Source organism: Schistocerca piceifrons, chromosome 2 (genome assembly GCF_021461385.2).
Source record: "Schistocerca piceifrons isolate TAMUIC-IGC-003096 chromosome 2, iqSchPice1.1, whole genome shotgun sequence".
Classification (NCBI taxonomy): Eukaryota; Metazoa; Arthropoda; class Insecta; order Orthoptera; family Acrididae; genus Schistocerca; species Schistocerca piceifrons.
The window spans coordinates 273,176,440-273,248,528 of record NC_060139.1 but is presented as its reverse complement, the minus strand read 5'-3'; the positions used below and the strand labels follow the sequence as shown (position 1 = coordinate 273,248,528).

Sequence of the window (72,089 nt, the reverse complement as noted above, 5' to 3'; positions counted from 1 at the left end):
TGCAGGAAGATCTGCAGCGGATAGGCACTTGGTGCAGGGAGTGGCAACTGACCCTTAACATAGACAAATGTAATATATTGCGAATACATAGAAAGAAGGATCCTTTATTGTAGGATTATATGATAGCGGAACAAACACTGGTAGCAGTTACTTCTGTAAAATATCTGGGAGTATGCGTGCGGAACGATTTGAAGTGGAACGATCATATAAAATTAATTGTTGGTAAAGCGGGTACCAGGTTGAGATTCATTGGGAGAGTCCATAGAAAATGTAGTCCATCAACAAAGGAGGTGGCTTACAAAACACTCGTTCGACCTATACTTGAGTATTGCTCATCAGTGTGGGATCCGTACCAGATCGGGTTGACGGAGGAGATAGAGAAGATCCAAAGAAGAGCGGCGCGTTTCGTCACAGGGTTATTTGGTAACCGTGATAGCGTTACGGAGATGTTTAGCAAACTCAAGTGGCAGACTCTGCAAGAGAGGCGCTCTGCATCGCGGTGTAGCTTGCTCGCCAGGTTTCGAGAGGGTGCGTTTCTGGATGAGGTATCGAATATATTGCTTCCCCCTACTTATACCTCCCGAGGAGATCACGAATGTAAAATTAGAGAGACTAGAGCGCGCACGGAGGCTTTCAGACAGTCGTTCTTCCCGCGAACCATACGCGACTGGAACAGGAGAGGGAGGTAATGACAGTGGCACGTAAAGTGCCCTCCGCCACACACCGTTGGGTGACTTGCGGAGTATAAATGTAGATGTAGATGTAGATGTACACTCCATACAAACACTTTCAAAAAAGACTTCCTGACACTTAAATCTATACTCAATGTTAACAAATTTCTCTTCTTCAGAAACGCTTTCCTTGCCATTGCCAGTCTACATTTCTATGTCCTCTCTACTTCGACCATGATCAGTTATTTTGCTCTCCATAGAGCAAAACTCATTTACTACTTTAAGTGTCTCATTTTCTAATCTAATTCGCTCAGCATCACCTGATTGAATTCAACTACATTCCATTATCCTCGTTTTGCTTTTGTTGATGTTCATCTTATATCCTCCTTTCAACACACTGTCCACTACGTTCAGGTGCTCTTCCAGGTCCTTTGCCGTCTCAGACAAATTTTCATTGTCGTCGGCAAACGCCAACGTTTTTTAATTCTTCTCCTTGGATTTTAATTTCTACTCCGACTTTTTCTTTTGTTTCCTTTAAAGCTTGCTCAATATACAGATTGAAATACGTCGGAGAGAGGCTACAACCCTGTCTCACTCTCTTCCCAACCACTGCTTCCCTTTCATGCCCCTCGACTCTAAGAACTGTCGCCTGGTTTTGGTACAAATTGTAAATAGCCTTTCGCTCCCTGTATTTGACCCCTGCCACCTTCAAAATTTGAAAGAGAGTATTCCAGTCAACATTGTGAAAAGCTTTCTCTAATTACACAAACGCTACAAATGTTGGTTCTCCTTTCTTTAATCTATTTTCTAAGGTAAGTTGTAGGGTCTGTATTGCCTCAGGTGTCTCAACATTTCTACAGAATCCAGACATATTATACAAATCATTTTGCAGTTCTCTGGTGATTTTACTAGACACTTTACGACAGCATATCTGTAAACAATGAAGAGAGATACATAGCTGACATAATTAGGAGCAATCTGGGGCCTGTAACACATGATTGGTGGGAACTAAATGACTTCTCGTCACTTAGTACGAACAGTGACTTATCTGACAGGAAATAACGAATCCGGTATCACAGCTGAGACGATACTCCGTAAGCGTTTAATTCCATTAGCAACTGCTTGTCTAAATGGCACTGGTGTGAAAGCATCTTGTTTTAAACATGATGCTTCGTTTGTAAGTTTAAGTATCTTATCGTTGGTCCTGGTAGTTGCTTCTTTTATGTTAGTTTTTTATTTTATTTTTTTATTTATTTATTTTTATTTTTAGTTTTATTTATTTTTTTGGGCGCCCAAGCAGTAGTAATTGGGCGTAAAAGAAGAACAGTTGGAATTTATTGTTACTGAGTAGTGGTGGCTCGGCTGCTCGTAGGAACGAGAAAGAGTAATATAGCAGCAAGAAACTTGAACTGTGACTTAAAGAGTGGTTATTGATGAGGCGTTCACTCCAGTGTATCGCGTAATAGCGCCAACGGTATGCGTAATGCAAAAGCTAGCCGAATCGTATGTGATAATAAACCGCACCGCGTGGATGTATCTCATAACACAATAATGTTCACGAATGGATGATCAGTGATCTTTCGAGGTTGACTGTGAAGGCGACTTATACTCAACCCTACGGAGTACCTACGCTTACTTAAAAATATAGTGAAAATTCCATGAGTATATGCCAGATTAATTGGTATTATAGCACAAACTCATTCTCTCCACATTGAATATGATACTGAATGAAATATTTGGGCATAACTGCAATCACGATATATGTAGGAAGGAGCAGTCTTGTCCGGGAGTTGCTGGTAGGCAGGAAGGGGCACGGTCGTAAAACGTAATCTGTCTACCCCACGTAGTACCGTCATATATTGCAGCCGGGCCCCTTACACGTTTTTATTAAAGTCTGTTGATATTACATTCCAGTGTAAACATTTCCAAGCAAGCTGATACATCGATTTCTCATATACTTTGTGTTATCGCACAATGGTATGAAATAGTGTTAAACGACGGTAACGAAAGAATTTTCACTTGTGACAAGAGCTTATCAATTTCTGGATTTTTGGTAAAACCACAAAAAATGTCTTTTTGAATGCGTCGTTTTGATGTGTGCCTAATTATTTAGTCGAAAACCGCTCTATCAGTACGCTCAGGGTGCACTACGTTTTTATGCTATACGCCTACAATGTGAAAGGTGCCCGTTTATTCGGCATGTTCCTTTCTTCACATTATTTTTAGTGGATCGCGATATTGAAATTTTCGATACTCTATGCGAGTTTGCATCAATCGATACAAGCACTGTAGAAAATCTCTGCTTCTTCAGAGCCGTGATTTCACGTCTTTGGGAGTCAATTTTGCTTTCTACCAGTGGGTGCCATTCGCAGGTTTTTGCTCAGGTGATGTGCCTTGTTTGAGAGGCAATATGTCATTCTAAGTCTAATTCTAGTGATTGCTTCGTTACTGTCGAGTCTGTGAACTGTTCTGCATCGATAGGCAGCCTCAGGTGGAAAGGTGTTTTGGATCGAAGATAACTGTCACACGCTTAATCGGAAGAGGCTATTTCAGTTTATTTGCTGCGCTGAAGATTAGTTCTGGTCGCGAAGTTATATTGGTATTGTTTACTATTGATCACTCCCCAAGTGGTCAGGAGTCATTCGCTTACGAGCAGTGATTGGTAGCACAGAGGTTGCTCATATGTAACTGATTGGAAGCTGATTATAGCATCGTGCATCAAATTATTTCACTTCATTTCGCTGTAATTTCAAAGGTCTTAACCTCTATCGATGGACAGAAAATAGTTTCTCTCTCAGTCAGAATTAAGAGACGAGAGATCGTGTTTCGTTTGCTTGAAAATCTACCTCTTGCAGTTGTGGGTTTGAATAACCTTGAGAGGCAGTAAAGTTGTTTTACAGTATTCGTTGATGATATATTGCTTGTTAATTCACTTCTTTCCGTTTTATTTTTACTACAAACGTTGTCATTCTTTGTATCCAGGCATTTGCGAGTGTGACGTAGCTTGGGCGCCACTTGTTAAAACATGTGACTATGGCTATGATCCATACGCACTCAGGATGTGTCGGAATTCAGTAGGTGAAGTCGATCGTAAGTAATACTGATAATAATTGACACTTCTTTGCTTAGGTCATCGAGCGCTGCATTGCTGATTACTGTTTGTCAAAGACTGGACTCGGTAACCTCACTCCCTATCAGGATGTTATGTAAGAATGAGAATCAGGATTTGGTTACTTATCAGTCGGTTTAATAATTTTTGCACGTCAAAATCGTGATCAGAGAATCAAGGAAACATCCCCACTTCCCAGCTGGGCGCCACAAGTAAAAGGCTAACACATGGTCAATTTGGTTCTCGATCTTTGAGCGAAAACAGCATACATCTACGATATACAACTACGAAATGCCAGACAGTGTTTCCTTTGGCTGAATTTATTAACATATGTGTGTGTGTGTGTGTGTGTGTGTGTGTTTGTGTTTGTTTGTTGTTATTTCCATTGAACTTCACCAGTCAGACAGTGTTACCAAATTGCCCTTACTTGGTATAAAAAAAGTTATACATAGTTCACATCTTGAAAGTATCAGGTCTTGGTAATCACTGCACATGGGAGCAATCCCTGCTTTGTTAGAAACATACAAGTTTTTAAAATTTTATTAATTTTTTCTTGCTTAAAAGGAGCAGCCACTACGTATTGTAACAAATATGTCTCGGCTGGCTTTATTTAACAATGTTGCTACGTGTTTCCAATTGTTGAGTGCTTTGGCTGTCGTAATGTAATAGTTGCTCTGACCTACAACAAAAATAGCTACGAAGAAATATAAAATTTCAGCCCGTAAATCTTTTGATGGAACAAAGTCGACACCCAGATTACACAAATACAGCAAAAAATCATTAAGGTAACGACCCAAAACCGTTAACTGACATGTGTGGGTAAAACACGAAAACAAAGTGCCGTGCAGGGAACATATATTTTCATGGAAAAGAGTAGGAGTATTTTTGAAAGATCAGATCATCTTTTTAGAGAAACACAGCTCTATTTTCTTCTGATCATGTCTTGTCGCTGTTTTGTCATCATCTGTGAGCTTAAGAGTTAACATTAATCAGAGCTGTTACTTTGTTCGGTTCTCGTTTCTTCATTTTATTCAACTTTTTGCCTGTAACATTATTTTGTGCTACAGCAGGCACATAACAGGGATGCAATCTACGAGAATATCGTTACAGCACATCATTTGAAACACCAAATATGTGTTGCATCATATAAATTAAGAAATTCTGAATCTCGATGTTGCGTAACAACTCTTTTTTACTACAATTCTGACTTTTTTGAAAGTTCTCACATATTACAGCTGCAAAAGATTACTCTAGTGATTCATAACTACGATAATGGTATACCTGTTACACTATCCTTTATGTGAATTATGAGCTCATTTCGGCACATTGCCATCGTCAGGTATTTTGAGGTGTAATATCGATGCTGCCATAAGCTGTCATTGCGATTTGCGCAATAAAAGTGAAATATAGAGCAGTGTAACTGGTATTCATTAACGTAATCACGTCGCTACAAAACATATTTTGCACTGAGGGCTCCGAGGAATAAAGGTTTGTAACTAAAAGCACATGTAGAAAGAAATCAAATTTTTGAGCATCTTTGATAAAATTATTTCTTTAAACGACTTGTTGCACTTAGGGGACTACAGCCTTTAAGAACTCATGAAAGACTCACCCTGCCACATACCTGCAAGTCGTTTGAACATTTTTATGTCTCGAGAAATTCAAGTTTAATAATTTTTGTAACATGTATTTAGCTGCAGTGATATTTTTCGATTTTATAGTCTTTATCGAACAATACAACAAGGCAATAAGAAAGAAAACTTAGATAATGTATTACAGAAGAAAGAAAAATTAATGTTGTTGTAGCTCTAATAAAGTAGAACATAATCACTGATAACGCCAAATCAGAAAGATAAAACATGTCTGTGTAAGAAGAGAAAGGGACTGTGTCTTTCCATAAAGCGAACTTGATCACAAAAAGTATTTATATCAAAATACGGAAATAACTACGAGTATTGAAATGCAGTGTTACTGTACAGTACACGAGGATTTCCGAAATTAAAAACGAATTTATTTTAGATGGAGATGAAGTACAGATGCTGCCACTTCCCAAGTAACTGCGTTGTTTTATAATGCTGATATCTTCTTTTAGTTTGTAAGCTACTATTATTGGATTTAAAGGTGGTACTGTATATGTGGATTTTCTTCCAAATGTCTTACGCTAGATGCGTAATTTATGTTGTTTCCTATCGTGGTTGGGGGAAGGGGGGGGGCTGCTGGAATCGACTGTCAGGGTTTCATTTATGTACATAGACGAAATCAGTGAAAATTTATACCAAGACCAGGAATCGAACCCCCTCCTCCCCTTAAGTCAAATAATGGGAAATAAACAGTGCCACCACAGTATAAACCAAGTTATTTGAGGCTTGGGCCGGAACATGAGAGATGAAAAATTTCACTCTTTGTAAATTATACGGCAGCCTCGACGTTAAGTAACTTTTCCTCAAAGTACATTAAAATTTCCGTAAACGCTTTAAATTATGAAGGTAGTTTGAGGAGATTTGTAAATCGTGACTGTTTAAGACATAAAAGATAAAATAGTTGTTTTCGTCTGTCACTGATTCCCTATTTGGTGGCACCTCACAGAAAAGTGATAATGTATTGAGACTACATACAGTAATAGTTGCTTCTTACACCAGGAATAAATTATACAATAGACTGCCACACAACAAAAAATCAAAGCAAGCTATTCTTCCCAGTTTGGATGTCTGTAAGATGAAGTGCAACGAGTGCCCAGAACAATATCTGAACGAGTACATGAAATTTCCATACTAGATTTAAGGATCACCCAGTGTTTCAATGTACATCATCACCAGTAAACCTGGCAATATACTCAACTTCATTACACTGAACATGTGTTTGACATCATAGATGATAATCTAATAATGCGTAATAAAATAAACAAAGACCACAAATTGAACCTGTGTGAACAACATGGCAAATCAATTCGTTAATTAAGATGCTGGGATGTAGCTTTAATTAAACATATTGATTTACAAGGTACTGTATTTTTACATATGTACAATGTCTGGATCGTTTAAGTTGTTGTTACGGGTTTGTTTGCCAGTTAGGATGAAAACGTAGACTATATTTACGACGGCTCTCGGAATTCTTTCAGGTGGAAAATCTTGTAAGTAGCTCTATTTTTGTTTACAATTTAAAATTCCAGTGCTATCTTATAATAAGTGCAAATCATAACCTCTTTGTTGAGAAGGGTAATCACAACCAGACAACTGTGTACATGCAGCAAACGAAAGTGTAATATACTCCACAGACACACCTCAATATGACGGTGTAAGTCCTCGAAACGCATCGTGTGAGAAAATAAGTGACTGTCACAGATACGAGGTAATGTCAATAAAGAATCTGGTCACCACCAGCAGCTGTTGAGCAGTTACAGAAATTTGATGCTGTGAACACCAGTGGTTCACCTGAACCCACAGGAAATGAATGGTAGGCTTATACAATTTCTCTCAACGTAGTAAGAGTAGCGTGAATAAAGTGTGTCACCGTCCAGGGCAAGGCAGCTGACACAAGCCACCCAAAATATCTCCATAGCTGGTGAATGCGTAGAAGTCGGGTTTTCTCCCGTTTGTAATGGACAGTGTGGCGAATTTACTGATGTACACAAGCAACATTGAACTGTAACAACTGTAGACACTCTGTACTGGCATTGTTCAGAACTTGAACTTCTCTTAGTCGGCATGGATTTTTATCTGATCTTTACCGAATAACGTTATTTTAAAAAATGTAGAAAACCGCAGGACATTTTCTTAACCTACGATTTTGTATTGTGTACCCAATAAAAGATTGTGCATTAAGCTACTGTCCTGCAGTTCTCTTCATTTTTCAAAATAATCTTGTCCAGTTACGGCTGCCGCATGAGAAGAACTCTTCAAGAATATTGTAAGTGACGTTTTATCCGAAAATAGAAGCTTGCATAGATGCGTCGTATCACTCATCAAATTCGCGAAGATCTCTCGGACAACTGTAGCCAATCGTGAAAGCCACTACTATGAATATATTGGACGAGAGAAATGTGGAATGAATGAAATGCACTGGAATGCAGTGTTCGCAGAATACCCCATTGGTTGATCCCACTCGCATATTCAAGTTGACACGTAGCAACACATGGATTGTTTGACGCCACAATGAAATGTCAGCTGCATTTCTACCATCACTTGCTGCTGTTTTCCATCGTCGTGTTTTATGATTACATTTCTGACTTATTTATTTTCGTTTCTTTTTATGTTTGAAAGACAAAGACTCATGGCCTGAAACGACCCGGATACTTTTCAGCTTACAAACATATCTCTGGGCTATTATTTTGGCGATTCACCATAAACGAAAACCTTGTGCACTTTTTCGACTGTCTTATGCGTTGAGAGAGTCTGAATAGCTGTACGAGCAAGTTGTCTGATCGGTGGGGTTTAAGCGCAAAGGTACGAGGAAACATAGCTGATTTAGATGTTTCTTTACATTTGGTGCGACAGGGTAGACGCTCGATGGACTTGTTATTCTGACGGCAGGACAGAAGTTTGCGGCGGTTGCATTTTGATCAGTTTCCACATACATATGCAACTAAAATCCTCTTCGAATCCTCCTTCCAATTTCACAGAAACAACATGTATTTCAGTTTTAAAGAAATGTAACGAAACCCGTGAAATAATTCGACAGGCATAGAAGTTAAGAGTTACTTACGTTTTAATAGAAAATTCGCCACATTGTCCATTATAACTTATTCGAAACTGCAGATCGACGTAGTTCCGGATATGAACTTGCACCTGCTCATGATTGGCAAATGTTACATTCCACTAAATCCATTTCTAAAGGAAACCTGTTTCTTTGTATTGTTGAGGCGCAATGTTTTTCTGTCGGACGGAATGTCCGAGCGGTTCTAGGCGCTTCAGTCAGGAACCGCGCGACCGCTACGGTCGCAGGTTCGAATACTGCCTCGGGCATGGATTTGTGTGATGTCCTTAGGTTGGTTAGGTTTAAGTAGTTCTGAGTTCTAAGGGACTGATGACATCAGATGTTAAGTCCCATAGTGCTCAGAGCCATTTGAATCAATGTTTTTCTATGGGGTTCTGATAATTAGAGTGATTATCCTGTCAATTCAAACGATAAAGCTAATGAATCGATAGTTGTTTGTCGACTTTCTTCTGAAGTTAAGAAATTGCTACGTTGTTCCAGAACTGTGGAGCTGTTCCTCCACGAAGAGTAAGTAATCGTCCCGTAGATATGGCTGGGGTTGACGAGGTGCTGACCTGTAATAACTACCTTTAATCTTTAATCCATGGAAAAATCTGCACTCACGCTTGATACACATAAAATATACTCTTAGGTTGATACATACTGCTAGGAAAATATTACTGTGAAGCATAATGCAACATCACGCTCTAGCGACGGGATTGAGATGGAGATGAAACGCAAAATAATAGAAAACAACTAACATTATGGTCAAATACATGTTAATAGGTTCACTAGGCTCACCAATAAAATCTCAGATGGTCTGTCCCATCTCTCGGTAAGGTACTGGTGGCAGCGTGAGAGATTATTATGTATAAGGGGAAGCCAAATGAAAACTAGACACATGGGAAAATTACATGAACTGATAATTATTTCAAAACTAATCGCCATAACTGTTAACACAGTTATCCCATTGTGAGACAAGGTTGCCAATGTCGACACTTTGCAAAAACTCAAATGCACCATCAAATCCCAACGCCCAAGGATGTTGACAGACAGCATCATTCTGTTGCAGGATAATGCCCGCTCACATGTCCCCACGGTTGTTTCGACTGAGCGGCAGAAGTTTCGGTGGGAAGCCCTTATACATCCTCCACACACTCCCGCTCCCTCTCTCTGTACGATTTCCATATTTTTGGAGCCGTAAAGAAAGATAGTCACGGCCATCGATTTGCTTTGGATAAAGAGGTGGACGCTTGGGTACAGTCATGGTTCCGTAGACAATTGTACATATTGTAAATAAAATTCTTCTGTGTTTGAGGCCGCATTGTCATCGGTTAAATTCTGACGTTTCGGCGACTGTTGCAAGGCGCCTTCCTCAGGGTGTATTGCAATACACCCTTAGGAAGGTGCCTTGCAACAGTCTCCGCAACGTCGGAATTTTACAGATGACAATATGGCCTCAAAGCCAGGAGAATTTTATTGACAGTGCAACGGCCGCGGAAGCTTACGTTTACAATTGTATACATTTTTTCATGCAGTCATTGACCCTCTTGTCTGTCAGTGGGATAAATGTATTAACAGTTATGACAATCATCTGTCTCATTTTCATTTGATAGCCCATTACAGATTTGACCCTGCTATCCAAGCGTAACTCATGACCCGCCTTCATGGCATTACTTCCGGCAGTATCTCTCTGGTAATTTTCCAATATAAAGGTTTTTATCCTGCTTACCTTGTGGCAATCCTGACTGAAAGGGTACTGTGGAGAGATGATGGCCTAGCTACAGCGTAAAGGATTATTTCTAAAGTAAATTTTCGCTCTGTAGCATAGTGTAAGCTGTTTTGAAGCTTCCTAGCACATACAAAAAAGTTCTGGGCCCAAGTCTCAGCCTGGCATCACTTTCCTGAGAGGTCTTTGCATAATATTCTGCTATGGTAGTCACAATTGGCTTCAAATGTTGCCCTTCTCACAGTCAATTCCGTTTGCTTTAATATCACCTTGCGTACATTCCAGTGTTGGATATGAAGATCCAACACACACCATTTTGTGTTGAAGTTGGTGTCAAGTGGTGCTTTCAACGTAAAACGTGTTACCACCAAGGCAGTGAATATCAGGTGATGCTCATGTCTTATTAGCAAAACTAGTCAAATAAATAAAAAAATTTCTGACATGTGTGGCAATTTGAAAATTAATTTCGTTTTAAGCGACAGGTATGGAAGATATATATCGATCATTTGAAATACTAATTAAGGCAGAACATGTAAAATTGTTTACTCTAAGCTTTTTAAGAATCTGGCATTCAGTGCTCACAAATCTAATAACTACAACAATTGGTCTTGGATGACAACCAAAAACTATTAAAAACTATTTACATATTTCAGGTAACGGTATATTCTTTGTAAAGGTAGTCACCTAATTAACTGTTTTAGAATAAACAGGGAACATGACATTACTTACATGTCTGCTGAAGGAATATAGATTGTGATAAACATAAAAATGAGTGAATATTAACATAAGTACCATTATCTAAAATAAAAATGTTAGAGTAAACGGCCAGAATAAATAATATAAGATAATTCGTTAAACAGCTTTGTAATATATGAACAAACTGACAAAATGCTATGCATTAACTTAACCATAATAAAATTGAATTTCCCAAGTACATTAAACTATGATTCAGCGGTTTGTAAAGAACCTTTACATGCATGTAAATCCTTTAAAAGGAATTACAGTACTCATAGACCAGACTTAATAAAACGAATGAGTATATTAGTTATATATGTGGTAAAGACAAAGGTTGGTTGCATGAGTAGTAACAGTGAAGAGATCTTTCATAATATGTTAAAGGAATCACAGATAATCAGACAAATTATTTCTCTAATATTTTTACTGATGGCAAAGAGTTTAATGAAAGAAATAAAATTATGGTGAATCCATAAGCAATAATTATCATACCTAAAATGGAGCACTACATAATGTTTAAATGTCCCTCCGATATTTGATCTGTTTATTGAAAATTTTTGTTATATTTATTTTGTAGATGAATGTCACGTTTCTGGGAAGATCTTTTGCTAATAACAATAATCCACAGAAGAAGAAAGCGGATTAAGTAAAAATATGGTACACCATAACTTAAAGCACCATCTCTTTATTAAAAAGTTTCCTATAATTCTATTTTTCTCTTTTGTAACAGTTTCCTCTGAATACATTCTATAATTATTAATCATTAATAGACACCATTTATATATAAATGCACAACATGTAAGCTTTATTGGTTGCATTAATGAAAACATTAACTCAATAACCCGTATTATTGATGTAATCATGTATAGCTACTCTGAAAAACAACATTAAAATCGTTTTCTAATTCAAAATGTCACAATGAATTTCGTTTACAATGAAAATAATTAGTAGTCACATTGCACTTCCAATACCCTGTGAACGTATTTCAACTACGTTTAATCTGTTACATGATTCCTTGGTGAGCTGTCATAGCTGGGAGGGTTTTTTTCATTATGGGAAGTGACAAACTCTGATTGTAATGTAAAGTATGAGAAAAGCTTTCATTTCATCCATGGATCTTTCTATTGTTTTATATAATGGTATAAAACTCTGCAGTGGTAGCCTCATAGTTGTAGATCGAAATTACAAGATGTGTATAAGAAGATGTGTTACACAAATAGAATAATATACACAGACTATTCTCTATATTTATGGTCCCTAATTTAATCACCTCTGTTAACAAAATATATTTAAAGTAGTCAGGTTACTGACTGCTTATCAACTTTATTCTTGTGTTTATTTTATGCAGTTTAGTAATAATTTTATTTAGGAATTCAACAACTTCTCAAATTTTAGTAAGAAATTGTTTACAACATTGTTACATATTAAAATTCTACAAATTGAGGTAATCTTACAGACCGGTGTATTAAAATATTTTCTTATAACTACAAAACTTTGTTTCTACATAACTTTCTCGAGCACAGTACTTGCAAGAAGACACACATTGACATAGAAGAACATACTAAATTGACTATATACTCAGTTAAGAGAGGAAAATAACGGTTAGAAAAATTAGTATTATTATGAGGGGGAAAATGTACAAATGTTTGTGGCGTTTTTAGACACAATTATACTTCCACTTATGGCTAGTCCGTTATTGAGCTGTATTTCACATTATTTTAATTTACAATGAAAGTAATTATCCCCATAAGAGAAGTCTGCAGTGATTAATGTTAGTATTTGGGTTTCACCAGATGTCCTAAAGACTTTAGTAGACCTTCTGTTACTTCACTCTTCTTCATTTATCACACAGTACAGTTACTATTTTAAATTCTTCGAAAGTATCTGACATTAGTCTCGTTTTTTCACCATTAGAATTGTTTGATATTTATTAGAAACAATGGGTTGTCACTTATTTCACTAGAATTTACTTTTATGTGGCTACTCTTCTGTTTCAGTAACATGTGATGAGCTGTATATTATGGTTACAATAACCTATCAGGTCCCAAAAAATAAATGTCATATGTGGAAAAGGTTGCTTAGTAGCTGCCAGTGATCAAAATAATACGCATTTTCTGTATATTTTTTAAATAACAGACAAAATATAAAAGGTGTCTAAAATGCTAGGGCTGTTATTACCACAATTTCTATGCAATTTTCTAAACGTAAAATACTGTACTACTTAAAAATACATGTCTCGAGTACTACTTGGGAACAATGTCACTCATTCTTGTATTTTATGAATATTGTTGTTCAAAATAACAGACTGAATTGGTCTGTAAGAATACGATGTATTTTTTAGTTAATTTAGATATAAGGATGTGAGTTTTAGTAAGATATAACTAATGGTATGAACAATCTTTAACAGAACAGAAAATTATAACAACGATGGTACTTGAATTTATCCAGCGAGTTTCGAAATTTACTGAAAAGTAAATAACGAAATTCCCAGTCATTGAGAAAGGCCATTCGAATCAGGAAGATGAAATAAAAAGAAAGGGGAAGATTTAAAAGCGAGTCTCGCCCCATTAGAAATAAGAATAATTTTTGGATGTTATGTTATGGTTTTTAATTCTGTGTTGACAGTGATTCAGTGGACATAACTTATCAGCGAGAATAGTGCTTTGGAATGAAATTTGTGCGTATAATTGTAGATGATAGAAGTTATCGTCTAGTGGTAGAAGTGAAAAAAATGTTTGATTGAAAGAAACCATTCAAACGTGGCATGAAAGGAACTGAGGACATAAATGGTAGATTTTGATTATCTGTTTGTTGAATTACCTTCCTGGTTATTACATGTTGCACGAAATTCTGGCTGAATTTTCGGCTTGATAGGTCAAATGGAAATAATGATTTGGTATGCCTGTAAGCCATTTTTTTTATTTGCTTCTTTCTCATTACTCTGTGTTTCAATATAGTTAAGTGTCCACAGATTTATGCAATAATAGTAGTTTGGTCTGCAGCTTTATGCTAATGGGGTACTCCAATGTCAAAATGCTTCTATGTGGCTGTATCATTTTAAATCCACCTCAGTTAATGTACAGTACTTTGTCTCAAATATGGTAATCAGTACAGGAACATTACAGGTTATCAGTAGAGATGTGCCAAAACAAATGCGAAAGGAGGCGTTGCATGGGATGTGAATTGATGCAGACAGTAATGGAATGACTGTTTAGGAATTGAGATGATAAGTTGTGGACTGGTGTGGACTGAAATACGAGTAACGTCTGTAGCAGTGTACACACTCACTGCAGGTGTATCACATTTGCTGTACGGTGTTGTGAGGAGCTTCTGGTCTCCATAATCGTTTTAGTTCTTCTCGTAATCATTTGTGAGGCCCAACACTTGTTCCAAATGTCTGCTCTCGCAGTAGGTAGGTACCGGTGAAGAGACTTGCTAGAGCCGTCATCTCAGACGCTGACTAGAGTGGTAGAGTGGCGGAGTGCCGAGTCGCGTCAGGTGTCAGGACGTGCACTGGAGAGACAGTCCCACCAGGTGCAGCTGCGGGAACAGGTGGAGGCCCTTCAGGCAGCCCGAGACACGAGGGCGGGTGAGGTGGAGCGCCGCGGCGGCGGCGGCGACGGCGTGGTGGGGGCGGCGGCGGCGGCGAGTCGCGCGGCGGTGCGCGCGCACATGACGCAGCGGCGCGCCCCCAGGTAGGCGCCGGGCCCGGGGCCGACGCCGGCGCCGCCGACGCCCAGGAGCAGCGGCCCGGCCCGCGAGCAGCGGTCCCGGGCGCGGCGGGCCTAGGCGCTCACGTAGAACTCGCGCCGCTTGCGGCACTTCTCGCGCACGATGTAGCACAGCGCCATCGAAATGAGCACCGCGATCGTCACGCCCATGCCGATGCTCACCCATATGATGGCCTCGTTGATGCCCGAGTGGCTGCGGCCTGCAACACGGCACGTCGCATTCTACATCCAATGCAGTGGTCTCACTGACAGGGAAACGAGTGCGTAATTTACGAAAGAAACAGTAGCTGCACTTCAGTATTTGACAGAAAGGATCTTAGTAGTCACTGAGACATCAGAGCTTGAGGTGACCATTATAGCACCCACTGTTATACTAGGTGCAACTAAATTCCCTTTACAGATTATACTTTCACCAATCCCTGGTAGACCAACCTCCGCCCCAGCAACAACACCCGCCAGTAGGCCTTCTTTAGATGCCACAGCTCTCGTAAATCGAGGGTTTCACGCCCACAGGCAGTAGTCGATTACCATCAAGTCGGGAGAATGTGCAAGCCAAGCAATGTGGTCATCACGATCTATCAACTATTGCCCAAATCGCTGGTCCATATGACGTAAGACCATACGTGAAAAATGAGGTGTTGCACCGTTGTGCTAGAACGACCTGCTTTTACACACATGCTATGGCGCATCTTCCAAAAGCCCATGCAGTATACCATCAAGGAATTGCAAGTACGTGGTACCTGTAAGAAGTGGTGAAAGAAGGTTTGGCCCAGTCGCACGTCCAACCAGGAGAACTTCTCATATGTTCAGACTGTATCGTTCCTGAAATCCACAGAGATGGCAGCACGTGGATATTAATTACCACATACACGACCGTTTTGGAAACTGAGAGCACTGTCCCTAGTGCACTTCGCTTCATCCATGGAATGGATCCACCATGGGAAGCTGCGCTCGTCCTCACATCCGTGCAAGAACCCCCTGCAGAAGTGGGCTCGTGACGCAGAATTCTGTGACTGCCTTCCCTTTACCTTCTATGGGTTTACAGGCGCAGCTGCTGCTCGTACAGAACACATGGTACAGTTTGATCATCCACATTCCGTCTACTTACTACATTTCTGGTACTCGCCACTGCACGGACTACATCCTCTTCAAACTCAGGTATGCGAAAACAAGAGGTGCTAAGGATTCTGGCGATGTGTAAAACTCTCTGCATACATCTGACAAGCAACCCTCCCATTTCACTGAGCTTCGCTCTACATTAACATCACATCCTGAACACTTTTAAAGTATTTATTAAGAAGCCCGGTTTCCGTACGACTGTGATCCATCGTTGTATACGACATGATACAAAGCACAGATGGTGGAGATTGTAAAGTTGAACATGTGTAACTTTTCCATATGTGTGCACTTGTTAATTGTATTTGATTACACCTTCTGTAAAACTATTACACTGTCAATTTCTTTCTGTCCTTACAGATCTGAAGATGGTAACACAGTGTTACTGAAACTGGTCATCTAAGTAAATGCTTTACTAGCCATCTTGGCTGCTTGGAATTTTTATGGAATTCATTATACCACAGATCGCCCCCAATTTGAGAATGTCAGGAATATAAACGTCATGTCTGCTGATTCCGCAAACCTGTGGTTCACTATAGTCAAAAGCAACATACTAAAAACGAAATCTACACACAGCTTATATTTTTTACTCTGCTGAATGATTACTAGCGTACCGTAGTGCAATATAAACAAAGCCCATGACCACAACAGCAACTCTGTTCCCTTCGGCCGTATCACCAACTCAACTGAATGGCACGTAAACAAACCACTAGTGGACATGAACAGGTGATCGTGAATGATGCATTTAATATCCTAGTCAGTGGAACCGAAAATGCAGGAGATTTAAAAGTGTATTGTGATATTTTGCATTTAGCGGGAAAACAGAACACTTCTTGGCAGTAGTTCCTATGCTAAACTTAACCGTCTTGTTCCTCACTAGAAGTCCTCAAAGTGTGCAATGGAAGTTTAGTTACAGCCTGTATTAACTGAAAAACTGATATTATGATCATATCCATAAGTGAGGACTAATAGTGAGCTAAAACTGGTAGTTGTAATAACTGACACGGTGCCACGGAAGGAAGCGAACGATGATAATGGTTTAACATCACGTCTACAACTGATGGAGGACACTGGCTCGGAAGGGGAAATGAATGGGGATAGAAAATGAACTGACTTTCTGTTTTCGCCATTGTCAAATGTCTAACAGTCAAATGTTTCACTACTCTCCCACTCCACTGATTATGTAGGCTTGGAATATAAGATGTATTAAACTTCTCCAGTGATGGACTTGAACAGCAGAAGTTTCTGAACGACTTGTTAGGAATCTCAGGCATCCATCTTCTAATTTTTCATAGCAAAATTAAATGGATATGATGGTTTCATTTTCCTCATAATATAAGTTGGGCATCAGTTTATGGAAATGACGATACTCCATAATCAGGAGAGGCACAGAGTGAAATATATGAAGTGCTCAAAGAAAACTGATGGCTCAAATGGAAGAACCGAAGAAATATTTTAATACTCAGTTAAAAAGTCCTGACCACAATAAAATATTTATTGGCAGTGGTGACCAGTTTCTGTCAAAATGTGACCACCCTCAGACCATATACAGTATGGAGCAGGTGGTGCCTGTTAATTGGGTAGCTATGTGGGATCCACGAATGTCAGTTGCCACGATACCAGCTTCATTAACCACCACCGCCTGCTCCGTGGTGTGTATTACATTACATTACATTAATACTTGTTCCACAGATCGTGTAGATCACGAATACGACATTTTGTAATGATGTGGAACATGTCAGAATAACATAATGCTTCTTCAGATGATATAATTAATTTGTTTAAATTACTACATCTACAAGTTCATCTACTGAGTAGAAGGAGTTGTCATTCAGAAATTCTTTTAATTTTTTAACATGTGATTGGCTATCTGTTAGACTATTAATGCTATTTAGTAAATGACCAAAGACCTTTTTGGCAGCATAGTTCACTACTTTCTCTGCCAAAGTTCGATTAATCTAGAATAATGCAGACCATCCTTTGTTCTAATATTGTAGCTATGCACTTTGCTGCTATTTTTGAACTGGGATGCATTTTTAATAACAAATTTCATAACTGAATATGTGTTTTGAAGGTACTGTGAATATCCCTAGTTCCTTAAACAGATGTCTGCAACGTGCTCTTGGGTGGGCTGCAGCTGTTGTTCTGATTAAATAAAGGCTTTTGTGCAATGAATTCTTTTTATTTTAATGAAAGCAGTGAATGAAAATAGGCATAGTAGGCAAATTTACTGATATGTTTATCATCAACCCTAATAGCATAAGTAGCGGAACTCAAACATTTCAGCAGGTATCAATGTGTTTCTTCCAATTCAATTTCTCATCAATGCACACACCCAAAAATTTTAAATATTCTGCCTCAGCAACAAACGTCTGTTCAAAGTCTATACTTCTTAAAGGTGTTAACCTGTTTACTTTAAAGAACTGTAGATAGTGTGTTTTCGCAGAATTTACTAAGTGACCATTTGCAGAGAACCATTTAATAACTTTCTGAAAGATATTATTTACGGTTTCCTCATCTATCTCTTGTTTTTGGGGTGTGATTGCTACACTTATATCATCAACAAAAACAAGCAGCTTTGCATCTCTATGAATACAATGAGGCAAGTCATTCATATATATTACGAACAAAAAGGGTCTCAAGATTGAATCCTCCCAGTTAGAGGACTATTTGTATTGTTAATTTCAACCTTTTGCGTTCTCCCAGTTGAATATGAATTAAACCATTCGTGCACTCTCCCAGTTATACCACAATAGTCAGGCTTATCCAGACGAATTTAATGATTCAAATAGTCAAGAGCCTCTGAGAGACCACAAAAAAATCCAGCTGTTTGATGTTCGGTTATTCTGAGCATTTAGTATTTGACCAGTGATAGTATGTATAGCGTTTTCTGTTGAGAAGCCTTTCTGAAAACCAAACTGCCATATTGTTAGTACTTAATTCTTACAAACATGTGAAGCTACTCCAGAATTCATTACTTTTTCAAGACTTTTGGATAAGCTGTCAGAAGAGAGAAGAATCTAAATACAAATTTAAACTGCAGATTCCTTTCAAAGCCTCTGTGATAAACTGGTAATCACTGTACCAGTTTTATTACGTAAATGGGTTATTACCAATACCTTTAGGTTTCGTCTTTGTACAGGAAACTTAAAAATGCAAGCTCGACATCTGCAAATGTCGTGTAATAAATTTTACTTTAACAGTGAATTTTCCTGCTAGTTGACAATGACATCGAAGCTCACTTTTTCCGAGGTATGATGCGGTGAGGCCCTCTTCATTGAACTGAAGTGAATAACATGGTGCTGTGAGTCATTGATATGGTTGAGATTTAGTACAAATGTTAATCTTTCCCAAGAAGAAAAGCTCTATTTCTATTCTTGGCTCCGTGTTATGAATTTATTAATCAAACTTACACAAAAACATTTTGTCTGAAGTAAGTCATGATGGCTTTAAACGGTTACGAAATAGTATTTCATGTGAATTGTGAAGGCAGTATACCCAGTTTTTACAGACTCAGTTTCAAGGACATCTCCATATGTGGAGCAAACACTAGTCATAAAATAACGAAACAGTACACACTATAAAATTATTGTTTGTTTCTCGTTTTGCACTTCTCCTGTATCTACAATTAGATCTGCAAGAGACCATATGGGTTGTAACGTACATAAATTATCACTGAGTTGGCGTTATAGAGTAGTGCTCATTACACTGAAAAACTTTCGGTTCAGAACTTCCTCCGCACCAAACTAAGGAAACCATTAACGATACTGAAATATTGATTATTTTGTAAAATGTGAGTTTTGCAACAGAAAATTTCATACAACTCTATAAACAGCGATTGTCAAAGTCTTATTATGAATTTTCAGTTGTCGTAATGCTCCTAGTCTGATTCTAACCATGTGAAATATAACCGGATTCTATATTCGATGTCCTGTCTGTATATGTTTTCCTCTGGTGTTAGTTTTCGGTAATGCTCTTGATGTTATCATAGACTGTTTTATTATGTAACTAATATGAGTATAAAAAAGAAGTAAGTGACTCTGGATGTTTTCATTGTCACATTTTGTCTTTTGTCCTTTTATTACCATGACCTCGACGGTATATGAGATGGAAGTTACGTCGCGTACAGTGAATTTTGAGCAGCTACGTCCTACCCATCATCCGTGTATGCCATTGGTCGCACGCTTGAAATGTAGCTCAATATTTCCTCTGTAGTGTTTCTACAGTTCCTTACGTCTTCTCTATTTCCCTAATGCTCAGGATCAGTATATATGTCACGTTGCATTCATTGCTGATGCCTTTCACTTCCAAACAATGGGCAGAAACCAGCTTTATTGGTTCAGATGGCTTTGAGCACATTGCGACTTAACTTCTGAGGTCATCAGTCGCCTAGAACTTAGAACTAACTAAACCTAACTAACCTAAGGACATCACACACATCCATGCCCGAAGCAGGATTCGAACCTGCGACCGTAGCGGTCGCTCGGTTCCAGACTATAGCGCCTAGAACCGCACGGCCACTCCGGCCGGCCCAGCTTTATTCATACGTTTTTAGATATCTTTGTCTTTGTTAAGCTTGACATCCCACGTGCCCAGAGTAAGATTTTCACTCTGCAGTGGTGTGTACGCTGATATGAAACTTCCTGGCAGATTAAAACTGTGTGCCGGACCGAGACTCGAACTCGGGACCTATGCCTTTCTCGGGCAAGTGCTCTACCATCTGTGCTACCCAAGCACGACTCACGCCCCGTCCTCACAACTTTACATCTGCCAGTACCTTGTCTCCTACCTTCCAAACTTCACAGAAGCTTTCCTGCGAACCCTGCAGAATCAGCACTCCTGGAAGAAAGAATATTGCGGGGACATGGCTAAGCCACAGCCTGGGCGATGTTTCCAGAATGAGATTTTCACCCTGCAGCGGAGTGTACGCTGATATGAAACTTCCAGACATTAAAACTGTCTGCCGGACCGAGACTCGATCTCGGGACCTTTGCAAAAGGCCGCCACACAGTTTTAATCTGGCAGGAAGTTTCATACCACGTACCATTTGCACTTTTGACTTTCGGGTTAACTCAGTAGAATACTTGTCAATTCTAAAATAAATTTTGTTAGCTTTTCGGGCGCTGCAATATGCCTTTCTTCGTGATTTCATTACGTAATATTTATTTGACACACATGGTAAATTTCAGACTTTTTTTGCGCTTTGAACTTGTGCAGTAATACAACATTTCTTCACAAGCTGGGTTATAGCTTACCATCTGTTCGCGTAGCTGACGTCATAGACTGTTCCTCGAGTGCTGTAGAAATCGTCTCATCTATCATGATGCACCATGTCTAATTTCTGAGTTTTACACAGATCTTTGTAACGCGGGCAGTTAAAACCGTTAAACTTCATAATAAATTTCTTATTTTATCATTGGATACATTATTTCATTCTTAGGACGCTCCCCAACCTTTCTTAATCAAAAATCCCGCCCAGTTTACCTTATGTCGCGGTCTTAGCATCGCTCTCTAGTTCCTCCCATTGTATGTCATCTTTCTGCCTGATAAAAACACTGTCAATAACCATGCCATTATGTTGAGGTTTTAGTTTAGTGTCCCTAATGTCATGAAATCCACACTGATACGCTTATTGGATTGTTGCTCATTCAGCCCTACGGCCTCGACTCATTTATTGGTAATAGGGTGAGTGATGGGTATGGGAGTAACAAAGCGTGGCCGACAGGGAGTTGTTGGTTATTTATACCACTGGAGAGCCCAGTTTTTATCTTTCCTTACAAATGTGTCTCGTTTTCACTCATTGTACTTATATTATATACGAGTTTTTTCTCGTAGTGCGCCACCGCAATGTTCGTCCCGATGTCATGTTTTATTTATTTTGGCTATTTACCCTCTTCAGCGGTTTGATTTGGCTACGAACATTGGCGGCCTCTTGGTGCATTCTTTGCCACTGTTGCGAGTTAAATTTTGATTTTATTTTTCTGTTTAAATACCTTACATAAGATCTAAAAAAAATTAAAAAGTTCTTAAAAATTCTCGGAAAAACTTAAAAGTTTGTAAAAGATTGTAATAGTATTTTGAACATACGTATTACATGGGATACTTTAATTCTTATGTAGTTCACCTGAGAATGCTGTTTTAATGCAGAAGAATCTGGTGTGATAGTACAGAAATCTCCAATTACAGTTGTCGTGCCGTTCAGTTTACTTGCATTCATACTACGTTTTAGCGTACTACATATTTCAATATTTCATTGTTCACTGTGATTTCCTTCACGCAATCTATTTCTTTAGTAATTAAGTGCTATTGAAGGTTTTAGCTCATGTCAAATCAACTACATCCACTTCCAGTACGTCTTTTAAATACGCAGTGCATCACTTGAAGCTTGTACCGCAAATATTCCGGAAATGGAGAGGACTGATGATGTACGGTTTCCACAGAATGGATTCGTAGTCAGCAGCTCTTATTGTAAGCCAGTCAACTCATTCTAATAATACAAATAAAATGTGTTTTTGTGCAGTCATACACTTTTCTCAATGGAACAACGAGTACTGTTATTAACGAACTAAATCAGGGTAAATTAGAATATCAGTGGCGTTTGTTGGAAGGTTCTAGTGTGAGTAGTTTACGAGATATCGTAATTTGCGAGAGTTCCCACAATGACACTTGTACAATGTCTGTGATAGCAACACTAACGAACAAAGTGCATACACTACTTACGTGGATTATGACTAGTAACGAGGCAATTGACCATCACAGGTTGATTTCAAAATCAACACCTGCAGCGGCGATACCCGCTTCTACTCTGATATGGAACGCCTGCTGCACACGTGCTAGCATTTCAACGGAGATTTCCGAGCTGGTTGCAGTAATACGTACTTGTATATCATTGGTTGTAATGTTCTACACAGCGGCCAAGGTACAAGTCCTCTGCGTCCAATCCAATGATTTGGAAGCAGTTTGTGAAGACATGCTGTAGTACTTCCTGCACTATGGGCTGGCCAGTCATTATGTTGGTAACTCATGTTCCACCCAGTTTGCAGAAGAACGTCTTGTAGGATCCGTGGAAGATGGCCTGTTAGGCGGTTGAGATACTTATGCACGTTCAGTGTTCCGTCTATGAAAAAGGGGCTTTTGAGCTGATGGTTCACTACTCCACGTCGGACGTTGACACCCACGGACGCTGACGAAGGCAACAGACGTGACAAAGCCAACGTGGATTGTCAGCAGACCAGATGTGCATGTTTCGGCGGTTTACCTTGCCGTGATTGGTAAACGTCTGCCTTATTGCCCCTGTACAGAAGCTAACAGGATTCTCATAAACATCTCCATCCAACTCTTGATGGACAGAGATGTGGTAAGGATGGAACCTATGTCGATGGAGAATGTGTAGAACCCTTTCCTGACTCATGCCACTTCCTGATGCAATTGCATGGGAGCTAACATGTGGAACAACGGCGACAGCAGGAAGAACATTAATTTCCCACTCATCTGTCGTCACTCATTTCCTTCTGTTACGCTGGCTAAGTGTTATACTACCACTCGCACGTAACTGGTTGAAGAGGCTGATAAATAATTGCCGAGCTGCTTCACGTCTATTGATACACCGCACAAGAACCAAGTACATTCTTTTTACATTCTCTGTACACCATGGGCATGTTGGATTTTGCATGCCCTATTAACTTCTATCGTCCACTCAGGACCTACTCCTTGGACTATCACACAGTAAATGACAAGCAAGTCGCAATGCACTCAGGGAGCACACAAGCACACCGTACGCAAGCATAACAACATAGTATGTAGCAACTACACTGGTTGAACGGCATAAATAAGTGTCGGTTTGAAAACTCTCCAAAATACGATACCTCGTAAACGACTCGCACTGGAATCCTGCAACCAACACCATTAGCATACTAATTTTCCTTACTTTTAGCTTATTAATGCCAATAGGCATTGTTCCATTAAAAAAATGCTTGCATTAAAAATACACATTCTAAGTGCCATTACAATCTGTTTATTGACTAACAATACGAATTCCCGACTATCAATCCATTCCGTGAAAACCACACAACAATAGCACTTTGCATGTCCGCAACATTCTTGGTGCAAGTTTCAGGAGATTCGCTGTGTTTACTCTTTATACTGCACATTGCTTCTAATCCCTCTATTTTGCTGTTGGTATGTAACTAAACTAAGCAAGAAAACCGTAAATCTCTTTACGAAAATAATGGAATGTAGAATCTGAATTTGAATCTCCATGAATTAACACGTGCTGCTGAAACTCTCTCTCAAACTTTCTTTTGTATGTATGTCTGTTAGGCATATCACTAGCTGGAAGAACATCTTGAAATCGGTTATTCAGTGAAAAAGACACAATAAACATAGGTAATAGTACTCGAATTTGATTTTATACAAACACATTTCCTTTAATAACATGTTTTATTAGGTTGTTTAAATCGCCGAATACCTCATGTGTTTAGATGTTGGTCTTAGGTGTGATTCCTGCATCCGAAAGGAAAGAAACAAATCCTTCCGCGTTACTCGCTTGACAGGTCCGCCATAAAATCGTTGCCCGCTAGCGGGATGAACATTAATCCCCTCGAGATCCGCCCATCCGCTAGACTTGCTGGAGCCAGGGGCAGTCAAAGCTACTGCTGCATTCATCGTCCTCTTATCACTGTACTTGGTGTGATCAGATTTAGGAAGCGAGAAGTTGCGGGATGCTAGAGGAACACGTGCCACTGTTTCGTCGGCTTTGTACGCCCAGCAGAATTCTGTTGCCTGAGAAAGTAATGGAAGCAGCCATCGTACACTATATGAAAAGATGGAAGACGTATGAGAAGCGACAGGAAGTATCTAAGGTGGTTTTTTAGACGGCCAGATGAAATCCATTTGTGGAGCAAGATTAAAATCGTCACTGATAAAATGGGAGGCACTAAGAAACGTGAATTAGCCATTACCCTTCGTACAACGACATATCGCTCCTGACAAATGACAGAAAAATGGATTAATGTAGATGTCCAGGAACGTACAAAAGAGATGAAAGAAAATAATTAGAAAGGACTGAAACAAGAAGTTGTCATATAATGTCACTCTCATCCAAAATTCTCTTTAACAATTAGAGGGGAAGACATGCAATGGAATGAACACCTTAAATATTTAGGGGTTTGTATGGATCGAAAATTAAACGTGCAAACCCACATAAATAAATGTGCTGAGAAGGCAAAAAGTAGGATCAGCGCACTGAAAAGATCAGCTTGTAGTAAATGGGGACGTTCAAGCACAGTGCACAACACAACGTAAGAAACCTACATAAGACCAATTACAACCTATGGTAGCGAACACTTGCTACAGCTACTACATGAAACATCAACTGATTAGAAGAAATCCAGAACCAAACATTAAGAGTTATAACTAGTGGAGTAAAAACAAAAGCTTTATTGTTAATGACAATTATAGTTGGATTAGAATCTACTGACATAAGTATTCAAAAGTCGACATTGCTGCAGTGTGAGAAACTGATTCATCTATCCAAAATAAGTTTACTGTCTAAAATATGAATTCGCCTAAGAATAATAGCAGACAGTTGAAAACACAAATTAGTTTCATCCAAAAAGGTAGAAGACATAAGATTACAATATCAACAGTCGAAAGGTGACACTTAAAAATTTATTTTCCCACTCCCTCCAATTCTGCTTCCTCGGTTGCAATACTAGCTAGACATAATGGTTAATTATAAGAATGTGAAACAGATGAGTTAATAAAGAGAGCTACAGCGTAGGAAACTAAAGATCTGATACAGGCTGAAAATCACTGACTGCACGTCTGCACACGCGGTTCATTGACTGAAAATGGAGGAAACGTTGGAGTAGGAATATACAGCAAGATTTTCTCTTTCTGTCTAACTTTACGACTGCACACTCAAATTTTTACGGTGAAGTTAAAGCCATCAGAACTGCCAAAAATCAGGTAAATAAGCATTTACATACATTCGACAAAGTGCCTACATTTTGTAATGCCAGGGCAGCAACATCGACAGTTATCAACACAAAAATCGTTCAAGTTAAACAAGTTTCAGATGTAATTAAATATAAACAACAGAAGAACAAGACACTAGCAATTTAGTGGATACCATCAGCCTGTCGGTAAGACGGTAATGAAAAAGCAGCTTTTATAGCCAAAAAGGGGAGAAAAATTAGAATAGAGAAACTAACATGTCGTACTTTACAATGAAGCGCGCTGTTAACACTTCTAGAAGAATTGAAACGATCCCTAAAATATTTTGTGGAGGGGAAAAGATCTGAGGAAACTTCAAGGATAACTAAGTAGTGTCTGATCGACCAAGGACCGAAGATGTAACCATATGTATTCTCTGTCACAAGATTGATCCATGAACAAGAAGCATTTAACAGAGTGAACAAAATTAAGTTATTAATTCAGAATTAACAACATATCACAGTGTAGCACGAAACCGAAAGACAATAAATGAAGTGCCAGAACACCCAAAATAATAATAATTATTGTGTGTATGATGTCGCTCATTCCTGACTTGGCAAGTCCTCTGCTCTGTCATTTGGCATTGAACTAGCAACCATGATCAGCAGTCACGAACCAAAGTGAAGTGCCAAACAGTAAGCATCCCCTCCCTGACCTTTTACAATGGCCTTCCAGTGGGCAATTATACCTGGCATCCTGCACCATAAGGGACTCCCTCTGTCCTTATCCAGACTAACTGACCCCGAAGTGACCAATTAGAAACTTATGCTATTTACTGGAGGCCACGGAATTCTACACTCCACTGCTTGACAAACATTTCCAAAGCACAGACAACTGCATTCTTGTACCCATTAATTACCTTCTGCCAATCATTATCTACCACACCGACTAAGAATCTTGAAATATATTGGTCAATTTTTAAATTCACATTTGAATTGAGAACATTTATAAATGATTCCTTACTCATTTTTAAAGCACGTGATTTCTTACTAGCTAGTTTTCCTTCGAGTAGATTTGATTGTTGTCTTCGTAGAAAAACCCTAACTAAAGTTTTAACGTTGAAATCTAAATCACTTCGAATATATGGGATGTTACAGGAAAGGTATTCACTACACATTTTCGAACGAGGAACTGGATATAGTTGACTATCGTGAAACAGAGAATTCGTAGTTTATCCTCTTTTGGTTGGAAATTATATTTTTAGTCTCGTTATGTCATTACAGCCAAGATAAGGAAACAATGAGGATTTTGTTAGTCTGCCTTGCTCTGCATAATGATACTTATAGTTCCTAGAGGCGTCTACGTGATTTCATCCCACACAGATTGACAATTTTTTGGAAATTTACATTCGTTACGTAGTCCAAAAATTATTTCAGAGGTGCTGGCTATTTTTGGGTTGTTATTACACTTAAACACTTCCAGTACTTCGATAAATACATACACTCAATAATACTGTAACCCATCTTAGTTCCTTCTATTTTCCATTTCATTACCGTGTGTCATTAACATGTTACCTGTTTCTGACAGTCTAACAAAACGCTTCCCCTATTAACGACCATTCCTATTCTCTGTCGTTACTGGTGATAATAAATGATGACTTCATGGTAACACAAGGAAAATACATGAGTGGTTGTGCTCAGTGGAAGCAGCAATGCCCTGTACAAACACATGCGTGCATCCACAAAAAACAATACTATGTATCTGGTGAATCGCCGATGGTGTGGAGTACTACAAATAGCTTCCCGAGGTGTAACCTTCAATCAACAACTCAGTCGTCTTGCAGACGCATTTCCAGCACAACAACCTGGAAGACTGCGTGAAGTTATGCTACTCCACAACAATACCGGAATGCTCTCTGATAGACTGACAGAAAACACTACACAGGAAATGCGTTTCCAGCACAACCTGGAAGACTGCGTGAAGTTATGCTACTCCACAACAATACCGGAATGCTCTCTGATAGACTGACAGAAAACACTACGGTAGCGTTCTCGCTTCCCACGCCCGGGTTCCCGGGTTCGATTCCCGGCGGGGTCAGGGATTTTCTCTGCCTCGTGATGATTGGGTGTTGTGTGATGTCCTTAGGTAAGTTAGGTTTAAGTAGTTCTAAGTTCTAGGGCACTGATGACCAAAGATGTTAAGTCCCATAGTGCTCAGAGCCATTTTTGAAAACATTACACAGGAAATGAGCTGGGAAGTCATTCTGCACCCACCTTATTCACCTGACCTTGGGTCCTCAGATTTTCACGTTTTCTGCTCTCTATTGAACAACCTTCAAGGAGCATCCTTACCGTATGGAAATATGCTCCGAAGGTAGCTCGACGTGTTTTTTGCCTCAAAATCGCATTATTTGTGCAGTCGTGCAGGGTTGGCAGTCTGTTATAAATAGTGAAGAAGAATATGTTGTTGATGACCAAAGTCTATGTTACGTGTATCTCCTGTGTCCTTATGGAAAAGCCATACGAATTTATGCACCAACTTAACTCACTAGCCTGTCAATAACAATCTCACATTAAAACGATGCAAATGGATATCTGTGATTATGCCCCTATCTAAAATATTAGAATATCAAACTGCAGTGGCCTCTGTTGTCGATATAAGACTATGTGAGACGCTTAGCATCCACGTTGGTAAGTAATACATAAAGTCCAATTTCTATCTGTGCACTACATGGCAGAGCTTTTGCATGGCTACATTTCGTATTACTTTTAAGTCTTTGGACAGATGGTTGTCAAACGTTTTTGACACATACTCATACTATTTCATAACCCAGTAAATTATAACTGCGTGTATATGAAACAAATAAAGTGTCGCTTTTAAATTAAAATAAACTACAGTTTTTGGTAGAAATCTGGTCCAGTGGCCGTTACAAAGAATTTATTGTGAAAATATTGTCTTTCTGGCAAATCTTCGACAATATAACACCATAAGAGTTTGATTTATGAGTATGCTTGTTCTCTTTCATGACAAAGAAAAGGTAAATACCATAAAAATATAAACATATGTTTAAAAAATTAAGGAATTTTAACCAATATGAACACTATATACGAAAGGCATGCAAGAAGTCAAATATGTTAACTAAAGAAGTATATAATAGATTTCTGCCATTATTATTTCGAAGTGTATTAAATTGAAAGACACACTGAAAAAGAGTAAGATTCATGTCAGTTACCAACATTTACATATCAGTATCTAAAATGAAGGATTTCTGTGAAATGGAAAAACAGCAACAACTGAAGATTAGGCTTAGTCAGGAGACATAAAAAGAAAATATTGAGGGTCGTTTAGAATATGGGAAATATTTGGAAACAAATTAGAGAGAGGACAATTGTCAGACGTGCTGAAGTGCTAAAACACATTCTGTACAGAACACAGACGTGCCATGCTACAGGCTAGACACATAGATGCTACACAATGATTGCTATAGGATCATCTGGAAAAGGAAATATATTACAACAAAACTTTTAATGATTTGGTTATCATCTTAGGCATCTAATTTAATAAAACACATAGTTACATGTTAATACATCTTCATCATTTAAACAATTTATTGATGAGTCAAGTGTATTGAATTATTCACATGAAACCATGTGAACTTTATTTAGTAGAACAAAGTTTGGCAAGTTTCGTTGGTGGCATGGTATTTGTCTGAGAATTTACTATATATAGTCATTTCGTTTCTTAGATATATTGGTGATAAACTAAAGGATTTCTTACACTGGATTCAATAAGTGCTAGTATTCTGCACAAATAGTTGAACAACTCGAAATACTTTTGGTAAATGTTAGTCAAATGTAAACCAAACTTAGGTGACAGCCATTAATTGTTACTGTAATACAAAAAAGTATGTTTTTACGAAAATAGTCGGGAGAGTAAAGTTGGCATCATACGAAGTGGACACTGTGGACTGATAACCAATGTCTAGAAGTGTAGTAGTTTTGCAGTTAACCAGACAAAGTGTGTCAGAATGTCTGTTATTGACAGAACTATCATGTTTTCATTGAGATGTTTCCTGTGGCATGTATGTTATCAACTTCATTTTAAGTCGTGATTTATGCATGCTCTGTCATTAGAAGTTGCTTTTTTTAACATAGATCTTTAACAGCTTCAAGGATTTCTGGAAATGGAAGAGAATCACATAAAACCAAAACACACCAATGAAAAAGTTACTTGATATACATATAAATAACAGCATAACAGGGACAAATAAGGCATTTCTTTCCTGTGTACCAGTGATAGCGCTATGTAGCTACAAATTCTTAAGTATAGTCGGAAAAATGATAACTATTCTGGATCACGGCAAATTCAAGGACCATCCACATACACTGTATATTAAGAACTGAAATTTTCGGTTTATGAAGTCGTTTCATTCACCGAAATCTCTTTTGTTCACATTTCTGATGTTATTGCGGAAACTGCATGGGTTCTTAGAATCTGATTTATTTTAGAAGAATTTCTCATATTCCACCTTTTAGTAAATCACTGTTTTCAATAGTATTTCATTTCTCAGTATGTGAACATATAACTATATGCTGAACACTACACAGAATATTAACGGTTTTGGGAGTGGATCATTAGACAACATTGCTAAAGTATTGTACATTGGCATAGGCCCTGAACTGGAATGAAATCATTCAACCTCAAACAAAAGAATCTGCTTCAAGTTAGTAACTTCTATGAAGCATCATTTATTAAGTTCAGATTAGTTAAGGAAACCACACTAAGGTAACAAAAGAAATTCGTAAAAATATATGATAGCAAAAAGATGAAAAAACCAAAAAATAGTTCCTCTACAAGAGTTACAATATTTTTGAAAAAATGTGGTATAGTGGGTTTCACAGTTGCTGAAAGTTAAATAGCACTCAGTTTTAAAAAAGCAAAAGTTTACAGTAAGCATCATGCAGAGAGCTCAATTTATTTCAGTAGCACTGATATTTAACTCAATTAATTAAACCTTATTCTGAAAATTAGTTAAATTCTTGTTAGTGGTCGTAGATTACTTTTTACTTTTCACCTTAGTGACCCCTTATGCTCTGAGTTTTCTCTCTTCCACTGTTCTCCCCAACCAGAGGAAAATTTTTCTTTTTGTGGTGGATGCACTAATGTTCCAAAACTCGGATATAAAATTCTGCGCTAGAGTCAAACTGTTACTACTGACTTGAATCTTTATTTTATTAAATTTATTTAAAATGTGTATCATTTTTAGTCAGTATAAGTATAGGAGAATTCGCAGCACAGTTCCTTAGAAGAGCTTTTAAAAGTCGTTGAGATAAAAGTGGATTGCAGCAAAAGCTTTAGGGGACTTGGCCTACGTCCCAAGGCAGAGAGAGCAAGCGACCGGGTTTGCGGCACAGAATTTGCCCCGGTTATGCTTTATTTATAAAGTCACTTATCTGGAGGCCAGGCGCTAGCACGTGCTAGCACGCCTGACCTCTACCGGAGGAGCTGCGCAACTCGACGATGGACGCCATTGTAGGCTCAGCGACTCACCATCTGAAACAGGAAACAATCAGCTGTACTAACTAACACGACACTCACTGCCAGGCGCTGGGAGCCACAGCTGGTTCAAGTGGCGCGGACACGGCCCTGATACAAACACCGTGGTGCTGCCACAGTGAGCGGAAGCAATCTAGAATGCAAGCAGTTTTATTCCGAAGGCAGAATGAGTTTACTATGCCTCCAAAGCTATTTACCAACAAGGGAACCTTGTACAAAATGCTGCAGAGTATATGAAAATAACAATACTGCAGAGAAGGAAACAAGAATAGTTCTGAAATTCTTTCTATGAATAGCGTGCATTTCAAAATTCATCAGTTGCTGCTCAAAAAGGGAAATGCAAAATAAATCACTATGATTCATCATTTTAAAAATAAGATTAAAATCTGAAATATTTTCGTGGACAATGCTCTTACAGACTGGAATTACCTGCGTAAATAAAGAATTTTACCAGCAGTTCAAGACGGTAATACGACATTTTTCAAAGAATTCTGTACTATCTGTTAATCGATTTTCTTTAAAGAAGGTGAACTAGGACGTTGGCTTCATTACTTCCGCCAGTAATTTTGATAAATTTAACGTAAAATGATCTATGTTACATGTAAATGTTGCAATTATGGGCGAGGTAGTACCTGCGTAATTTTCAAACGGAACATGAAAGACAGATGATTATTGCATAATTAATTTCTCTAGATAAGCCAGCGTCAGAAACATCAGTAAAATGGACGATGCCTATACTTCACGATTCATAGTTTCATTAATGAGTATGCTCTTTAAGTGTCACGCTTCACTTAAAAATGATACTGATTTTATGTGAGCTGAACTGTTATGATGTACTTATAACCCTTGTGGGGATATGAGGAATGAACGAGTAGCAGGTAAAATTTCGGGATGCTGAATGAGGCTCCCGATTCTTCGCCTTCGAGACCATACCAAACAGCTACCACGCGGAAGACATATTAGAACAAAGAACTGACATAAAGCGTATATTTTGTTAGTAGTTATTAAAGTGCCCTTCAACCTGTTCGTTGTGTCGTTGTGTACGGAAATTCATATTCGTTGTTAATTTCTTCGTATGTCAGTCGTTAGATGAGTGATTTTGTCACTGGCTGGAATAGAGTAGTGTCTACCAATTATCCTGTGAAGGTTGCACTCGAGAAAGGAAGGTCTAAGAGAGTTTTGAGGAGTGTTTTCTGGTGACGGAAAAGTGTGACAGCCCATGAGTCGAGCCCTGACCCGCTGCTGTCGTGGGCAGCCTCCTTAACCAGTAACGCCACTCTATCATGTATTAGAGCCCTTCTAAGATTGACTGATGACCACAGTGCCATTTGACCCTTCTAAGATTGGTATTGGATTGAGGAGCTTGGCTTATTATAGGGGTATACACCCATTAAAAATTCACGAGTATGAAATATATCTGATCAATGCGTATAAAGTTATGAAATCAGTGATGTGGAATGATGTTAGTGAAATCTTTGAGAACTGCTAAATCTGCGACGTAAGAAGCATTTTTTTTTAGAAACGAAATCTTTGTGAGGAAAAAATTAGAACTGACTCCACCTGCTCTTTGCAAGTCCATGCTTTATGTGTATAGCCTATAATGAGCACGCCTCCAGTAAATTTCATGCATAAAGTCTCCATTAAGTCGTACTGCACAGCTTTGTTAACCAGGGTAGGACGACAAACAGGCCGACATGGAGCAGGAGACGCACCGCAGGACATTTTAATTTGCACTGTCTATATTTTTACAAATATATTCATAGAACTTTGTCAGAATGACCAGGAAGGATTCAGAATTCACACACATAGCAGTGGAAGTTCGAAAACATAACGAAGTAGTTTTTTTTACATGTGAAATTTCATCTTTTTTTCACTTACTAATGGCTGCATTTGTTGCTATAGGTACACTTAAAGGTGTAAGAAACTCTAGAATTTTCCAATTCTATTAAAAACTGTGGTAAAAATTGAGGTAATTAACTATAAAATTTATGTTTTTCCTAAACATGAAGTTTAAAATATAACAGCTCATTTGTTTTTTCATAAATTAAATAAATTCTAGGGTTTCGTAAACCTGTAAGTATGGTATGTATGCTGTGCAAAATTCATCGAAGAATCTCTCTAACTTATGAAGAAAAGTGTACCTATAGCAACAAATGCAGCCATTAGTAAGTGAAAAAATGATGACATTTCACTTGTGGAAAAAAATATTTTCTTATGTTTTCGAACTTCCACTGAAATGGGTGGAAATTCTGAATCCTTCCTGGTGATGCTGACAAAGTTTTATGACTTTATTTGTAAAAGTATAGACACTGGAAATTAAAATATCCTGTGATGCTTCTCCTGCTCCAAGTCGGCCCTTTGACGTCCTACCCCGCTTAATGTAAAACCACCACAATTTGCTAGAAACTTTTATTTTGCTGCAACTTATTTTGATATTAAATTTATTGTCCGGCCGGATTTAAAATTGTGATAGTGTATATCATACTTCTACAAAATGTAAATCTATTAAACATCTATTTATCTCTGGAATATGACACGACCTCATCAAAAAGATATATGAATAAATTTGTGTGACATCCACTGCACAAAATTTTGAAGTCTGCCCGACAATGACTCTAATGTTGAAGCTAGTTGCACAAGAATTAAAATTTGTAACAGCTTTACAACAAACTGAAATCTAAGTCGTGTAGCATAATCCTTACGAAATGCTAAGCCAGGATCTTCCGCGACATACCTCGGTCCACTGGTCAGATATAATTGGAAGAAATGTCGTTAACAATCAAAGTGTGAGATGTACCTGAAGGCGTGCACAGACTACCTAACGCGACTGCTCGCATAAAGCAGAAAATTCGAGTTACAAACTCTGTTTGGCGCAAGCTTTCGGTGTCGACGCCATCATTACATCAACCAACCCTGAGAGTATGCGACGGCCGATGACAACAGACGGGGAACTTCAGTGCAGTACCTATTTAGGTATTTGTTCCCAGACGATTCAACGACCGAAGACACAGAGAACCATCGGCTCCGCTCTGAATTACTAGAACAGGATGTGAATAATAGCGTTGTGACTCCATCCGTCTTGAAGGAAGTGAGGCTAGCAATGATGTTAAATAGGAAGAAAGCACCAAGGCCTGCTAGAATATGACAGGGCTATTTGTTTGGTAAATGCCAAAGTACAGGAAAAGCTACTGTGCCGTCACTGAGGGACCTCAGACAGGTAGTAAACATGAGCCTCCTGCAATACGGTTTCAGACGAGGAAAATACGCTGACGATGAGTGAAATCATTTAATGAATATTGTGAATACCTCACATAACGTGTATTTTATAGGCGTAGTGATTGATATAGCTGGAGCGTTTGATAATTTGTTGTGGCCTGCCCTGTTCAAAAGACCGAAACAGACGCATTGTGCCAGCTGTGTCTACAGCAGTGTACGAGATTATTGCAACGACAGGCAGGTGTGATTAAAATGTCCTAGGAAGGCTGACCACAGAGTTCTGTTCGTGGACCAAAGTTCTATGATATTGTCATAGTATCATTGCTGAACCAGCTTCAAACTATAAAAACCACTGCAGGCATCACCACCTACGCAGACGATGCAAGAAATCTGCGACAGGACAGAAACAGGGAGAATAACCTACCAGTTAGTTCCTAAGAAAGAACAAGAATGAAATGTGTGTGAATTCCTAAGGATCAAATTGCTGAAGTCATCGGTCCCTAGACTTACACACTACTTAAACTAACTTATGCTAAGAACAACACACACACACACACACACACACACATGCTCGAGGGAGGACTGGAACCTCCGGCGGGAGGGACCACGCGGTCCGTGACATGGCGCCTCTAACCGCACGGCCACTCCGCGCGGCTTACAAGAATGGCATACTTCCTTCTGATCAAGAGCTCTACACATTGATGAGAAAAAACATGATGAACACCTGCTTAATAGCTTGTTTGTCCGTCTCAGAAACGAAATAGATCACTTTTTCTGCGTAACAGGGTTGAGGCAGTTTGTTGGTAGGTTCGTGGAGGAATGTGGCATTAGATGTCCTCGCACGGGTCATGTAATTTGTGAAAATAACGGGCCGCTGATTTGCGTACGCAGTGATGGCGCCCGATAGCGACCCAAATGGGTTACATTAGATTTACATCACGCGACTTTGCTCACTGAGACATCAACGTGAGTTGACTATAGGGCTTGTCAAACCACTGTAGCACGGTTCTGGCTCCGAGACACGGAGCATTTATACTGCTGCAAGATGAAATCGCCGTCGGGTAAGACATCAAGCATGAAGCAATGTATGTGGTTCGCAGTTGTCGTCGTGTCTTCGATTGCAACCACAGGTCCTAGGCAAGCGCCGTACTGCTCCCATGAGCCTGCATCCCTGGCGAGCAGCACGTTTCGAGCTTGTGGAGACGACCATCGACCTAGTACAGCAAAAACGTGATTCACTCGAAGGGCCGACACGTTTCTACTGATCCACGGTCGAATCCCGATGGTCCCGTGCCCACTGCAGTCGTAATTGACGATGCCGTTGGGTCAACATGTGAATACGTTGGGTCGGCTGCGGAATTCTACTTTCAACAACGCACGATGAACGATGTGCTCCGAAACATTTACGTCTGCCCCAGAATTGTGCTCTTTCGGCAGAGATGCCACAGATTACCATCTATCCTACTTTAGTCTTTAAAGAAGCCTCCGAACCCCATCTTCTGTCCTGTTCTCCTACCTCTTTCCGATGATACTCACGACAGTAGCATGTGAAAATTCAACCAGCTTCGCCATTTTCGAGGTACCCATTCACAGGCTCTACGTAATAATAATCTGCCCTTTCTGAAAGTCGCTTATCGCAATGAATTTCTCCATTTGCAGCTCATATGACCGCTAGGGTGATCCCGTCTCCTTGTCTACTTCGCCTATATACTTTTGTTACCGCGTCCAGTGTCGAGTTGCACGGTAGTCATAATGCTTTTGACTTATCTGTATACACTACCGTCGAGACATGGTCCACAGAGCATATCCCAGCTATTTCTTAAAAATACAACAGCGCACCACAGACACTTATGAATAGGGAGAATTCGGAACCCCGGATCACATCACATGGGAATGTACCATGTGACAAAGTGTTGGAGACCAGGACAGGAACGCATTTGTAAATGCAACAGTCTTTACTATAATAAGGAATGAGAAACTGTGGCATAACCAGAACTCGCTGACACCTAAAATATCAGAATATGAACTGCAAACCAACATGGCTTTCAGAAAACAAAGAAGAGGCCACACTCCACCCACAGTAATCTTCTGGAAGCATTGAGGAGATGAGCCTCGGGGGACGAGGAACGATTTCCTGAGACCTCGTCTGCTAGCAGCCAACCTCTACACCTCTTCGAGCACAGCAGCCTAAACCCTGTGAATCCTGAGGTGTACCTCAGCGTGCCAGAGCTAACCATCCAGACAAATCATAAATTCATCGTGGTTCTGATACCAAGTACAGTAGTGAAGTGTAATGCAGTGTAGTGCAGCGTTGTATAGCAGTGTAGTCCAGAATTATAAATTAAAAAATTTGTGACCTACTACTGCTGCACAGCGTAAAAGAGCAATAGTTGGTGCCAATTGCATTCCAGATGAAAGATATCTGTGCACTAGGCAGGCAAATGGTACACATTTTTTGTCATTATTGTTCCTTTCTATGTAGATATTCTACGTAGAATTTTCCCTTAAATATCATAATTCTTAGTTATTACTAACACATTTGAAATTTAGTTAAGGTATTATGTGCTACATTCATGCCAGTTTAAGTACAACATTCGGTCTGTTCCTTTACACAGAAGAAAACTAAAAGCAAATACCAAATAAATAAATAAATAAGTAAAGAACGTCTTCATTACAGTGCAGATTCAGTGTTACTGACAAATTTCACTGATGTCATTACATATCCTCATTCTATGCTAATTGTCCTCTTGCCGACAGGTTCCTGGTCTCGCTCACAACATTAATTTGGGAGTTCAAAGTGAAGCACACACCCTTACGGAGAGAAAGATCCTTTTTGGAATAGGTCCCTTAGGGTGTGGCTAAGGCATTTCTTTGCGATGTTCTTTCTTCCTGGAGGGCTACTGGAGCGAGTTTTTCAGGAGAGATCAATTGAAGAAATGCGAGTAGGAACGAGGGACAAGCTGAACTGACTGGATAGCTCACTCTGCCAGAGCACTGCCCACGAGACCCAGTCTAAAATAATGACAAACTCTCGAGAACTTAAAAAAGAAAATTAAGTGCTGTCTATAGTATCAGCTGATACTTGTTTCAATGTGACTTTTAGGAGCGAATGTACATTTGAGGAGTAGTGAGCGCGCACTCACCGTTCTGAAGGTTGGAGAAGATCCCCACCTTTCCCGCGACCCGGCCGCCTACCGGCATGATAGCGATGGCGGCCTGCAACACAGAGAGCGCCCACGCCGCCATCAGCGCTGAGCGCAGAGCCGACTCCGCGACGCAGCGAGCAGCGATCAACTAGCTGCTGAGCCGAGCTGAGCTGAGCCGAGCCGAGCCGAGCTGCAACAGCAAGCGACGCGCCACGCGGCCCACGTCAGTCCAGTCGCCGTGTCGCCGTCCGCCCTCCGCGCCCCAGCCGCAACACCGAGCGCAGCGTAGCAGCGAGCGCCAAGCGGCGGCAGCAGCAGCGACGGCGGCAGCCAGGCAGGGAGCAGCAGAAAGCGGGAGCGCCTGGCGGGTAGGCTACACTTTCAGCAGCAGCGTCCGTCGCGTTGTCAGCCGACAGGCGAACACCAGGCTTTCTCAGCGGCAGAAAAATGTTGCCTGTTTTCGTGAACTGTGTAAGAGCCGTAAAGTAATCCACGCCCTGCCTGAGTCAGCATATTTCAAGTTTAATTTACTGTTATTTGTTTCGCCTTTTCCCTCTAATCTCAAGTATTTAGAAAGAGTCATATCTTTCTTATTTTATCGTCTCTTTATCCTTATCATCTAGTCTATACCCAGTCTCGTCTACAGTCTCTTTTATATATTTGAATATTTGTCTAATGTCCTTATTTTCTCTCTCTATTTGTTCCATAAGAAAATATCTAGATGTTTTCCTCAAAATGTAATTCACATTTCAAATGAAAAGAAAAATAATATATTAACAATTGCTAGAATCAGCTGAACACTTAGTATTTGGAGCAGATGAAGACAAGCATCGACGGACAGCGAAAGATATCAACAGAACACTAAGAATGGCGATGTGTACTTTTCATAAATCAAATAAATATTTCAGAAATAACCTTCCAATTACCGTAAATTGGAAAGTTTATGGAGTGAGATAGCATTGTTGGTATAGGGCAATGACACATGATATTCAAGTGTGAAAACAGTACAGACACTGAGCGTTGCATGATGGGAGTTACTAGGAGAAACAGAAAAGCAGAAAGACGAAAGAGGGAAAAACTATACTCGAAGACGTAAACATGACTTCATATCGACATGAAGTAATTTGGGACATTATTCCGGAGAGTGAACATCACATCTTTTGATGTTTGTTCTACTCCAAGAGATGGGAAAAGAACTACGAGTCGATTAGAAAGAATGTGGTTAGGCAGAATCAGAAAACTCTTCGAGGCTTAATACTTAAACCAAAATTTAGATAAAAGACGTGTTAGTTCCGTTCATATGAATTTAATCATATGGATTAGTGATTACGTTAATATTTAAAGGATTAGTATATGCTTAAAAGCTACAACGTGTGTTCCATGCATCTGATCAAATCTGAGAATGAGGAGGTACTATAATTATTTTGAAGGGTTTGCGTACATGGGAGCTAATTCTCTGCAAGTCACACAAAGTGTCTCTTGCAACCAGTTAGCGTATTTGTAAAGCTAATATTTGCAATCTTGGGCATATTTCCTTTCACTTGCGCTACGCCATCACGAAATAGTCTATATGTAACTGGTTAGGGTCCCTAAACCTGTATCATAGGGTCGTAACGTAAGCACAATCATCGCCTCCAGTTGCTTCGAAAGTCAGTCCGCACGCCACTCCTTCAGGAGCTTTCCGTTCGTACGTCGTCACGAAGTCGTCGTAGAAGCTGTTTATTGCCTTAATCTTGGGTGTGGGTGGCTGCAGGCAGCTATTATTTAACAACAAGCAAAACAGAGAGCCAGCTCTACGTAGCGGGTAGGTCTACATAGAAGGGTCTGACTTGGTGCAGGCAGGATCAACTTACCGTCACATGCAGTAAACACCGATCGTGTCCTCTTCTTCGTTACTCGGTATTGAACTACTCTTGTATCTCCGTCTGACAAGTGTTGACGGACAATGCTTAGTCCTTATTATGAACCTCTTATTTTAATGTACACAGTTTAAAAGGAACTGGAAGTAATTCACACAATTTCACGTAGGTGTCACCAGCATTGATTTTAGTATAATTTTTAAGTGTATGTTGTGTTCAAATATTAGGAGTGACATCGAAGAAAACTGTCTAACTACACATAATGAATATGCTATCACAAAGTGTAGTTGATACGTAAACAACTATCTTCTACTCGCAGGAAGTAATTAATGTGAAGAATTTGATTTCAGATGATTCAAATGGCTCTGAGCACTATGGTACTTAACATCTGTGGTCATCAGTCCCCTAGAACTTAGAACTACTTAAACCTAATTAACCTAAGGACATCATACACATCCATGCCCGAGGCAGGATCCGAACCTGCGACCGTAGCAGTCGCGCGGTTCCGGACTGAGCACCTAGAATCGCTAGACCACCGCGGCCGGCAATTTGATTTCATATTGCAAAATTTTCGTAAGGCTTTCCTCACAAGATGCAGTTAGTTAAATAGCGTGTCAATAGGATACCGTCTCAGTTACATGTTTTCTTGTCGACCTACTTTGTATTTGTTCATTTCCAGTATTTGAACAATTGTCTGTTTACAGTCTTCAGAATTTCCGTGTCCTAATTAAAGACAGTCATTCAATTGAGCAAGTTATTCTCTGAATTCGATCAGCTCGGCATAACTTCCGAAGGTTTTTCGCCTACGACGTTTTTGAACATTCTGAAAAGGTCCTCCTCGTTACGAGCGAGGTTCGAATTGTGTACTGGCTGATGAAGGCATTCCATCTAGTAAGTCTCTGGTTGCAGCAGCACTGCAGGAATAGACGTGAAAAAGCACAACACTGACGAAAAGTCATTCCATGTCTACTATTTTGCACTATTCGCCGACGTTTTCCTACTGTGACACCACATCGATCTTACTCCAGCCAATTCCTTTTTGCTCCCATTCCTGTAATACCCTCGTGACATTTGAGAAAACTGGATGTGCTATTTTGAGATAAAGGCATTAGCAGTGGAGAGGAAGTACTTACAGGCTTAATCAGAGCAACTCAATTCGCAGATTGAAGGCAAAAATAAAAAATGAGAAACGGTTATATTTCACACAGACAAGAAACTAGCGAACTATTCGTGTTACTTGTCTGATCAGGTGCTATGGTATTTGCCAGAATGAACTGGTTTGCCTTCAGAGCGTGTTGGCGTCAAAGTTTGCAGCAGGAAGAGACGTCTCTGCTTTAAGCGGCGCCGCTGTGTCGCAGGCAGTGGGCGGTCGAGTAGGGGGAGGGGGAGGGGGAGGGAGATCGAGGTGGTGGTGGTGGGGGGATGCTCCCCTCCCGCCCCGACAGTCATTCCAGCGGCTGGGACCGCGGCTCCACGGAAGGAAGGAAGCATTCCATCGCGGCCGCAAGGCCAGCTTCTGCAGCGGGGATAGTTCTGGCTTGTTTGTCACAACAAACATTTGTGATTGTTTTCATTACTGTAGTTACAGTATGTAAACATTACTCATTACTGTAATAAAGTTGGATAACAAATAATACAGCTTACAAAAGACATGTTGCATGCAAATAAAGTTTTAGTCGAATTAAGAAGTGAAGAAACCATGTGTTTTTAAGAAGAATGAAGCCATCTTTAAAGCAATGAGTTCCCCTGAAACTTTCTGTTTTCTCTTCCAGCATCTCTTTTGTTCACTTTGAGCATATCGCAGGTGCAGGAAAATGAGGAGAAGACTGTCGCTCAAAATTTAAAAGCTCTAATGATCATTTCCGCAGTTATTCTTCATTTATTTTATTTTACACGTCTAGTTCCGTAGGACCAAATTGAGGAGCAAAGCTCCGTAGTCATGGAACATGTCAGTACATGAAATTACAACAGAAAAGTAATAACGAATAAAATGAAATGTGTATGAATTTTAAAAAGAAGTCAAGCTATAAGTTTATGTAAGTTCCACTAACAATATAACACAGGAATCAGTTTAATTTTTCAAGGAACTTGTAGCCAGAATGGAAGGAGTGACCCATGAGACAACTACTCAGTTTAGATTTGAAATCGCGTGGATTACTGCTAAGATTTTTGGAATCTTGTGGTAGCTTATTGAAATGGACAGCAGAGTACTGTACGCCCTCCTGCACAAGAGTCAAGGAAGTGCGATCCAAATGCAGACTAGATTTCTGCCTAGTATTAACTGAGTGGAAGCTGATAATTCTTGGAAATAAGCTGATGTTGTTAATATGAAACAACAGTAGAGAATATATGCATTGAGAGGTCAAAGTGGGAATCGGTAGGGGCCGAATATATGTTCGTGAACTTACAACACTTATTGCCCGAACCGCCCGTTTCTGAGACAAAAATACCCTTTAGAATGGGAAGAGTTACCCCAGAATATAATACCAGACCCCATAATCGAATGAAAATATGCACAGTGTCGAGCTATCACTTACTTCAGATAATGTTGTAATAGTAAAAATGGTAGCCAAGAAACTGAACATGGGCGATCCACGACAGTTTACTATGTATCTCTAAACCAAGAATTTGAACTGTTCAGTCTCACTAATCATATGTCCATTCTGCGTAATTATAGCAGGTTTTATTGACTTTCGTGTTACAAACTGTAAGAACTGAGTCTTATTTTGATCTAGCGTTAGTTTATTTTCTACAAGTCAAGAACTTGTGTCTTGAACTGCGCTACTTGAAACAGTGCCAACGTTGCACATATCAACCTTTATTATAAAGCTTATGTCATAAGCAAACAGAAACCACATGTGAAATAGAAGGCACATCATTTATATAAATAAGGAACAGGAATGGATCCAGCACTGATCCCTGGGATATCCCCCCCTCCCCCATTTAACCATGCCCCACTCGGACCCTACATCATGAACATTCTCAATACTGTGGAGAATCACCTTTTGTTGTCAGTTCTTAAAGTAAGAGGTGAACCAGTTGTGAGCTACTTCCGGCATTGCTCAATGGTCCCACGCCTAGAGCAATATTTTTTGATAAACACTATCAAACTCAATTTTAGTGCCATACGCGTTTCGCCTTTATTTTCTGCAAGGCATCATCAGTGGCAGATCTAGATTATATATGGCTTTAAAACAAGCGTTCAGTGCATAGTGTTGTGGAATGGGGAAAAAAACAGCAAATTGGCGTTCATAAGAAGAAGAACACCAAAAATGCAACAGGAGCGTAATATGTAGGAAATTGTCGACGCAACCTGCCACTGATGATGCCTTGCAGAAAATAAAGGCGAAACGCGTATGGCACTAAAATTGTGTTTTATTCAGTTGCTGTCAGACGGTCCATAAGTAAAAATTATTAATATACCGTAATATTACACGCAACTGAGGAAGACAGGACTATTAAAGTTGAAGACTATCAAACTCCTTAGTTAAATCAAAAAAAGATGCCTAGCGTTCGAAACTTTTGTTTAATCTTCCCAATACCTTCACAGAGGAAAGAGAATAGCATTTTCAGTTGTTAAACCACTTCTAAAACCAAACTGTACATCTGACAGCAAATTACGTGAAACGAATTGATCAACTATCCTTAGATACATAAGAATATCACGTAGAAGAAAATGGGAACTATATCAAAATGTTAGAAGTAGTCACCATTTAGCTACAGTATCCGGTTACAAACAATACTGCAAGGACCCTAAAATGTTATTAGGAGCGCAAATGACATTTGGTACCCATATGAAACCGCTAATTCACAGAATAAAACTAAAACCATATGGTCAGTCGTGAAGGAAATGTCCAGTGAGGACCACAAGGTCGAGGATATAAAGTCCGTACATAGTAAAAATGTTTCTGATTTTCCACTCGTGTTATTCCCTCCTGGCTTTTGTAGATTGGTATATTACCCATCTTTTCTTACAGCTAACCCTATTTTTCTCAGAATTTTGAACAACTTGCACCATTTTACACTGTCGAACGCTTTTTCGACGTTCACAAATCCTAGGAATGTGACTTAATTTTTCTTCAGTCTTGCTTCGATTATCAACCGCAGCGTCAAGAACTGCCTCTCTGGTGCCTCTGAAGCTAGACTGTTCGTCATCTAAGACCTCCTCAACTTTCTTTTCCATTCTTCTGTACACCGTTTTTGTCAGTAACTTGGGATTATGTGATGTTAAGCTAATTTTGCGATATTCCTCGCACTAGTCAGCTACTGCAGTGTTCGGAACTGTGGGGATGATGTTTTTTTTCCGAAAGTCAGATGGTCTATCGCCGGACTCATATAATCTACATACCAATGTGAACAGTCGTTTTGTTGCCACTGTCTCCAATGATTTTAGAAATTCTGATGGATTGTTATCTAGGATTATATATGGCCAGACTCGTATATTCTGCATGCCAACGTGACCAGTGATTTTGTTGTCATTTCCCTCAATGATTTTAGAAAATCTGATGGAGTGTTATCCATCCATCCTTCATTATTTGATCCTAGGTATTCAAAAACTCATTTAAATTCTGATTCTAATACTGAAGCCACTATTTCATCTCTATCGAATCCTCATAGAGGCCTTCGGTGTATTCTTTCCTAGCCGGCCGTAGTGGCCGTGCGGTTCTAGGCGCTACAGTCTAGAGCCGAGCGCCCGCTACGGTCGCAGGTTTGAATCCTGCCACGGGCATGGATGTGTGTGATGTGCTTAGGTTAGTTAGGTTTAATTAGTTCTAAGTTCTAGGCGACTGATGACCTCAGACGTTCAGTCGCATAGTGCTCAGAGCCATTTGAACCATTTTTGTACTCTTTGCACCTATCCGCTCTCTCCTCTGCATTATCTAGATGATACATTGCCTTTACACACTTGTCTATGAGAGCTAATTATTGCCGGCGGAGGATTCCCCATTTCATTTGAAACCATCACGACCTTTAACTAAATCATTCGTCGAATGTATTTCAATGGCTTCTCTGAACACCGAAACCGCCAGTGGTGATACAGATGTTAAAAATCTGGAGCTTCTCGTAGTCTGCAGCGTTGTCTGCCTGTATACAGTGCCCGGCCACAGCGAATTTACGAGGCTGTAGCAGACGGGTCTAGCTTCCATGTTCCGCGGGACGTTCTTGTTCTGTTTGTAAAGCACATCCGACGTACTGTATTCATGCCTGCCTTCCATAGAGTCAGGTCATCCTGCCCAGAGCTTACGAGCTGACCATGACTTTATGTTTAGAGATGATACAACTTGTTTTAGATTGATTCCCTACGAAAAGTAGGAAGGCCATAGGCTAGAACGTTGTCTCATTAGGTTCTTTAGGTAGGACATTCACCTTCAGTCTGATTTATAAAGATCGGCGTATCTTCCGTAGTGGATAGCCAAAGTCTTCAATATCTATTCTGAAGTGATTGACTTATTCCTGTAGATCGTCCTTTTCAGCAGTCATATGTACCTTGTGGACAGACATACTGAGGACACCTTTGTTCTGCACAAGATGATTATGGGTATCTGTTCGCAGGAACAGAACAGTGTCTGTCGACTTGGAAAAAGTGTCCATTTGGCGGTGAAACTTCCGTCCTTTTTAAATCCTGATGGCAAATTAGATGTTCTCACGAATGGAACTCAGGTTGTCCTACAACTGATGACGTTAGTCTTCGCCTTGAGGGGACGTTACAAACGTTTTATTCACAAATGCTCAAGATATGAGAGGCTCAAAACTTGCAGAGCCCAACGCTTGGTCCTCAAACTCACCCATGACGTAGTTGGCCAACAAGGCTGATCCCGGTCTTTCAATGGCAACCGTGCTAATTTTTTCATACACTGATCAGTCAGAACATTATGGCCGCCTACCTAATAGCCATATGTGCACCTTGCGAACATAAAAGCGGCGACGCGTCGTGGCATGGGAGCAATGAGGTCTTGGTAGGTGGCTCGATGTAGTTGGCACCACATCTGCTCACATAAGTTACCTGATTCCCATAAACTCCATGGAGGCAGGCAACGCGCTCTGACGACGCGTTCAGTGACATCCCAGGTGTCTTCTATCGGTTTCATATCTGGTGAGTTGGGGTGCCTGCGCATCAATTGAAGATTGCCAATGTGTTTCTCGAACAGCTGCATGACATACCTGGCCTTGTGGTACGGTGCATTATCTTGCTGAAAAATGCCGCTGCCATCAAAAAACATGATCGCCATGAAGGGGTGTACGTGGCCTGCAAACAGTGTACAATAATCCTTCGCCGTCATGGTGCCTTGCACCAGCTCCACTGGACCCATGAATGTTCCTCAGAGCATAATGGAGCCGCCGCCGACTTGTCTCCGTCCCGTACTACAAGTGTCAAGTAGCTGTTCCACTGGAAGACGACGGGTTTGCACCCTCTTATTGGCATGATGAAGAAGGTATCAGTATTCATCAGACCATGCAACGCTCTGCCACTGTGCCAACATCCAGTGCTGATGGTCACGTGTCCATTTCACTCGTAGTTGCCGATATTGTAATGCTGACATTGGCACATGCATAGGTATGGAGGCCGATTTTGTTCAGGACACCGTGTGTTCAGACACACTTTTATTCTGCTCTGAATTAAAGTCTGACGCTAGTTCCTTCACAGTTCGCTGCATGCCCTGTTTTACGTCTGCCCAGCCTACGACGTCTGACATGTGTGAAGAGGGTGGCCGCTCAGCCCCGCGAGGCCTAGACGAGGTTTCACTTTCGGTCCGCCACGTGCCGAAGACACTTCCCACAGCACCCGACATATCTTGAAGTTTCCGAAATACTCGTGCCGAGCCTGCAGGCCATCACGATCTACCTTCGGTCAAACTCAGATAGATCGCGCGCCTTCCTCATTCTACAGATTCACAACACGCTCACTGATACTACAAGGATAGTGTGTGTGTCTGACTAGGAGCCATTCATCGCCAGGTGGAGCTGCTGTCGCCTGAGTGGTTTTATATCGATAGTAGGTCGGTAGTCATAATGTTCTGGCTGATCAGTGATTAGTTCCTTGTTATATACGAATTATTTCCAGAGAGCACGTGCTGAAACAAGGTTATAATTTAGGATGATATCCTCACTCTGCAGCGGAGTGTGCGCTGATTGAAACTTCCTGGCAGTTTAAAACTGTGTGCCAGACAGGGAGTTGGTCGAAAGGAAGGGCCGGCCGTGGTGGCCAATCGGTTCTAGACGCTTCAGTCTGGAACCGCGCGACCGCTACGGTCGCAGGTTCGAATCCTGCCTCGGGCATGGATGTGTGTGATGTCCTTAGTTTAGTTAGGTTTAAGGGGACTGATGACATCAGATTTTCAGTCCCTTAGTGCTCAGAGCCATTTGAACCATTTTTCGAAAGGAAGGAGACGAGGTAGTGGCGGAAGTAAAGCTGTGAGGAGGGTCGGTAGTTGTGTTTGGGTAGCTCAGTCGGTAGAGCACTTGCCCGCGAAAAGCAAAAGTCCCTAGTTCGAGTCTCAGTCCGGCACAGAGTTTTATCTATTCGGGAGTTTCCAGGTTGTAATCTGTTTATCACATTCTTTCTTTCCCAACTGAAAATAAGGACTCAACGATTGAAATTTTGGTTAATAATGACACAACATGAAAACTAACCTGCTTCACGCTATTCGTGTACATTCCATAGCTGCAGCTAAAATCAGGGAAGTAAGCCTCATACAGTGGCGTACTAGTACCCACTCTTCCCTCTCTCCATCCGTGAACGGAATTCAAAAAATCTTAATGCTGCGGGGAATGTACCCTCTGTCACGGACGTCACAGTGATCTACAGAGTGTATACGCCGATAGAAGCTCGCAGACGGAGTGATATTGATACCGGTCAATAGGAAATTCAGGAAATCGTGGCTCATTTACCGCGTTTTCTCTGGAGCAGAACTAACTGTCATGGAAGTCCTAGAAATTTATGATCGTTAAGTGTTCTATGAATGCCCGACAATAAGAATGAAAAGTCATCTCTGATACCAGTAAGCAAAACGTGTATAGTAAAGTGGCACATTTAGGGGTAACAAGATTAATGGGATGTCGTTTCCAGTGCCAGAAAAGAGCCACAAGTAATATGAGAAAGGAAGAAACTGGAGAAACTACGTGCAGAAGAAATTTTATGAAAACGTGGGAGTCTAGAAGTATGGTAGACATTAGTAGAAATCATGCAGAGAAAAAGCGTTGTCTTCGCATTACCAAAGAGAGCACCACCTGATAAATATGAAAACTATCAGACGATTACTCCGAGAACCAAACCACATATCAGAGTAATAAACAAAATAATAAAAGGAAAATGAAACTTTATAGTACGATTGGTTTAGTTCTGATAGGGTAAAGTGCGCCAGAGAAGAAGTGCTGCATTCAGCATGATCTTTTAATTTATTACTTCAATTTGCAAAACAGTCTGAAGACAGTATTCACACACACCAGTGAATGTACTTCCAAAAATATATCGTTGTACGATAGATAGTTCAGGAGCTATGTCGTCATAAACATTGAATGCTGCATGATGTATGACATTTTAATTTATTAATTCTTTATTACTAACACTATTCGCAATACATTTCGCAGACGGTATCGAAATATACCACAGGATGTACCTGCAAAATCACATCATTAAACGACAAACTGTTCAGGAGATACGACGTTATAAACAATGAACAAAGTGAAGAGGAAACAGCAGGGCGAAATTCGCGAGAGATACAGGTAAAATAGGTAACAAATATTTGTGAAATACGTTAAGTGTATGGCAAATGTATGTGCTATGTGCGTAGGCGGGCAAAGCCACGGGTAAAAGTTCCTACTAATACCCTGGCTCGACATCAGCCCAGCTTGGTACACATATTTCATACTATTTGGAAGAAAAGTAAGATAAAGTGACCTCCAACTGAGGTGTGGTTGATAACGTGCAGAGAAGCGGGAATGACGAGATGGACAGAGAGAGAAGAGAAAGAAGGAGATGTGCATGTGTAGGGGGAGGGAGTAATGTACAGAAAGTGAGGAGATGGACAGAGAGAGAGTAGATGAGAGATGCTGACAAATAAAGGGGCAAGAGGTAATGGACTGAGGAGGAGAAGGAGAAATTGAGGAAGAGAAAGAGGGGGAGGACGATATGGACAGATGGGGAAGAAGCAGAGGAACAGAGGGGGAGGAGTAGATTGACAGAGGAAAGAAGGAGTAAAGCATGGACAGAGAGAGGAGATATTAGATAGAAAGCGAGAGGGGCGGAAGAGGAGATGGTCAAAGAGGGGGGAGGTTGAGATGGCCTCAGAAGTGTGAGGAGGAGATAGAGTGGGGAGGAAGAGATGAGGAGATGGATTTAGTGGGTGGAGTGGGAGGTGGACAGAGGGGAAAAAGCAGATGGAAAGAGAGAGGCAGGGAAATAGATGGAAAGAGAAACAGGCAGGAGGAGACAGACAGAGGGTAGGGGTGGAGAGGATGGACAGAGAGAGGTATGAGGCACTGGACAGTAGGGGGAGGATGAGATTGGCAGGAGGAAGTAGGAGATGGATTTTAGAAGACCTGAGTAAATACATACCTGGGCAATACCAGGTACTCAGCTACAAAATAAACAAAGGAGAGATAGAGGAAGGCTAGTATAAAGGGGAAAGATAATAAATTTGAAAACTATGTAGTAGTACAAGTATGTTGGATTGTGGGGAGGTGGGGGGGGGGGGCGAAGTGAAGGAGAGAAGAAAACTGGAACCATTTGTAATGTGGTGCTATGGAAAAGACTGATCAAAATTAAGTGGGCAGATAAACTACGAAATAATGCAGTACTGGAAAGGGAGGGTTGCCAAAGGAATCTGGTTAGAAGTGGATGGAATGAGTTAGTGGCACATCTGCTCCTGTATCCATAAATGACTTTGGAAGTAGTGATACGTCTGCACAATATACACTCCTGGAAATTGAAATAAGAACACCGTGAATTCATTGTCCCAGGAAGGGGAAACTTTATTGACACATTCCTGGGGTCAGATACATCACATGATCACACTGACAGAACCACAGGCACATAGACACAGGCAACAGAGCATGCACAATGTCGGCACTAGTACAATGTATATCCACCTTTCGCAGCAATGCAGGCTGCTATTCTCCCATGGAGACGATCGTAGAGATGCTGGATGTAGTCCTGTGGAACGGCTTGCCATGCCATTTCCACCTGGCGCCTCAGTTGGACCAGCGTTCGTGCTGGACGTGCAGACCGCGTGAGACGACGCTTCATCCAGTCCCAAACATGCTCAATGGGGGACAGATCCGGAGATCTTGCTGGCCAGGGTATTTGACTTACACCTTCTAGAGCACGTTGGGTGGCACGGGATACATGCGGACGTGCATTGTCCTGTTGGAACAGCAAGTTCCCTTGTCGGTCTAGGAATGGTAGAACGATGGGTTCGATGACGGTTTGGATGTACCGCGCACTATTCAGTGTCCCCTCGACGATCACCAGTGGTGTACGGCCAGTGTAGGAGATCGATCCCCACACCATGATGCCGGGTGTTGGCCCTGTGTGCCTCGGTCGTATGCAGTCCTGATTGTGGCGCTCACCTGCACGGCGCCAAACACGCATACGACCATCATTGGCACCAAGGCAGAAGCGACTCTCATCGCTGAGGACGACACGTCTCCATTCGTCCCTCCATTCACGCCTGTCGCGACACCACTGGAGGCGGGCTGCACGATGTTGGGGCGTGAGCGGAAGACGGCCTAACGGTGTGCGGAACCGTAGCCCAGCTTCATGGAGACGGTTGCGAATGGTCCTCGCCGATACCCCAGGAGCAACAGTGTCCCTAATTTGCTGGGAAGTGGAGGTGCGGTCCCCAACGTCACTGCATAGGATCCTACGGTCTTGGCGTGCATCCGTGCGTCGCTGCGGTCCGGTCCCAGGTCGACGGGCACGTGCACCTTCCGCCGACCACTGGCGACAACATCGATGTACTGTGGAGACCTCACGCCCCACGTGTTGAGCAATTCGGTGGTACGTCCACCCGGCCTCCCGCATGCCCACTATACGCCCTCGCTCAAAGTCCGTCAACTGCACATACGGTTCACGTCCGCGCTGTCGCGGCGTGCTACCAGTGTTAAAGACTGCGATGGAGCTCCGTATGCCACGGCAAACTGGCTGACACTGACGGCAGCGGTGCACAAATGCTGCGCAGCTAGCGCCATTCGACGGCCAACACCGCGGTTCCTGGTGTGTCCGCTGTGCCGTGCGTGTGATCATTGCTTGTACAGCCCTCTCGCAGTGTCCGGAGCAAGTATGGTGGGTCTGACACACCGGTGTCAATGTGTTCTTTTTTCCATTTCCAGGAGTGTATTTCCAAGGATGCTGAGTTTGGTAGCTACATAGTAATGAAAAGATGAGCACAAGAAAGGGACAGGATAAGAACACTAGAGAAGGCAGAATAAGAATAGCATAAAACCAGTCAAATGACTCTTGAGTTAAATAAAAGGGAAGAACTCTTTTGGCAGTATTTTTGTTCATTCACCGTAAAGCTTCTTTTGTGGACGTGGTTTGGACATTGCATTCAGAGGGGTCCCTTTAAGATCATTGGCAGAGCAACACCAGTCCATTTTATCGTTCTCAAATTTACACAGTATCTTTGTTTAATTCAACCCATCCATATCTGATCGTCTATCAGATTCATGATTACGTAAATATGTAAATTGATTTTCCCAGTAGAGAAAGTGTTTGTAACAGCTTTTAGAAATATACTTATTCATTTAAAAGAAAAAAAATCCCCCACAAAAATTTGTAGCTTTGGCTTGATATCGTTGATAGAGGCACTGGGACGAAGGTGAGGTCCGTTCTGACCTCACACGTGCTCTATTGGAAACACATGTGGGCATCTTGCTGACCAGGGCTACCTCAGTATCGTGCAAACAGTCAATAGAGACCCGTGGTATGTGTGGACGAGCAATGAGCTACAGTCGATCATCAGGGTCGATATTCCATCCAGGTGTAGGTAGGGCGCACCTGGTCATTGCTACGCATTACATTTAAAATCTCGCACGTGCTACTGCCAGGTGATCATAGGGTCAAGGGTGACGCCACAGCACTTTGCGTCATCGGCCCATTGTATAGGCTTTCCGAAAACCTGCAGTTGTGGAATCACTGGCCGATGCCTCTTAGCTCTTAGTCACATTGAAGCCTATCCTCTAATTTGTTGCCCAGTCCTCTACGGCTGAACACGCCAGCAGCCATAGACTTCTCGTAAGGATTGCAGTGTCGTCCGCGTAAACCGTCCCAGAAACCTGAAGTGTCCTGAGTAGGTCCGAGGTGTGGAGAGAGTAGAGTATCGGCCCTAGGACACTGGAAAACCCCCACTTCATTTCTACCTCGGAGATGCTGTGTCCCATCGCTTGTGCGCCGACTGTAACACCACGTTCAAACACACCTAAATGTTCATAACATGCCGTTAAAACAGCAGTAACCGATGTAACAACTGCGCTAGACACTTGTCTTATATAGGCGTTGCCGACCGCAGCGCCGTATTCTGCCTGTTTACATATCTCTGTATTTGAATACGCTTGCCTATACCAGTTTCTTTGGCGCTTAAGTGTATATTCGCAGCTTCGTCCACTAGAGTTTGGATTCTTTCATAACCGATTATAACTGCTCGCTAACTGCAACATAATACTAAAATTCAACTTGTGAGGGTACAGAAATCTCACAAGGGATATTAGCATTTTACAATACGTAATTAGTTTTTCCACATAATAAACCGTGAAGAACTTCCATAACCGATTTTCAGGAGGAAAGATTCGAATACTTTTCAATGTGGAGGACTTTTAACTTTAAATGGCAAATTTACAAAAATTAAGCAATATTAGTTCTCATGGGAAAAAAATTATTGGTTTTCACTGAAAAAATATTTTTCATTTACATATTAAATAATTTATATTTACAGACTCATTTTAAAATTTATGAACAATCAAACGTGGCAAAATAATTTTAACCTCCAAACAGTTTTCTGCAGACATGGATGCAGGCACACGTTCACTTTAATTCGTAATGGTAGGACTTTTGAAAGTAAGCCGTTTGTGTATAGTGTAGGCCTTTTCCGAAACCATGGAAACACACCACGAACGATTACCAGTTGTAATCGAGTCATATAATTTTTTGAGCAGAAAGTCTAAAATTTACAGTATCTGCCTGTCGCCCTGGGTTATTGAGCGTCAGCTGCAAATGACGAGGCGTAATTCCAATACTGGAGGTGCAAGTGAACATTCAGCATTGTTTCAGACATAAAGCACACGCACCGTGAGTGTATCCTGTGGACGACATCTCATCAAAGCTTTACTGACTATTCCTCCACAACTGTTCGTTCTTATTTATATCCACATAGATTATGGCATTAATTGAGATAAAGTTTTACGTATAGCTCACTTTCGCCCTTTGCCAAGTCAGAGGGTTTATTTTGACTATCGTGATATGTAAAAAACTCGTATGGAGATGTTTTAGATCTCTGAAGTACTCTTACACTGTTATTAGTGGTGTTAACACCTTAAAAACATATTTAATTGACTAACTAGGATCGGTAACAGATTCATTTCCTGTTCTTTCCTTGTTGCTTTTTATTTTTCCAATACTCCTTCCAATGTTGATTTTTTTTACCTTGGTCCATGTTGTTCCCGACTGCTTATTTCTTCTGCATTGAAAACCTTCTACATTTATTCTAAATTCTAATTAATTGAAAATTTATTCTCAGGAATATTCCTATCTGTTGCTTCCGATTCTTTGATGTTGCTTCTTTCTAGATCTTTCTTTATTTCTGTAATCCATGTTTTTGTCGATTACTTGTCCCGGAAATAAAGGAATATTTGTTTCATGAACCTGTTCTCATTCATCTGCTAGAGGAGTCCTAAGACGATTAATCATCATTTACCCATTACTTCTGCTATTTCTGTAGATCTCCTCGCTACTTCGTATAAATATTATTTTCGACTGTCCTGTCGGTAATAAGACAACAGAAAATTCATTTCTAGGCAATATCAATGAAACCTTTTTTCTTACGATGGAAATTTGTGATTGAAAAGTCACACTATGTCTAGTTATAAATTTGTGATTGAAAAGTCACACAGTATGACTAGTTGTGTTATCGTAAGAGGTTTCTAGCCAGTAAATGACGAATACCAAGTAGAAGAGGTTGATAGTATTTAATTCTTCAGGTTACAACTTGGTAATTAATTAACCTTGTAATGAAACCAAAGAAATGGCGATGCATTCGAAATAACTTATTATTTTCAATGCAGATGCGGTCATAAACAGGTACTTCCCTTGCTTTCATTCCGTAAAACCATATGCGCTTATTTTTGGGTAACTCAACAAGCTTTGTAGGTTCAGCTCAAGGACGTCCTGCAGAGGCCTCGGTGACACTACCTACTGCTTCACAATATATTAGGTTCGAACCCTGCCGCGGACATGGATGTGTGTGATGTCCTTAGGTTAGTTATGTTTAAGTAGTTCTAAGTTCTAGGGGACTGATGACCTTAGAGGTTAAGTCCCATAGTGCTCAGAGCCATTTGAACCATTTTTTTGATAATGTCAATTACGTTCTGAGCAACGGTCATAAGCATCTGCTTTTGTTTTGTGAATCATTTCCTTAGGATCTCCTCACCAAGGATATATTGAACTAACAGTACATATAATCTAATCTAATCCGATGCAGTAAAGGAAACAAAAGAAAAATTTGGAGTAGGAATTAAAATCCATGGAGAAGAAATTAAAACTTTGAGGTTCGCCGATGACATTATAATTCTGTCAGAGACAGCAGAGGACATGGAAGAGCAGCTGAACGGAATGGACAGTGTCTTGAAAGGAGGATATAAGATGAACATCAACAAAAGCAAAACGAGGATAATGGAATGTAGTCGAATTAAATCGGGTGATGCTGAAGATATGAGATTAGGAAATGAGACGCTTAAAGTTGTAAATGAGTTTTGCTATTTGGGGAGCAAATAGCAAACTGATGATGGTCGAAGTAGAGAGGACATGAAATTTAGACTGGCAATGGCAAGGAAGGCATTTCTGAAGAAGAGAAATTTGTTAATATCGAGTATAGATTTAGGTGTCAGGAAGTCTTTTCTGAAGGTATTTGTATGGAGTGAAGCCATGTATGGAAGTGAAACGTCTACGATAAATAGTTTAGACAAAAATATAATGGAAACTTTCGAAATGTGGTGCTACAGAAGGATGCTGAAGATTAGATGGGTAGATCACATAACTAATGTGGAGGTATTGAATAGAATTGGGGAGAAAAATTTGTAGCACAACTTGACTAGAAGAAGGGATCGGTTGGTAGGGCATATTCTGAGGCATCAAGGGATCACCAGTTTAGTATTGGAGGGCAGCGCGGAGGGTAAAAATCGTAGAGGGAGACATTAAACAGTTTTAGAAGGATATAGGTGGCAATACGTACTGGGAGATCAAGAAGCTTGCACAGGATAGAGTAGCATGGAGAGCTGCAGCAAACCAGTCTCTGGACTGAAGACTACAACAACAACAACTACTATCCGATGATCCCTTCGTTGACGGATTTTATTCGAAACAGTATTCTTCTACACCCAGAGAAGAGGACTATAAAAAATACGTTACCGTATCGGCTGCCTCAATTAAGTTAATGCTGTTTTTTGCCGAATTCGCCATTCGCGCACATAAATCGTCATGCATGATACTATGATCAGTACATACAACAGTGCCGCCTTGACCGGCAACATTTTTAGCGTCTGTTTGTTGTGTTCACAGGTCCATCAATTCTGGACTAGGCCATGAGGATCCTGTCACAGGAACTCACAGAAATTCTTAAGACACGAATCCCTTTCGTACACCCAGCTGTGAGTCAGCCATTTTTGTACGCTTGCTTTGCGGTTTTTCTGCTTTCAAATCAAAACACATTTCCATTTTGAAAACAATGGCAAAGAATGAACTTGCACCATAACATACATCGTGAACTGGAAATAGTTCGTTGCTAATCGCTACAATAATAAGTAAAATAAAATACATAAAGACTGCTGGTACAGGGGACTTGAGTCTACGCTTATCCAGTTTGTTCGAGTAATAGCGTCACTTGTTTCTCGTACAAAACTTGCTTCCGAAACTTATTCCTTTTTTGTTATTTGGAGTTGAATTAGTTGTACAGTCGTTTCCAAAACGTTTATGGTGAGCTGATATTCGTATTGAGCATTTCTCTGAGTATACTACACACTTTTAATATTTGAAGCTTCTCTCTCTCTCTCTCTCTCTCTCTCTCTACCTACCTACCTATCTATTGTACGGGCGGGGCTATTGTACCGAGAGAGACGGCGGCAGCGCTTCCAGATCGCAAAACGGCCCGCGCTGTCGTGACGGAACAGCAGGTCAATACACAACGGCCGCTGCACTTGAAGCCGAACCACCGTGGCAAACGAGTACAACCGAAAAAAAACTCTGAACTAACTTTCCTCTAAGACCGTAGAGGAATTACGTTTACGATGTAGATATAACGCACTAGCCTTGCTCTTCATATGCAATCCCTCAACAAAAATATAAATGATTTGAGTCACAATTGTCTGTTGCTGGTAGAACGGCTACCCGTGTGCGTTAGTTTGTTTCATGTTTAGTGTTGTTATCAGATCTTGCACGGCATATAATACAGCGTTCACTGCGAAGGACGCCGATATAACTCTTCAACTTTGGATTTCATGGTCGCTACGTTCGACTCATGGAAAGTGATCTCTGGGGGAGGACGTTTATAGTCCAAGCGGATGGGGCCACCTCTACCGTCCGATTTGTCCAGGCAGGTGTCCCACGATCATATCATGAGTGTACCGTGAATGTCAGGAATGCGGTAAAACATCAAATCTCCAACATCGCTGCAGCCGGAAAAAGAACCGGTAAGATCGGGACCAATGACGACTGAAGAGAATCTTTCAGCGGGACAGAAGTGCAAACCTTCCGCAAATTGCTGCAGATTCCTATGCTGGGCCATCAACTAGTGTCAGCGTGCGAACTATCCAACGAAACATCATCGATATGGGCTTTCGGAGCCGAAGGTCCACTCGCGTACCCTTGACGACTGCAGAACACAAAGCTTTACGCCTCGCCTGGGCCTGTCAGCACCGAAATTGAACTGTTGATGACTGGAAACATGTTGCCTGACCGGGTCTCGTTTCAAATTTTATCTAGCGGATGGATGTGTACGGGTGTGGAGACAACCTCATGAATCCATGGACCCTGTATGTCAGCAGTGAACTGTTCAAACTCTGTAATGGTGTAGGGCAACAAGGAAGAGAGTAATAGTGACATTCAGATGAGACAATAGCAGTGGGAATGAATGAATGAGATAATTAGAATAAGAGAGAGCAAGAGGGAGACAGTTATAGGATAGCAGACAGTAGCCGTACGACAGACCGAAAGAGACTGTGGCTGAGACACAGTAACAGTTTTAACGACTCACAAAGAGATAATGACAATGAGTTGGGCTGCAATAGTGAGTGAAAATGGGCAGGTGGGAGTGGACGAGTATGAGCGACTTACAGCGATGGACTAGTGGATGTGAGAGAGTCATAGTCACGGGAGCTTCTGTCAGTGAGTTGCATACTAAAAAGAGTGCGAACACGTTCACATGCCAAAATTTTGCAGAAAATCTCTAAAGGTGCTGTGGAAGGTAAAATAAGGCAGCTGCTATCCGACTTTTCAGTCTGAGTCCTTTATACAAGAGCATATTCGGCTCGTTCGTTCTCCGATAAGAGAATTTTTCCTGCTGGTTCTAGTATCTACTCGAATTTTTCTGCATGAACACTATCCTAACGTCCCTCTTCGTTTAAAACTAGTCGGGGAAATTCTTAAGCGGCAACATTATTGCAGAAAAAATATTTGATAATTATTGTAGTAATGGATTAAAACGTTACCAGTGAGAACGAACAAAAGATATTGATAAATAAAATTTAAAAACTACACTATTATGTATCACATGTATTTCAATATAATAAATGGTAACTCACGAACGGCTAGAAAAATATAATGTTGTATTCAATGCACTTCCATAGCGACTGTTCATCCTGACGCAGTAGCGTTACTTAATGACAGTCTGGGCTTCTCTGATCCCCCGGTGGCATGGGATCTGAAGATTTGGCGATATTTTGATTTAATAGCATCATTTTGGGAACTGACATTCCACGCAAATGAAGTACAACAAGTAGCAAAATAGCTGTGATTGATGACTCTGGCACTACGTGAAACTCTACCCTAACGCCAAACTCCAAAATAAAATCTCTTTACATTTTATCTTGAAAAGTCAAGGTTTCGTTTTGAGTCGCATGACAGTTCTGCAAATTCTTCTTGAGATTTTATTGAAAGATTTTTGCTTAGTTTATTACCATGGAAAAGTCATTCCGAGTCCAGTGGATAATAAGTTGTTATTATTGCTTATCCATTAATATGTGTCACGTAATTGGTCTTTTTGTAGAAAATACTTCTCAAATGTGATGATAGTTACCCACATACCATATAGTTGTCCAAAGAGTGGCCAATCGCTGGAATAGAAATTTCAGTGTTTCACCATTACTGTCACTGATTTCAGTTAAATATGACAAATGTAACAAATGGCTCCAACAAACGAACGGGTGCAGTTCTTCTCCTTTACCACGCAATAAACAATGTTAATATTATTGGCGAAGATGGAAACATTCGAAAAGTATTTTTGTCCGATTATTTTTGCTACCCCCAAATGTGTTCCTGCCATCCCCAGAGGAACCCTAGTTTGAGTAGCCCTGTGTCAAACCTACCCACCGCACTCCGATCTGTAGAATGCCAGATCTGTATGACAATAAATTATACTCTTGAATATTCCCTACCCAGATATCCGAATGGGGGACTATTTTATCTTTAGAATATCTTAAGAAGAAAGACGACATCGACAGAACCGACGCTGGTTTGTGGGCTTAAGACCGAAAACCTATGGTCTTCTATTCGTCCCCCAGGACGGTATCTGAGTGCACCATCTGCCTGCATCTAGAGTAAATTATATGAGCAAGTGTGAGAAAGTATTATGGCGCAACGTAGTGTGTGTCCGAGTCGTGGACTAGTCCAGTAATCACCTAGTAGGATTTGCAAAACCACCTAAAACTAAGAACATGACTGGGCACCACATCGACTATCGCTGTCAATTCGCTGAGCAGATTCGAACATATTGTGGTACTGCAGTATTTTGGCAGTGTCATGGGTAAATGATGTAATTTGGTGTGCTCTGATAGTTTCGTATTCCCAAAGGTCGACTTATACAACATATCGCAGTTTTTGCAGCGTTTACTGATAGTCTGTTACACCTTGCATGTACGTAGCTTACTTGTTATGTTCTCTCACTTCTTAACTTTCACCTTTCCAGTCGCTCCTTGGCCCTGCAACTTTATCTTACTATCAGCAATTTTGCGGCCAGCTTTCTTTACAGTTTCAGCTAGATTTGTCTTGACCATTTCAGCGCCTTCTTCATTTTCTTGTAGGAATTTTTGTGTTATTTACAAAAGGTAGGCAGTCTTCTCCGGTGTTTTACTTCGTATCCCATTTGTACATCTTCGGTAGCGATGATTTTGTTCGCCTGTCTCCACTCATTGGCCACTATATCCACAACCAAACTGAACAGGATCGATGACATCTTATTTCATCGTTGAACTTCTCTCCTTATTTCAAAGCTTTCCTACAACGAGCCTCACTAACGGACGTGTTACTTCCAAATCAATATATTTTATGTATAAATGTTACATAATTAAACATTTTTAGTGTTTCTAAATTACTTTCACAATTCTTAAGTCCAGCTCGCTGAATAGCGCATGTGGTACTATTGGAAAACTACCCAACATCACCGAAAATTCAATGTTATTTTTGAATCCATAAATTGCAAATATTTACGATGTAGCCGCCAGTATCCAGCATAATGCCATCACAGTACACAGGACACTAAATTTTCACGACTGAAGGTCGCTCAAATCAGTTCGTATCACGACCGTAATTGGAAGGAGCCGAAGGTTCTCTAAAATAGTAAACAAGTATTTTTCACTTGCGTCCACGTTTTCCTATTTAGACTCGTAGCAGATTCAATATTGTGAACTCCGTAAGATTGCGTATTCCTTGCACAGCAACACTATTTATCTCAAATCAACGTGCAATATTCCTACAGCAGAAGCAGAAACCATACTGAAAGGACTTTTCCAGTTCCACTTGTTCCTGGGTACAGGAACATCTGTGGGTGTGAACTTGAAGAGGTCATCGTCTTACAACAACAACTTCTCTTAGGTAGAAATAAACTGTATAGGAGGAGACAGCTTAAAATGAATAGCAGCAAACATTAATCAAGTCTTACACAGGAACAATCAGCCACGTACTCGACTACGCCTGATTCGGAGTTCTCTCCGCAGCCTTTGTAATCCTGAGAACACGACTGCGGAATGTACTTTATGCAAAGAGTTCTATCGTTTCCACCACACGACAGGAAGAGAGCTAATTCCGATCACCAGATCAGTGCCTCACAAAATCAGAATACTACATATCCTGAAACCACATACAGAACGTTTCTTTTTAACTAGAAAATATTGATGCATCAAGTTACACTTCAGTTTACTTATTAAACATTTTTTTTTAGTCATCATTCTGTTTACTAATTTGATGCGGCCCGCCACGAATTGCTCTCCCGTGTCTACGGTTTTTACCCTCTACAGCTCCCTCTAATACCATGGAAGTCATTCCCAAGATGTCGTAGCGGATATTTGATTCTGTCTCTTCTCCTTTTTAGTATCTTCCACATGTTCCTATCCTCTCACGATTCTGCGGAGAATCTCCTCATTTCTTACCTTATCGGTCTAACTAATTTCCAACATTCGGCTGCAGCACCACATCTCAAATGCTTCGAATCACTTCTGTACCAGTTTTCCTCAAATTCAACCCTATGTTTGATACTAGTAGACTTTTCTTGGCCAGGAATGCCCCTTTTGCCAGTGCTAATCTTCTTTTTATATTCCCCTTTCTCCATATGTCATGGATTATTTTGCTGCCTATGTAGCAGAACTCCTTAACTTCATCTATTTCTTGATCACGAATCCTGATGTTAAGTTTTACGCTGTTCCCATTTCGCTACTTCCAATTACTTTCGTATTTCTTAGATTTACTCTCAATCCATATTCTGTACTCATTTGACGGTTCATTCCATTCAGCAGTTACTGTAACTCTTCCTCACTTTCATTGAGGACACCAACGACATCAGCGAATCTTATCGTTGGCATACTTTCACCTTGAATTTTAATTCCAGTCTTGAACCTTTCTTTTATTTCCATCATTGCTTCTTCGATGTACGAGGGGCGTTCAGAAAGTAAGCTCCGATCGGTCGCGAAATGGAAACGACTATGAAAATCCGATAAAGCTTTGAACAGATGTGTTGGTTAGTGTCTCTAGTATAACCCCAGTTAGCATCACGTCGCTCTTCTCATTTCTGAGCTCGCAATGAGTGCGTAAAGATGTCTAGAAAATAGTGTCTGCCGCCAAGTACGGGGGCCTGGTGAGAAATTTCGCCTGAAGCTATGCAGCTAACATTACATAACTGTCGTGCTGTTTCGTCTTCACGACAATTCTCAGCCGCATTCTGCAGGGGCAATGAAGATGCTCCTGCATCGTTTTCAAATGGAAATGTTAGATTACCCACAATACAGTCCGCAATTGTCTCCCCCTGAGTTTCATCTCTGGTCACATGAACCGCTGTCTTTGAAGACAACATTTTGACACAGACAACGAGGTGTAGGCCAGCGTGGAGAATTGGCGGAAAGCACTGGCGGCTGCCTTCTATGATGAGGCTATTGAAAAGTTGGTACAACGCTATGACAAAAGTCTAAGTCAGAACGGCGACTACGTAGAGAAGTAGCTGAAAGGTGTAGCTAATTGTTACAAGTAAAACATTTCTGATGTTCACTGTGGTTTCAATTTGGCAATCAATCGGAGCTTACTTTCTGAACAGGCCTCGTATATATTGAACAGTAGGTGCGTTTCTTACACCATTTTTAGTGCGAACACTTCGTTTTTGGTCTCCCACTCTTATTTTTCCCTCTTGGTTCTGCTACATATTATGTATTACTCGTATTTCCTGAAAGCGTACTCCCACTTTTATGAGAGTTTCAAACATTTTCCGGAATTTTACCGTGTCGAACGCTTTTTCCAAGCCCACAAATACTGTGAAAATAGCTCGATTTTCTCTTTAGTACTGTTCCCATTGTCAACCGCAACCTCAGAACGACCTCTTTCGTGCCGTTACCTTTCCTAAAGCCAAACTGATCGACATCTAAGAAATTCCTGTTTTTCCCATTCATTTGTATATGTTGTTGCCAGCAGCTTGTATGCATGGGCTGTTAAGTTGGTTGTGCGATAATTCTCGCACTTGTCAGCTCTTGTAGTCTTCGAAATTGTGTGGATGATATTTTTCGGAAAGCCAGATAATATACAGCTAAACTGGTGGAAAGTTAACTACTCCTTGTGTCTTATTGGATCTTAGGTCTTTCTAAGCTCTTCCAATTTTTGATTCTAACACTGGATACCTCATCTCTTCCCTATCGACTACTCTTTCTTCTGTCACATCAGACAAGTCTTCCCTCTCTCAGAAGCCATCAACATATTTCTTCGACCTATCGGCACTTTCTTCTGCATTTAACAGTGGAATTATCACTGCACTCTTAATGTACCACCCTTTGCCCTTAATTTCAACGAAGGTTGTTTTGACTTTTCTATATGCTGAGACAGCCCTTCTGACAATCATTTCTTTTTCAATTTCCTCCCATTTTTCATGCAGGTATTTCGCTTAGGTTCCCTGCACTCCTCTTTACATCATTCGTAAGAAACTTGTATTTCCGTATATCTTAATTTCTCTGAACGTTTTTGTACGTCCTTCTTTCATCAATAAATTGAAACGTTTCTTCTGCTACCCACCGATTCTTCTCAGTTACCTTCTTTATACCTATGTTTTTCTTTCCAACTGGTGGTCCTTTTTAGAGATGTCCGTTCCTCATCTGAGCTGCCTACTTAGCTATTCCCTAACGCAGTTCCTATACCCTAAGAGAACCTCAAGTGTATCTCATCATTCCTTGGTGCTCTTGTAACCCACGTCTTTGCGAACTGAATCTTTCTGATTAGTCTTATAAACTTCAGGCTACTTTTCATCACATCTAAATTGTGATTTGAGTCTATATATGCTCTTGTGCACGCCTTACAATCCAGTACCTGATTTCGAAATTTCTGTCTGACTATGATGTAATCCAACTGAAATCTTCGTGTATCTCCTGGGCTTTTCCAAGTGGACCTTGTAATCCCTGACACAGTACTCGTTAAAGCCTGTGCTATGGTAAATGAGTGGGATTCCCCTTATGAGAAAGGATTTTCGCATAGATATCGACCACGTGTGCCTGAATGGTGGCAAATCAGACTTAATCCACTCTGTAATAACAAAGATCCGTCAAGTAAGTTCGAAATGCAATCACACGTTAGGAAGGATCAAAAGCAAACCAGAAGATGCTACCGATGAAACATTAATACGGTCGCCAGCCTAATTAGGCATTAACTGAGTTTCTTCCCTGTACAAGTTGGTATATATTCATGCAAAACAATAAGTTGTAACACTGCATGATATAGTAGAATTTTAGAACCATAAAATCGATGGAACTGATAGTTTCACGTTCTGTACTGATATGGAAAATTATGAATACATAGCACTACACTACAAAACTTTATACTGTCTATTAATCTGATTAAAATCGGGCATAGGTTACCCTAGAAACAGTAGTTTCATGTCACACACAAAATGTCAATTTTGATAAAGATGAAACACTGATAAATTTTGACTTTTATATTGACACTGTTATGATCGCTGTATTTAAAAAAAAAGATTACCGAATTTATTCATTCAAGATTTCCAGTATATAAGTTACTACTCTTTTCATCTTATTTACTGCTCATTTAAATGCCTTTAAATCTGTCTCGAAATAAGAAACTTCATTACTATATTAGTACTGAAGTTATCTTTCTACTTCGTTAGACTTTCGCTGTTCATTTACTGGTTCATTAACAAAACATTTCTTTAAACACCATTCTAATATAGCTAGTTCTGCAAATAATTATTATTAACAATATTTTTAATTTTCATTTCGGGACACTCGTATTGCACAACGTTTGGAAAGGACCCTGTGTAGGTTAGTTGTGAGGATAATTGAATGATGGAAAAGTTCTGGTCAAGTTTAGGTTATTATTGCACCAAACAAACACAGTTCACTCTCTGATCCATACGAATACAGTACTAAAAGTTTCAACCTGCTAGTACTGATGCGGCGGTTGGCGGGCGGCAAGATGGCGAGGCACAGAGCACACATACGACCACAGCTATGGCTCTTGACGTATCGGCACTTTAATTCTTCTTAGCGTCGCAATACTTTTGCATTTAATGGCTATGGAATTTTGTCATGCTGTGTGGGCGTTGGAACGGCATACCCGAGGCTCAGTGAAGTATGCCTTCCAGGAGAGCCTCTTCGCTCCAGAAGGTGTTGCTCAAACCAGTGCCAAACTCCAACTGCTACTGTGCCCGTTGTGCCGTGCAGTGCCCGCGCGCATTTTCCCGCGTTCGCCTGCCATCCACCTTTTTCCGCTCTCTGACAGACCGGGTATTCACCTGAGGTTTCGCATTCTACGCATCCTAACACATTGCCTACATATGGACCAGACGCACAGTTACAATTTTAAACATCTTACAACTGTTTCAACATTTGTTACATTTCAACTCTATTACAATATTACTTGATATTTGACATAAACATTAATATTCACATTGGAACTTATTTACAGTTTTCTTAACATAATAGCATGAAACAAAAGGAAATGAAATCAGAACATCAATTACACAAGTTTATCGTAAAATCAGATGAAAAGAATTACTTATATGTACAATAGTACAGAGTCGTTGTTCTTACAACCTTCTCTCTTGTGAGTCTTGGTCAGTGTATTCGCTATTACTAGCTGAAATTAACTGCAGAACTCAATTAGTCTTTCTCCTCTTTCATCCCGAGTACCTATCTCATATTCTCCGGCAAACATTTCGTCTAATCCTTCTCCTACAACGGCATTCCTGTCCTCCATGACTATTAGTTTTTCACCTCCCCATACATATATTTTCATATACTTTCTCTACCTCTTCATCTTCTACTTGCGATATCCGCATGTTGATTCTGATAAGAACATCCCTATCAATGAACTGTTAACAGTAACATATTCTCTGCCCTATCTTATTATTCATAACGAATCCTACTCCCATTATACCACTTTCTGACGCTGTTGACATTACCCAAAACTCATCTGACCAGAAATCCTTCTATTCTTTCCATTTCAGTTCACTGGCCCAGCTATATCTAGATTGAGCCCTTGCTTTTGCCCTTTTCAGATTCTGTAACTTCCCTACCACATTCAAGCTACTGACATTCCACGCTCCGAGTCGTAGAACGTTTTCCGTTCTTTGGTTATTCAACCTTTTTCTCGCAGAGCAATCTCCTCCCGGGGAACCGAATAGGGGACTATTCCGGAATCTTTTGGCACTGGAGGCATCATCATGACACTTCTTCAATTACAGGCGACATATCCTGTGGATATATGTTATGTATCTTTAATTCAGTGGTTTCCATTGTCTTCTGCATCCTCATGCCTTTGATCATTGGTGATTCTTCCGCCCTTAGGGCAGTTTCCCACTCTAAGGACAAGGGAGTGTCCTGAAACTGCAGCCCCTCCTCCGCTTTCTTTGACAATGTCGTTGGCAGAATGATAGTGTCTTCTTATGCCGTAAGTCTTCAGCCGCCTCTGCTCATGATTTTTATTCGTAATTTAAGCGTTGGCGAGGTTCAAACACGGGATCAAGGACGTCGCATGTACTACTGCTGCTGAAGATAACGTGGCACAGCTTCCGATAAACTGTAATTTTTCTTGTGGTTATTTATTATTAGACATGAAAGGGTCTTCTAATTAAAAGTCAGTGATACGAATAATGAATCCTCACAGTTATTCATAATCGGGTTAGAAGTAGCCATAAGTATTTACACATTTGGCTGAATAACTCATAGAATGTATTAGTAATCATCATTAGTGCATTCCTCACTGGTACGGGAGTTATCCGCTCACTGCGACTTCCATTGTCCTATCGAACTATTTCTCCACTGGTTCGCTTCTTCTCCCTGCTACAGCAGAGAATCTCACTCACATGAAAAGAATTTTATGAGTCAGTAAGATTTTTATAATTTGCTTGTGTGAAACTGAAATAACTCATAGCTAATTGTACATCTCATTCCAAATCTTACGCGCCAAAAAAAATTTCTTGTGCTCCAGTGCTACAACAGAGGGTCCCCACCTACGTTCTTATGATAATGGAGACACTGTACAACAGGTTCTTCGTTCTGCCACATTTTATAACCTAATATTTCGGCTCAAATCGGAATCTACAAGCGTATTTCATGTGTACAAGTGCGGTTACATTGAACCTCTGTATTTCAGAAACGGGTAAAGATATCAAGCAAATTTTTCAGGTTTTCAAGATCGAGATGTGGGAATACATCGTAAAAAAAAAGCCACTTGCTCTTCGTAGCCGTCTTGGAATCCGCGCATCGGTTTTGGTATCCAAAATAAGCTAGTTTGTAGGGGGTTGATAAAGGATAAAGATTTTTAAAAACGGAAAGATGTCACTTTTAGATAGATGCCTAGAGAATATATCGTTAAAATTTGAACAATTTGCTGCTGTTAGTTATTTAGCTAGACATCCGCTATTGACAACTAAAAAAATGGAGAAAAACACTTTTTTAGGTTTTTCCAGCAACCACCCGTGTTACTAAAGTCTCTTCATAACCTCTTCGGTTCCAGGCCACCAGCGGCATGTTTATCCGTCTAATGTTTCTATTACTTATAACTGATGACACAGAATGCTGCAACCTGTTGCAGTGGGTAATGACACCTCCCAGAAGGTAAGGAAAGTTCTGACGCGTTATTTTTGGCGTCACATGGTTTATGTATGCAGCTGAAAGTCGCCAGGTCATTGTCGTATACGACACTCAGAGAGCTAAGAGGATAAGCCCGGTAAGGTGTAACATAGACCACATCTAACGCAAAACGAACCAAACGATTTGCGTCATTTGCCTAACCTGGAGAAAGTGTGTAATTTTCAGTTACCCTGTACTGTGGGGTGGTTAGGGTATAAGACGATCCTTCTGTTGTGTGCAATACAAATGGTCCCTAGCCCAAGGGCTGTCCAAAACACCTGACCCTACCTTTATGTCACCAGCAGAACCCGAGATATGAGCCCTGAAAAAATCCAGTTGTTATGCGCTGCATTTTGCTGTCGTATGCGCACCAATAACGGCTTTATACATACGGTATTAGTAAAAGTATTATAACAGTGTGAGGATGTCGAAGAAATGCGCCTGTGCGAATGCAGTCACCGACGGAAAATTTTTGAGGACCCCTGGGTTAAAGAATTAAGACAAATATACGATAACTACAATGTTATCAAAATCGTGAAAGAAAGAAATGTATCACAATAATTCGTTTAATAAGTTGCAGATGAAGATACTCTTTCAGTAAATACGGCACGTAGTGCGCGCTCGGTGGTGCAGCTTTGTTCTCGACTGGCTTTGCCGCTGACCCGCTGTGGGTCGCTCCAGAAGCAATTGTGTTCGGGCAGGGCCGAGCCTCGCGGAAGCGGAAACAGGGCTTCTTTCTCCACGTCTCTCTTTCTCTCTCTTACTCTCCTTTTGCTCATATTTGCCCTCCCCCCCCCCCCCCCCCCCACAGGCTCCTCGCCTCGCGCTACACTAGCTGCTCTCTGGAAATAAACTTTTGCTGCTCCGTCGAGTTTTATTACTGGCCGGAGTTTGCTATTAAACTCCGGTTTTGCGGGCCGCACTGCACCGCCTTGCTTTCATGTGCAGCCGACGGCGGTATGACTGGCAGACTGGTTACCACACCCAAACTTCATGGACTCACTTAACAGCAAAGCCTGCCAACAGCTGAGCTAATTAGCCTCTGTCCGCCGCCTGACGGATGATGTGTAATTAAAGGTTCCAGTCAGGCAGGCTCTCTGTACATGTAACAAAGAAAACTGACACGAAGAAAAAGACCGCAAGCAATTATTCCGGATGTTTTGTCGCTGAGTCTTTGTCTCAGATCTTTCAAAAGCAGTTGGTATTTACTTAAGCAAAGGCTGTTCATTTAACCTTTTATTTGGTGCTTGTAAACAGATTTGACCCGTTTTTTTTAGAGAATCTGTTTTAACAAGTCTAATAACTGGAGTCAAACTACACGTTATCCAGGTCAGATCGATGTTTGAAGACTGGAGACTGAATAATTCGATAGTGAACCAATGGCAAATTCTGAGGCGTCTGGTGAACTGTGTAGATGTACGGAAGAACTGTTTTGTGGCGGTGATTGGTTGGAAAACGATCCAGAAAACAATGATTCATAGAGTTATGGAATTGTGAAATTTTAGTGATGATAATTGACACGAGATTGATAAGAATGTACATGTATGGTGGAAACGAATGTTTCATTACATATGGGTGGAAATTGGTGCAAATTACTTATTGCGAACTGGAAAGAAGGAAAGTAGAATACGTAAGGTCTTTATTTAGTTACAAACGACTGAGTTCGTTATACGAAGCATTATTTGTGTTTGATTAATGGACGAAACTGAACTGCAGATTATTACTTTTATGAATATTCATTCCGAACGTCACAGTAGTGAATGTCCGTTTGTAACACCAGCTGGAGTTATTCTATGATTTCAGTGACCTGCCAATTATGTCACACTCTGTTCACTATACGTAGTAATAATATCAGAGGATGATTCGCATTTGTGACTTATTGCTTACTAATGAGTTCCTTTAATTTCCTAGCCAAAGACTTAGCTGAACACTTGTTCATTTGACTGCTTCATTACGGTAACCCGATATAGTTGTGGAGGTTTACGACATTGATCGCCCAGCGAAAGTGGAGCCTTATATCTACGAATTCGATCGTAAGTAAAAAGAAAATTATTACTGCTATTTGGAAGCACAACAACAAGAGAAAAACAGTTCTTATTCTCTACAATAGCCACGCGGGATAAGCCGAGCGGTCTCAGGTGCTGCAGTCATGGACTGTGTGGCTGGTCCCGCCGGAGATTCGAATCCTCCCTCGGGCATGGGTGTGTGTGTGTTTATCCTTAGGATAATTCAGTTTAATTATCGTGTAAGCTTAGGGACTGATGACCTTAGCAGTTAAGTCCCATAAGATCTCACATACATCTGAACATTTTCTCTACAATAACACATACATCCCGAAATTTTCCCACTCTGTAAAGGAGCAGATTTACCGTAAGAAAACTGATAGCATATTTAGTGAATGCTGAACAATACTAAAGCTCAAACTATTTGCTCTGAGATGTCTACATCTACATGAATATCCCGCAAGTCATCTAAGGGTCTGTGGCGGCAGCTACTTCTGGTACCATCAAGTCATCGTCCCTTCCCTGTTCCACTGGCGAATGGCGCGTGGGGGTACTGATTGCCGGTAGCCCTCTGTCTTTGTCTTTTAGTGTTCAACCCTGAGGTTCGTTTGCAGCAGAGCGGCATTCCTCTCTTCTGTCTGCCTTCCTCTTCATTTCCACGTATGTGTTACATCCAATGTCATTCATGATCTGTTGCATGTATGATATCCTTGGTCGCCCCCGCCAATTCCGCCACTTCCTTCCGTCAATATCTCCTTCCGCTATTGTTCCAATGATGTTGTTGGGTCGTAGGATGTGTAGCCCTCTGTATCAGGTCTAATTTCACGAATTTTCTCTTCTTGGTCATTATGCTAGACGTTTGTGGGAGGAAGTAATACGTTGTCCTACTCTTCCCAGATAGTTCCCTCTCGAAATTTCAATAGTAAGTCCCTCCGTGATCCACAGCGCCTCTCTTGCAGCGTCTTCCAGTGGAGTTTGTTGATCGTCTCTATCAAGTTCTCGCGCAGATTTATCCCGTGACGTAACAGAGCCGCTCTTCGTTAGATCTTCCCCATGTCTTCTATCTGTCCTACCCGATAGGATCCCATGTTGATCAACAATGCTTAAGAACCGGTTCAACAAACACCTTGTGTCCCACTTTCTTCGTGGTTGAGTTACATTTCCTTAAGATTTTTCAGTGAATCTCAGTCTGGTATCTGCTTTTCCCAAAGTTCGTTTCAAATGGCCATTCCACTTAACGTTGCTCTGGATAGTTATTCCTAGATATTTTACGGCAGCTACCGTTTCCAAGAATTCACTATCAATGGATTTGTTTTCCTATGTCTACGCAATATGTTACATTTATTTACGTTTAGTGTTAACTGCCAAAGTCTGTACGAATCATCAATCCTCTGCAGGTCATTTGGAAATACATTCTGCATTGTGACGTTGCTACTCTCTTATAGACAACTGCATCGTCTGCCAACAGTCTTAAAGAACTTCCGACGCTTTTTACTATATCATCTATGTATGAAGTACTCCAGATATTACCTTTACATCTGCCGATTTTGTTCTCTTAGAAACGTGTTGAGTTCTGTCTGCAAGGGAGTATTGGCTCCAGTTGTAAAGCTGGCCCAAAACTCCTTAAGCTGGCATTATGCGGTTATGTGTCAAATTCCTTCCTAAAGCCAAGGTTCGTGAAATGCACCTGAGAGCTGTTATCTCCAGCGCTGTTGATCTCAAGGAGGAACACAGCGAGCTAAGTTTCGATCGATCTGTATTTGCGAAATTTTGATTTTTCTAGAGGATATTTTTGTCCTCAGAAAACGTAATTGTTGAGCATAGAATATCTTTACTAACTGTGCAACACATGGACGTGAACTACATAAGGTCTATAGCACTGTACATCTATCATACAGTACCTCTTAAAAACGGGAGTGACCTGCGCTTTCGTGCAGTTGTTAGGTACCCTCCGTAGCTGAAGCGATCTACGATAAATTACTGCTAGAGGGAGAGCAAGGTCTTTCGCATTATCTTAGTAGAATCTTACAAGTATCTTATCTGGTCCTAACGCCTTTCCACTGCTAATCTACTGTAGTTGCTTCTGTATTCTGCGATCGGTTTTGGGCCTTCGTACGATGACAGAAATGAGGGACTATTTACGATCTCCCACCGAGAAACAATTTTGGAAGACCGAATTCAATATTTTGGGCTTCATTCTATTATCTTCCGTTTCGGTGCCACTGTGATAACTGACAGAGTAACAGATGATTTTGAAACGCTTACTGATTTTAGGTAAGACCAAAACCTGTTAGGGTTTTTAGTCAGATCGGTTGATAAAATTTTATTTTGAAAGTCACTTACCGCTTCTCTCATAGTTCTCCTTAATCTGTTTTTCGCTTCGCTCAGCTTTTGTCAGCTAGGTTTTGACTTCCCTTGAATTCGTAATGAAGCTCGTTTTAAAAAGAAATCTGGAAGCGTTTGAACGGGAATTTGATACTGGGGTTGAGACGTTAGAATCAGGAATCACGGAAGAAAGAAGAAGCGATTGGAACAATGGACGGAAGGCACAGACCTTGCACGATAGAAAGTGCAGTGTATTTCATCTGCTGGGAATGTCTGTGAATTGCTTTTAGAATGAAGAAAATGAATGTGAAGGCGTCTGACAGAAAGTAAAAAAAAAAACCATCTTTCGTTATGAAAATGTGGCTGCCGTCTTAGCACTAAAGAACCCGCTCGACCCTCTAGAGCAACGTGTCCGAAATCGTGGGGAAAATAGGCATACACTGTTGGGTAATGTATTATAAACACAAGCAAGCAAGGGGTAAAATAAGAATGGAAGACCAAGAGAAAGGTAAAACGATTAAAAGGGGCGTAAGGTCTGATTCAATCTGTCACCTCTAGTGATCGAAATATATAACGAAGAAGCAATAAAAGAAAGAAAAGAAACATTCAGGAGAGGGATTAAAGTTCAGAGTGAGACCTACGGCAACAGTCGTCCCTGAAAATGTTTCCTGCGTGTAAGCGAGGAGTAACAGTAGGACCCGCCGATTAGCTTGGTATGTTGAGCACAGACAATGGAATACAGTAATCTAAAGAAAAACGAAAGAGAAGAGAATATCAACTACCTTAGCATCTATATTGGAGACCACGTAGCAGAAGCTAAGAGAACATTTCTCGCTAAAAGAAAAATGATACTTTCAAACATTGGTCTAAACTTGAGTAAGAAAGTTCTGAGAATTTCCGTCTGAACCAAAGCATTGCTGTGTGAAAGCTAGGAGAGAAGAGATTAGAAGGGTCTGAGATGTGGTATTATAGGACGACACTGAAAGATAAGTGGACTGAGGTAAGAAATATGAAAGTTGTCCACAGAATCTATGAGGTAAGGAATACGTCGAAAACACTAGCTGGAATAAGGAATGGTATGCTACGACATGTGTTAGAGATAAGGTATTAACCTCAGTGGTAGTAGAGGGAGTTTTAGGCAAAAACTGTAGTGACAAACAGAGGTCAAAATGCATCCAACAAACAGCTGAGGAATTTGTTACTAGGGGCTACTCTGAGACGAGGGGAGTGGC

General features: G+C 40.6%; 1 protein-coding gene across 2 annotated transcripts; it reads right to left on the bottom strand.

Annotated features, from left to right (window-relative positions):
- Positions 1-14,721: 14,721 nt before the first annotated feature.
- On the bottom strand, positions 14,722-37,749 carry LOC124778001. 2 transcript variants are annotated; one of them, XM_047253574.1, is made up of 3 exons: positions 37,635-37,749; positions 35,945-35,947; positions 14,722-14,867 (listed from the first exon to the last, which is right to left on the bottom strand). In XM_047253574.1, the coding sequence occupies exons 1-3, from the start codon at positions 37,735-37,737 to the stop codon at positions 14,722-14,724; spliced, it is 252 nt and encodes an 83-aa protein (XP_047109530.1). In that variant the 5' UTR covers positions 37,738-37,749. The 2 variants fall into 2 exon arrangements, with proteins under 2 accessions (XP_047109530.1, XP_047109531.1); XM_047253575.1 differs by lacking the exon at positions 35,945-35,947.
- Positions 37,750-72,089: the final 34,340 nt, after the last annotated feature.

Coding starts and splice junctions, on each gene's coding strand:
- LOC124778001 (XM_047253574.1), bottom strand. CDS start 37,737: ATGGCGGCGTGGGCGCTCTCTGTGTTGCAGGCCGCCATCGCTATCATG.